Source organism: Salvelinus namaycush, unplaced genomic scaffold (genome assembly GCF_016432855.1).
Source record: "Salvelinus namaycush isolate Seneca unplaced genomic scaffold, SaNama_1.0 Scaffold1474, whole genome shotgun sequence".
Classification (NCBI taxonomy): domain Eukaryota; kingdom Metazoa; phylum Chordata; class Actinopteri; order Salmoniformes; family Salmonidae; genus Salvelinus; species Salvelinus namaycush.
In genome coordinates, this window is record NW_024058202.1 from 1 (window position 1) to 63,899 (window position 63,899).

At 44.5% G+C, this 63,899-nt stretch overlaps 2 protein-coding genes, 1 long non-coding RNA gene and 1 gene segment (V, D, J or C); all 4 read right to left on the minus strand.

The window, feature by feature from the left end:
- Window positions 1–24,612: 24,612 nt before the first annotated feature.
- LOC120036769 lies at window positions 24,613–25,953 on the minus strand (the record flags this gene model as incomplete). The annotated part of the segment is given in 2 exon segments: window positions 24,613–25,085; window positions 25,923–25,953. Coding segments are annotated over 2 exon segments (357 nt in total), but the record flags the coding sequence as incomplete, so codon positions are not given.
- A 1,972-nt stretch (window positions 25,954–27,925) lies between these two features.
- LOC120036771 lies at window positions 27,926–29,592 on the minus strand. Its single transcript, XR_005474627.1, has 4 exons — window positions 29,476–29,592; window positions 29,230–29,374; window positions 28,143–28,273; window positions 27,926–28,046 (listed from the first exon to the last, which is right to left on the minus strand). It is a non-coding gene; the product is annotated as an uncharacterized LOC120036771 (long non-coding RNA).
- Window positions 29,593–33,185: 3,593 nt separating this feature from the next.
- Window positions 33,186–46,599, minus strand: LOC120036773 (immunoglobulin kappa light chain-like). The gene is made up of 5 exons (XM_038983141.1): window positions 46,560–46,599; window positions 46,353–46,463; window positions 39,315–39,518; window positions 37,439–37,474; window positions 33,186–33,758 (listed from the first exon to the last, which is right to left on the minus strand). Exons 1-5 carry the CDS (start codon window positions 46,597–46,599, stop codon window positions 33,433–33,435), a joined length of 717 nt encoding a protein of 238 aa, XP_038839069.1. The 3' UTR covers window positions 33,186–33,432.
- Window positions 46,600–51,421: 4,822 nt separating this feature from the next.
- On the minus strand, window positions 51,422–52,567 carry LOC120036770 (immunoglobulin lambda-like polypeptide 1; the record flags this gene model as incomplete). The annotated part of the gene is made up of 2 exons (XM_038983140.1): window positions 51,422–51,732; window positions 52,537–52,567. Coding segments are annotated over 2 exons (318 nt in total), but the record flags the coding sequence as incomplete, so codon positions are not given.
- Between the last annotated feature and the right edge of the window lie 11,332 nt (window positions 52,568–63,899).

A 63,899-nucleotide genomic window follows, 5' to 3' on the forward strand; every position in this document is an offset into this window, starting at 1 on the left:
GGGTACCGGTACCGAGTCATTGTGCAGGGGTACAGGTTAGTTGAGGTCATTTGTACATGTAGGTAGGGTGAAGTGACTATGCATAGATAATAAACACTAGTAGCAGTGTACAAAACTAATTTCAATGGAAATAGTCCGGTGAACATTTGATTAATTGTTCAGCAGTCTTAGAAGCTGTTAAGGAGCCTTTTGGTCCTAGACTTGGCGCTCCGGTACCGCTTACTGTGCGGTAGCAGAGAAAACAGTCTATGACTTGGTGACTGGAGTCTATGACAATTTTATGGGCTTTCCTCTGACACTGTCTATAATATAGGTCCAGGATGGCAGGAAGCTTGGCCCTAGTGATATACTGGGCCGTACGCACTACCCTCTGTCATGCCTTATGGTCAGATGCCGAGCAGTTGCCATACCAGGCGGTGATGCAAACGGTCAGGATGCTCTCGATGGTGCAGCTATAGAACTTTTTGAGGATCTGGGGACCCATGCCAAATCTTTTCAGTCTCCTGAGGGGAAAATGTTTTGTCATGCACTCTTCACAACTGTCTTGGTGTGTTTGGTCCATGATAGTTCATTGGTGATGTGGACATCAAGGAACTTGAAACTCTCGACCCGCTCCACTACAGCCCCGTCGATGTTAATGGGGGCCTGTTCGGCCCGCCTTTTCCTGTTGTCTATGATCAGCTCCTTTGTCTCTTCCTGTGTAGTACTATCTCTTCCTGTGTAGTACTGTCTCTTCCTGTGTATTACCGTCTCTTCCTGTGTAGTACTGTCTCTTCCTGTGTATTACCGTCTCTTCCTGTGTAGACCTGTCTCTTCCTGTGTATTAATGTGTCTTCCTGTGTAGTACTGTCTCTTCCTGTGTATTAATGTTTCTTCCTGTGTAGTACTGTCTCTTCCTGTGTATTACCGTCTCTTCCTGTGTAGACCTGTCTCTTCCTGTGTAGTATTTAAGTGTGAATTCCTGTGTGAATTTAAGTATCCTCTCTCTAATTCTCTCCTTCTCTCTTTCTTTCTCTCTCTCGGAGGACCTGAGCCCTAGGACCATGCGTCAGGACTACCTGGCATGATGACTCCTTTCTGTCCCCAGTCCACCTGGCCTTGCTGCTGTTCCAGTTTCAACTGTTCTGCCTGCGGCTATGGAACCCTGACCTGTCCACCGGACGTGCTATCTGTCCCAGACCTGCTGTTTTCAACTCTCCAGAGACAGCAGGAGCGGTAGAGATACTCTTAATGATTGGCTATGAAAAGCCAACTGACATTTACTCCTGAGGGACTGACTTGCTACACCCTCAACAACTACTGTGATTATTATTATTTGACCATGCTGGTCATTTATGAACATTTGAACATCTTGGCCATGTTCTGTTATAAAATCCACCCGGCACAGCCAGAAGAGGACTGGCCACCCCTCATAGCCTGGTTCCTCTCTAGGTTTCTTCCTAGGTTTTGGCCTTTCTAGGGAGCTTTTCCTAGCCACCGTGCTTCTACACCTGCATTGCTTGCTGTTTGTGGTTTTAGGCTGGGTTTCTGTACAGCACTTTGAGATATCAGCTGATGTACGAAGGGCTATATAAATAAATTTGATTTGATTTGATTAGTACTGTCTCTTCTTGTGTGGTATTGTCCCTTCCTGTGTAGTACTGTGTATTCCTGTGTGTGTAGGATTAGTCCAGGGTTATGGAAAATCCTCCACCATATGTCACAGGTGTCCATTTCTATCTGGCCTCAATCTGGCATTTCCCTTCTTTGGGCCCTGGTCAAACATAGTCAAATATGGAATAGGAGGAGAGGCCTGGGTCTCTGCTGATCTGTGTGTCTTCTCGTGTGCTGCCTGGGCCCCCAGAAAGAGAGCGAAGATGTTGCCTGGGCCCCCAGAGTTAGAACACAGAGGCGACCTGGGCCCCGAGAGTTAGAGCACAGATGCTGCCTGAGCCCCCAGAGTGAGAGCACAGAGGCTTTCTTAGCCACCAGAGTTAGAACACAGAGGTTGCTTGGGTCCCAGAGTTAGAACACAGAGGCTTCCTGGGTCCCCAGATTTAGAACATAGAGGCTGCCTGGGCCCCCAGAGTTAGAGCACAGATGCTGCCTGGGTCCCCAGAGTTAGAACACAGATGCTGCCTGGGCCCCCAGAGTTAGAAAACAGAGGCTGCCTGGGCCCCCAGAGTTAGAACACAGAGGCTGCCTGGGGCCCAGAGTTAGAACACAGAGGCTGCCTGGGCCCCCAGAGTTAGAACACAGAGGCTGCCTGGGTCCCCAGAGTTAGAACACAGAGGATATTGTTTTCCAGTACAGGACTGAGACCTAGTTTTATAAGTCTGTTATATCCATCAGCTAGACTGAGATGTCTTGCCATCAGCAACAAACAGGAGCATGATGAGAGACAGAGAGAGATGGAGAGAAGGTAAAGTGAACAATATGAGAGCGAAAGAGATGGTGTGATATCCCCCTTCTCCTTGGCACCTTGGTCCTGTGCTGTCATTCTTTCCCCATTCAGGGCTGTGCTGTGTTGGATTGGGCTGTAGGGAGGTACTTGATGAAGCTGCTGGAGCTGGCCCTGCACCCAGGGCTCTGGAAGGGATTATAGTTTTACTGCTCAGGATCAAGCAGGCCAGGGTTGGAAGAACCACCAGCTCAGGCCAGGGTTGGAAGAACCAGGGCTGGACTCCCTGTGCCTCACACCTCATTCATATTGATGATCATAGATAGGCTCTAATGAAGGTGATTCATGCTGTAACATCAGCCGATTGTTTACTTGTCCCATCAATAAATCTATCAGATCTACCCAGCAACAGAGTGCTCCTTTTTCTTTATGATCCCGATAGTCACCAGTTGAAGTATCCTGGGGTAAGGGATGATAGTTACCAGTTGAAGTATCCTGGGGTAAGGGATGATAGTTACCAGTGGAAATATCCTGGGGTAAGGAATGATAGTTACCAGTGGAAGTATCCTGGGGTAAGGAATGATAGTCACCAGTTGAAATATCCTGGGGTAAGGAATGATAGTCACCAGTTGAAGTATCCTGGGGTAAAGAATGATATTTACCAGTTGTAGTATCCTGGGGTATGGGATGATATTTACCAGTTGAAGTATCCTGGGGTAAGGGGATGATAAGTTACCAGTGGAAATATCCTGGGGTAAGGAATGATAGTTACCAGTGGAAGTATCCTGGGGGTAAGATACGATAGTTACCAGTTGAAGTATCCTGGGGTAAGGGATGATAGTTACCAGTTGAAGTATCCTGGGGTAAGGAATGATAGTCACCAGTTGAAGTATCCTGGGGTAAGGAATGATAGTCACCAGTTGAAATATCCTGGGGTAAGGAATGATAGTCACCAATTGAAGTATCCTGGGGTAAAGAATGATATTTACCAGTTGTAGTATCCTGGGGTATGGGATGATAGTTACCAGTTGAAGTATCCTGGGGTAAGATACGATAGTTACCAGTTGAAGTGTCCTGGGGTAAAGAATGATAGTTACCAGTTGAAATATCCTGGTGTAAGGAATGATAGTTACCAGTTGAAGTATCCTGGGGAAAGATACGATAGTTACCAGTTGAAGTATCCTGGGGTAAGGAATGATAGTTACCAGTTGAAGTGTCCTGGGGTAAGGAAATGATAGTTACCAGTTGAAGTATCCTGGGGTAAGATACGATAGTTACCAGTTGATGTGTCCTGGGGTAAGGAATGATAGTTACCAGTTGAAGTGTCCTGGGGTAAGGAATGATAGTTACCAGTTGAAGTATCCTGGGATAAGGGATGATAGTCACCAGTTGAAGTATCCTGGGGTAAGGGATGATATTTACCAGTTGAAGTGTCCTGGGGTAAGGAATGATAGTTACCAATTGAAGTATCCTGGGGAAAGATACGATAGTTACCAGTTGAAGTGTCCTGGGGTAAGGAATGATAGTTACCAGTTGAAGTATCCTGGGGTAAGATACGATAGTTACCAGTTGAAGTATCCTGGGGTAAGGGATGATAGTTACCAGTTGAAGTATCCTGGGAAAAGGGATGATAGTCACCAGTTGAAGTATCCTGGGTAAGGGATGATATTTACCCAGTTTGAAGTATCCTGGGGTAAGGGATGATAATTACCAGTTTGAAGTATCCTGGGGTAAGGGATTGATAGTCACCAGTTGAAGTATCTGGGGGTAAGGGATGATATTTACCAGTTGAAGTATCCTGGGGTAAGGAATGATATTTACCAGTTGAAGAATCCTGGGATAAGGGATGATAGTCACCAGTTGAAGTATCCTGGGGTAAGGGATGATATTTACCAGTTGAAGTATCCTGGGGTAAGGGATGATAGTCACCAGTTGAAGTATCCTGGGTTAAGGGATGATATTTACCAGTTGAAGTATCCCTGGGGTATGGGATGATATTTACCAGTTGAAGTATCCTGGGGTAAGGGATGATAGTTACCAGTTGAAGTATCCTGGGGTAAGGGATGATATTTACCAGTTGAAGTATCTTGGCGTAAGGAAGGTTTTCTGTATGATCATAGATACGTTATAGTCACGTTGTCCTAGCTGTTAAAATGAGTGGAAAAGTAAATGATTTTGAAATAAGCTGCAATGCTTTGTTATAATGATGGTATAACCCTTCTCTCCCTTATTAAGTCTTCATGAAATCTCACTAGTGTTGAAACAGCAGGTAATACATGTCTGTCACCCACAGCAGGTCTGGATATGTTCCTTCACACACATGTCTCAGTGTCTGTCCTCGACTGGAACACAACACACCTCCCTCCTCCCTGCCTCCAACATGTGTCCGGTACATCTCAGTGGTCCACAGAACCAGTGGACAGAACCCAGTCATCATGTCTCCGGTACATCTCAGTGGTCCACAGGGCCAGTGGACAGAACCCAGTCATCATGTGTCCGGTACATCTCAGTGGTCCACAGAACCAGTGGGACAGAACCCAGTCATCATGTGTCCGGTACATCTCAGTGGTCCACAGGGCCAGTGGACAGAACCCAGTCATCATGTGTCCGGTACATCTCAGTGGTCCACAGGGCCAGTGGACAGAACCCAGTCATCATGTGTCGGTACATCTCAGTGGTCCACAGGACCAGTGGACAGAACCCAGTCATCATGTGTCCGGTACATCTCAGTGGTCCACAGGGCCAGTGGACAGAACCCAGTCATCATGTGTATGGTACATCTCAGTGGTCCACAGGGCCAGTGGACAGAACCCAGTCGTCATGTGTTATGAGCTAGAGGTGAACCATCTCAGTGGACAACAGGGCCAATGTTTTGGAGAAGTATACAGTTAGTTTATCTCGTCTTAGCTTGTCGTATCTGTGGATAAATAAGCATAGCTTTGAAGCGTAGTCTGTTTTCCACACATTCTGACGTGTGGAATCATTTTCAATACATATCAGTACAGTTCCGTTCTCTCTCACTCACTCACTCTATATCTCTCTCTCTCTCTCTCTTCCCTTTCCCCCTCTCCCTCTCCCTCTTCCTCTCTCCTCCTCTCATCATAGTTATGTACTGTGCTGGCTAACAGGGTGAATTCCCAGTTCTCCTGGCTGGATGTCAGGTATTCCCACTTTCATATTCAGATATTACGAGATGAATGGCAGCAGTAGTTTCTCTGTTTTGAACCTGTTTAAACGCCTTCAGCCTCTCAGTATATCACCATTGGCTCTGGTGTTCTGTAGGGGTGATTGGTGGATGTAAAGATGATATTTGTGCATTATATAATGTAAACTTTTGTAATTTTGACCATAGGAAGAGACTTTAAATGTTTGGAGGAATTTCACATTTTGAGAAAACATGATGCATTTAATTCCGTTCCAGAGGGCGTCTCAGGCCCTCTCAATCTCACTCCAGCTACACCTTATCTAGTTATATTGATGTGTAGAATGCCTTCACCTGCACCTAGCTTTCTCTGGTGGTGTGTGTGTGTGTGTGTGTGTGTGCGTGCGTGCGTGTGTGTGTGTGTGTGTGATAAATGGGATCAGGTTATTTCTACCGCACGTGGCTGCATGGAATGGGTTCTATCTGTTTCTACATCTCTGGTCTCTCAGTAGAGGAATATTCTGCCAGTAGAATAACCTGAATGCAGTCAAAGGGGCAATATTTTTGATCGCAAATTACCTGAAAAGCTTTTACCAACAAAGCTTATTCTTGTAATCACTGGTCATTACCTTACAGTAATACACTTTTCTGTGATAAATCATCATAAGATTGTAAACCTTTGGTCGTAATAAGTGATGGACGCTGGTTAAATGTTTCCCATCCGCCTGCTATTAAAAGTGTTGTAGGGTGGCTAAATGTTTCCCCTTCCCTGCTATTAAAAGTGTTGTAGGGTGGCTAAATGTTTCCCCTTCCCTGCTATTAAAGTGTTGTAGGGTGGCTAAATGTTTTCCCCTTCCCTGCTATTAAAGTGTTGTAGGGTGGCTAAATGTTTCCCATCCGCCTGCTATTAAAGTGTTGTAGGGTGGTTAAATGTTTCCCCTTCCCTGCTATTAAAATGTTGTAGGGTGGCTAAATGTTTCCCCTTCCCTGCTATTAAAATGTTGTAGGGTGGCTAAATGTTTCCCATCCCTGCTATTAAAATGTTGTAGGGTGGCTAAATGTTTCCCATCCCTGCTATTAAAAGTGTTGTAGGGTGGCTAAATGTTTCCCCTTCCCTGCTATTAAAATGTTGTAGGGTGGCAAAATGTTTTCCCTTCCCTGCTATTAAAATGTTGTAGGGTGGTTAAATGTTTCCCATCCGCCTGCTATTAAAAGTGTTGTAGGGTGGCTAAATGTTTCCCCTTCCCTGCTATTAAAGTGTTGTAGGGTGGCTAAATGTTTCCCCTTCCCTGCTATTAAAGTGTTGTAGGGTGGCTAAATGTTTCCCCTTCCCTGCTATTAAAATGTTGTAGGGTGGCTAAATGTTTCCCCTTCCCTGCTATTAAAATGTTGTAGGGTGGCTAAATGTTTCCCATCCCTGCTATTAAAATGTTGTAGGGTGGCTAAATGTTTCCCATCCCTGCTATTAAAAGTGTTGTAGGGTGGCTAAATGTTTCCCCTTCCCTGCTATTAAAATGTTGTAGGGTGGCAAAATGTTTTCCCTTCCCTGCTATTAAAATGTTGTAGGGTGGTTAAATGTTTCCCATCCGCCTGCTATTAAAAGTGTTGTAGGGTGGCTAAATGTTTCCCCTTCCCTGCTATTAAAGTGTTGTAGGGTGGCTAAATGTTTCCCCTTCCCTGCTATTAAAGTGTTGTAGGGTGGCTAAATGTTTCCCTTCCCTGCTATTAAAATGTTGTAGGGTGGCTAAATGTTTCCCCTTCCCTGCTATTAAAATGTTGTAGGGTGGCTAAATGTTTCCCCTTCCCTGCTATTAAAATGTTGTAGGGTGGCTAAATGTTTCCCCTTCCCTGCTATTAAAATGTTGTAGGGTGGCTAAATGTTTCCCCTTCCCTGCTATTAAAGTGCTGTAGGGTGGCAAAATGTTTCCCCTTCCCTGCTATTAAAAGTGCTGTAGGGTGGCTAAATGTTTTCCCTTCCCTGCTATTAAAATGTTGTAGGGTGGCAAAATGTTTCCCCTTCCCTGCTATTTCAATAGAGACTGTGTTTCACTGATACATGGTCTATTTTATTGAGTCTCTGTTAGGAACAAACATTTTGGTTCCAGTCAGTGCTTTGGTTCCTGTGTCAAAAAAGGTTAGTGTCAACATTCAACTGTCCCAAAGAGAGCATTGGTCTGTGAGATTCAAATACATCAATACTGTTATCTGGTGAGAAGTTTAATCAAAACTGTTTCTTACTTTTCTCTCCTTGAAAGTTCCTACACCTGTTTGTAACATTTCAGAGTCTAGAAACATAGAAGACCAACAGTATATCTCACAGGAGCCATGAATCTCTTCTCGTTACTGCATCATGGCTCTCTGCTCTGCAGGGATCTCCAGACCCAGCTGGCTCAGACTCTGGGCTGGCTGGCCACAGACTCTCCTCTCCCCACCTCTCCCCTCCCCTCCCCTCCCCACCCCTCCCCTCCCCCACCCCTCCTCTCCTCACCTCTCCTCTCCCCTCCTCACCTCTCCCCTTCTCTTCTCTCCTCTCCCCACCTCTCCCCTCCCCTCCCCCACCCATCCTCTTCTCTCCTCTCCCCTCCCCTCCATGCCACTCCTCTCCCCTCCCTTCCTCCCCTCCTCACCTCTCCTCTCCCCTCCCCTCCCCTCCTCCCCATCACCTCTCCTCCTCTCCTCTCCCCTCCTCACCTCTCCCCTCCTCTTCTCTCCTCTCCTCTTCTCTCCCCTCCCCTCCTTGCCACTCCTCTCCCCTCCCCCCTCACCTCCCCTCCTCACCTCTCCTCTCCCCTCCCCTCCGCCCCCCTCACCTCTCCTCCTCTCCTCTCCTCAGCACAGCTCCAGAGGGAACGAATCTCTGTTTTTCTGGTTAATGTTTGAATAAAAACATGTTATGTCAAGATCATTAGATCCATTTATAACTGTGCCAGGATGATCACATGCTACCATGAGTAATAAACAAGCTGTGTGTTTCTGTACTGGTTTCTGTCATGATGTCAGGTTAACTCCACGGGATCTTTATTGAACTATAGTCTATTAAATAATCTGGTTTCTGTAATGATGTCAGGTTAACTCCATGATATCTTTATTGAACTATAGTCTATTAAACCATCTGGTTTCTGTCATGATGTCAGGTTAACTCCACGGGATCTTTATTGAACTATAGTCTATTAAATAATCTGGGTTCTGTAATGATGTCAGGTTAACTCCATGGAATCTTTATTGAACTATAGTCTATCATCTGGTTTCTGTAATGATGTCAGGTTAACTCCATAGAATCTTTATTGAACTATAGTCTATCATCTGGTTTCTGTAATGATGTCAGGTTAACTCCATGGGATCTTTATTGAACTATAGTCTATCATCTGGTTTCTCTAATGATGTCAGGTTAACTCCATGGGATCTTTATTGAACTATAGTCTATCATCTGGTTTCTGTCATGATGTCAGGTTAACTCCATGGGATCTTTATTGAACTATAGTCTATTAAATCATCTGGTTTCTGTCATGATGTCAGGTTAACTCCATGGAATTTTTATTGAATTATAGTCTATCATCTGGTTTCTGTAATGATGTGAGTTTAATTCCATGGAATCTTTATTGAACTATAGTCTATCATCTGGTTTCTGTAATGATGTCAGGTTAACTCCATGGAATCTTTATTGAACTATAGTCTATCATCTGGTTTCTGTAATGATGTCAGGTTAACTCCATGGGATCTTTATTGAACTATAGTCTATCATCTGGTTTCTGTAATGATGTCAGGTTAACTCCATGGGATCTTTATTGAACTATAGTCTATTAAATCATCTGGTTTCTATCATGATGTTAGGTTAACTCCATGGGATCTTTATTGAACTATAGTCTAATAAATCATCTGGTTTCTGTCATGATGTCAGGTTAACTCCATGGGATCTTTATTGAACTATAGTCTATTAAATAATCTGGTTTCTGTCATGATGTCAGGTTAACTCCATGGAATCTTTATTGAACTATAGTCTATTAAATCATCTGGTTTCTGTCATGATGTCAGGTTAACTCCATGGGATCTTTATTGAACTATAGTCTATTAAATCATCTGGTTTCTGTCATTATGTCAGGTTAACTCCATGGGATCTTTATTGAACTATAGTCTATTAAATCATCTGGTTTCTGTCATGATGTCAGGTTAACTCCATGGGATCTTTATTGAACTATAGCTTATTACATCATCTGGTTTCTGTCATTATGTCAGGTTAACTCCATGGGATCTTTATTGAACTATAGTCTATTAAATCATCTGGTTTCTGTCATTATGTCAGGTTAACTCCATGGGATCTTTATTGAACTATAGGTTATTACATCATCTGGTTTCTGTCATTATGTCAGGTTAACTCCATGGGATCTTTATTGAACTATAGTCTATTAAATCATCTGGTTTCTGTCATTATGTCAGGTTAACTCCATGGGATCATTATTGAACTATAGTCTATTAAATCATCTGGTTTGAACTATAGGTTATGAACTATAGGTTATTACATCATCTGGAATATGAGGCAACACTGTGTATAACCATGGAAACTGCAACAACATGACAGCAACAAAGTGTATTCTTTTCTGTGAACACTGTGTATACGTGTCGTTTTTTCAATAAATTGTTACGTGTTTCATTGCTCCATCACATGATTCAGACTCGGCCCAAACAATGATGTAACGTATTATTCTCCTAAGTTTACTGGCTGGATAATGTTTTGATTCTAACTTTATGAGCTGCCAGTGTGTGTATGTGATTCCCAGGTTGTAAGACTGGGTTAACGCTCAGCTTGTCTCGGCTTGGTTTGGCTCAGTTCAGTTCAGTTCAGTAGTGTGAAAAGTGTATTAGAGAGGGGTCGGAGCTGGTCGGGCTGCAGGCAGAGCCCAGATGTTCCACAGATGATTACTGTAGGCTACTGTAGGCTTCAGGAATGTAGTACTGGAGGAAGAGGAGGAGGAGGAAGGAGGAGGGGGAAGCAGGAGGGGGGAGGAGGAGGGATGCTGCTTCCACATCAAATACCTCCACTGTATCTGGGGCCAGACTTTAGAGATGACATTTCACTGTAACACAACAGACCTCCAGACAGCCTTTAGAGATGACATTTCACTGTAACACTACAGACCTCCAGACAGCCTTTAGAGATGACATTTCACTGTAACACAACAGACCTCCAGACAGCCTTTAGAGATGACATTTCACTATAACAATACAGACCTCCAGACAGCCTTTAGAGATGACATTTCACTGTAACACAACAGACCTCCAGACAGCCTTTAGAGATGTAATTTCACTGTAACACTACAGACCTCCAGACAGCCTTTAGAGATGACATTTCACTGTAACACTACAGACCTCCAGACAGCCTTTAGAGATGTCATTTCACTGTAACACAACAGACCTCCAGACAGCCTTTAGAGATGTCATTTCACTGTAACACTACAGACCTCCAGACAGCCTTTAGAGATGTCATTTCACTGTAACACTACAGACCTCCAGACAGCCTTTAGAGATGACATTTCACTGTAACACTACAGACCTCCAGACAGCCTTTAGAGATGACATTTCACTGTAACACTACAGACCTCCAGACAGCCTTTAGAGATGACATTTCACTGTAACAATACAGACCTCCAGACAGCCTTTAGAGATGACATTTCACTGTAACACTACAGACCTCCAGACAGCCTTTAGAGATGACATTTCACTGTAACACTACAGACCTCCAGACAGCCTTTAGAGATGTAATTTCACTGTAACACAACAGACCTCCAGACAGCCTTTAGAGATGTCATTTCACTGTAACACTACAGACCTCCAGACAGCCTTTAGAGATGACATTTCACTGTAACACTACAGACCTCCAGACAGCCTTTAGAGATGACATTTCACTATAACAATACAGACCTCCAGACAGCCTTTAGAGATGTCATTTCACTATAACACTACAGACCTCCAGAGAGCCTTTAGAGATGACATTTCACTGTAACACTACAGACCTCCAGACAGCCTTTAGAGATGACATTTCACTGTAACAATACAGACCTCCAGACAGCCTTTAGAGATGACATTTCACTGTAACACTACAGACCTCCAGACAGCCTTTAGAGATGACATTTCACTGTAACACTACAGACCTCCAGACAGCCTTTAGAGATGTAATTTCACTGTAACACAACAGACCTCCAGACAGCCTTTAGAGATGTCATTTCACTGTAACACTACAGACCTCCAGACAGCCTTTAGAGATGACATTTCACTGTAACACTACAGACCTCCAGACAGCCTTTAGAGATGACATTTCACTATAACAATACAGACCTCCAGACAGCCTTTAGAGATGACATTTCACTGTAACACTACAGACCTCCAGACAGCTTTTAGAGATGACATTTCACTGTAACACTACAGACCTCCAGACAGCCTTTAGAGATGACATTTCACTGTAACACTACAGACCTCCAGACAGCCTTTAGAGATGACATTTCACTGTAACACTACAGACCTCCAGACAGCCTTTAGAGATGACATTTCACTGTAACACTACAGACCTCCAGACAGCCTTTAGAGATGACATTTCACTGTAACACTACAGACCTCCAGACAGCCTTTAGAGATGACATTTCACTGTAACACTACAGACCTCCAGAGAGCCTTTAGAGATGACATTTCACTATAACACTACAGACCTCCAGACAGCCTTTAGAGATGACATTTCACTGTAACAATACAGACCTCCAGACAGCTTTTAGAGATGACATTTCACTGTAACACAACAGACCTCCAGACAGCCTTTAGAGATGACATTTCACTGTAACACAACAGACCTCCAGACAGCCTTTAGAGATGCCATTTCACTGTAACACTACAGACCTCCAGACAGCCTTTAGAGATGACATTTCACTGTAACACTACAGACCTCCAGACAGCCTTTAGAGATGACATTTCACTGTAACACTACAGACCTCCAGACAGCCTTTAGAGATGACATTTCACTGTAACACTACAGACCTCCAGACAGCCTTTAGAGATGACATTTCACTGTAACACTACAGACCTCCAGACAGCCTTTAGAGATGACATTTCACTGTAACAATACAGACCTCCAGACATCCTTTAGAGATTACATTTCACTGTAACACTACAGACCTCCAGACAGCCTTTAGAGATGACATTTCACTGTAACAATACAGACCTCCAGACATCCTTTAGAGATTACATTTCACTGTAACACTACAGACCTCCAGACCAGCGTTTCTTTCTTTCCGTGTGTGTGTGTGTGTGTGTGTGTGTGTGTGTGTGTGTGTGTGTGTGTGTGTGTGTGTGTGTGTGTGTGTGTGTGTGTGTGTGTGTGTGTGTGTGTGTGTGTGTGTGTGTTTACAGAGTGGTGTCCTGGTTATAAAGGGGAGGAGCCCAGCAGGTGGGGGATGGTTTAGGGAGTTTATTAGAGAGCTGTCCACATCCTGTTTTCCTGCAGAGCTTCAGTCATACTGGATTACTACCTCACACTGGTCTGCTCTAGTCTGGTCTAATCTGGTCTGGGGATAAACCAGCTCACAGCTCAGCTTCACAGTCAGGTAGAGGATCTTCTACATCTGCATTGCTGCTGTTTGGGGTTTTAGGCTGGTTTTCTGTATGGTACTTTGTGAAATCGGCTGATGTAAAAAATATATACAGTTTAATGATTGATTGATTGATTGAGTATCTACAGATTCACTAGCAGATATATTAGTGATCAATATTCAATATTGATTGATTGATATTAGATGTATTTACAGAGGAAAATGTTTTCTATTGTGAAACCATCATCCACTGGACATCTGCAGGTCAAATGGAATGTGAACATGAACTCGTCTGAAATGAATGAATGTGTAAATAATATGCCAGTCTGACATCAACTTCAGATATTATATTGATTCTTCATCTAACTGACGGGGGGTTATTCTGTGCCAAGCTGCAGTAACAACTTCCAGTTACACCATCACATAATGATGGTGTTTTATCTGCTTTTGCACAGACAGACGATTCTCTAATAATCACCACTCGGGTCTGAGTGTTGGACTACAAAGACTCCGACTAATCGTCTACAGAACCAGGTCCAATCTCATCTAGTCATCAACGATGGGATGTTAACAGGAAGTGGTGGCAGGTAGCCTAGTGGTTAGAGCATTGGGCCAGGAACCGAAAGGTTGCTAGATCAAACTCCCGAGCTGACATGGTAAAGATCTGTCGTTCTGTTCCTAGGCTGTCATTGTAAATAAGAATTTGTTCTTAACTGACTTGCCTAGTTAAATAAAGGTCAAATAAAAACAAGTATGATGTTTGTACTGTGTTCTGCACCTGTTGTCACTGAGTGGTTGTCCTGAGGTGACACTGGTTCCAGATCCTCACATGTAGACTTGTCTCTGTTGGACATAGTGGAGGGGTTGAATGACTGATGATGATGACGAAGTTGTTGTTGGGAATGAGCTCATAAGTAATCATGTCACTCTAAAGTCTACAACTGTTGTATTCGCCGCATGTGACCAATTACATTTGATTTGTTTTTCTGATGAAGATGACGATGAGGAGGGCTGTAGCCCTGCTGTCCCTGCTTTCTCTGTGTGTCTCTCAGAAGTGGAAGCAGGAGACATCAGAGTGGGAAAGAGGTAAGGCAGACCAGACACAGTCACTAGTATGTAATCTACTTCCTGTATGTGTAGAGTCTCTTTGATAGAGGTAAGATAGAACAGACACAGTCACTAGTATGTAATCTTCTTTCTGTATGTGTAGAGTCTGATAGAGGTAAGGTAGACCAGACACAGTCACTAGTATGTAATCTACTTCCTGTATGTGTAAAGACTCTTTGGTAAAGGTAGAGGTATGGGAGACCAGACACAAGCACTAGTATGTCATTTACTTCCTGTATTTGTAGTTTCATAGAGGTAAGGCAGACCAGTCACTGTCACTAGTATGTCGTCTACTTCCTGCATGTGTAGAGTCTCTTTGATAGAGGTACAGTAAAACAGCCCAGACACAATCACTGGTATGTAGTCTTCCTGTATGCAGTGGTGGAAAAAGTACCCAAATATCATACTTGAGTAAAAGTAAAGATACCTTAATAGAAAATGTCTCAAGTAAAACTAAAGGTCACCCAGTATAATACTACTTGAGTAAAAGTCTAAAAGTATTTGGTTTTAAAAATACTTAAGTCTCAAAACTAAATGGAATTGCTAAAATGTACTTAAGAATCTAAAGTAAAAGTATAAATCATTTCAAATTCCTTATATAAAGCAAACCAGACAGCACAATTTCCTTTTATTTTTTTTATTGACGGATAGTCAGGGGCACACTCCAACACTCAGACGTAATTTACAAACGATAGAGGTGAAGTAGAACAGACACAGTCACTAGTATGTCATCTACTTCCTGCATGTGTTTGTAGAGTCTCTTATGTAGCACACTTCAAGCAGTATGTTCTATACATCCATAAATATTGAATGATATTGTGTTCTAACAGCTTGTTATGTTCAAGACATGATCAGCCAGTGGTACAGTACAGTAAAGTCTACCTTGTGTTTCTGAGGGGTGAATGAACATTCCCATGTCATCTCCAGCAGATAAAAGCCAGACTAAGATCTGCTCCAACCTGACCCAGGTGCTGGACAACTGGAAGTACGCCATCATGAACCAGGTGAAGGACCTGCTGATCAACGATCACGCCTCTGTCCTGCCAGAATACGTCAGGTAGGTGACATCATCACCACGTGTCAGAAAGAGAGAGATGAAAGAGAGATACAGTGATCAGGATACAAACATTCAATTCCAGCTAAACAAACTAATGAATAATATTATATGGACAGAGAGGACCTGATCCCAGATCAGCACTCTGCTCTATATGGTGAACTGAGAGTTCTGGCTGAGACATCAAAAACGACTAGCTAGCAGCCATCCAACCAGTCCTGGAGAGACTCAGTGTTCCTACTCTGAGTCCTGCAGGCAGACAATAACACACGTGTGTGCCAGCATGTTTACTGTAAGCGCTCACTCTCCAATAACAGGCCTGGATAGGCTGCAGTGCACACTCAGTGTGTGTGTGTGTGTGTGTGTGTGTGTGTGTGTGTGTGTGTGTGTGTGTATGTGTGTGTGTGTGTGTGTGTGTGTGTGTGTGTGTGTGTGTGTGTGTGTGTGTGCGTGCCTGGATAGGCTGCAGTGCACAATAACATAGCCAGAAAACATCTCTCATTGATGAAGAATGTCATTGAAGTTTAATGAGGCTCTAGTTTCCCATGTCTTCTGTCCTGATGTTTCCTGCAAATGCGTGGCCCATTAGATTGTAGTAGGGATTTCACAAACGTGTAAAGCAGTGTGTAGACTTCATGGTGTCATAATTTAGTGCACTAACTTTTCAGTTGCATTTGTAGTTCAAAACATATTGGTGTGGTTTCCCGGACACGGATTAAGCCTTATTCTGGACTAAAAAACATTTTCAATGGAGATTCTCCTTTGATCTTGCTTTTTTATTGCAGGACTGTATCCGGGAAACAGGCCCATAGTCCTTCGACTGACCCCTTCATGATAGTGGCCTGATCTAGACTATTCCCACTCTGTTGGCCCTCTCCTGTGTAGATGTGCTGGGCCTCTGCCTCTGCCTCTGCCTCAATGTACTGCTAGCAGTATAACTTCCTTCACTGTCCCTGTTCCCTTACTGACCTCTGTAACCAGCACCAATGTACTGCTAGCAGTATAGCTTCCTTCACTGTCCCTGTTCCCTTACTGACCTCTGTAACCGGCACCACTGTACTGCTAGCAGTATAGCTTCCTTCACTGTCCCTGCTCCCTTACTGACCTCTGTAACCGGCACCAATGTACTGCTAGCAGTATAGCTTCCTTCACTGTCCCAGTTCCCTTACTGACCTCTGTAACCGGCACCACTGTGCTGTTAAAAGTAAATCAAATCAAATCAAATTGTATTGGTCACTTACCCGTGTTTAGCGGATGTTATTGCAGGTGTAGAGAAATGCTTGTGCTTCTAGCTCCGACAGTGCAGTAATATCTAACAAGTATAATCTAACAATTACACAACATATACCCAATACACACAAATCTAAGTAAGGAATGAATTAAGACTATATACATATATGTGTAACGGCTTTCTTCCATAGGTGAAGGAGAGGACCAAAGTGCAGCGCGGCTAGTGTTCAACATGTTTAATAAAAGAACAAGTGAAACACTACAAACAACATACAAAATAACAAAATGTGCAAAAACCGAGACAGACCTATCTGGTGCAGACAACCACAGAGACAGGAAACAAACACCCACAAAATCCCAACACAAAACAAGCCTCCTATATATGATTCTCAATCAGGGACAACGATTACCATCTGCCTCTGATTGAGAACCATATTAGGCTGGACATAGAAACAGACAAACTAGACACACAACATAGAATTCCCACCCAGCTCACGTCCTGACCAACACTAAACAAGCAAAACACATAAGAACTCTGGTCAGGACGTTACAGTACCCCCCTCCTGAGGTGCGGACTCCGAACGCACCCCTAAAACTCAAGAGGAGGGTCTGGATGGGCATCTGTCCGCGCTGGCGGCTCCGGCGGTGGACGAGGACACCACTCCACCACTGTCTTTGTCCCCCTCCTTAGCGTCCTTTGAGTGGTGACCCTCGCCCCCGACCTTGGCCTAGGAATCCTCCCCAAGGCCCCCACATGATTTAGGAGACAACCACAGAGACAGGAAACAAACACCCACAAAATCCCAACACAAAACAAGCCTCCTATATATGATTCTCAATCAGGGACAACGATTACCATCTGCCTCTGATTGAGAACCATATTAGGCTGGACATAGAAACAGACAAACTAGACACACAACATAGAATTCCCACCCAGCTCACGTCCTGACCAACACTAAACAAGCAAAACACATAAGAACTCTGGTCAGGACGTTACAATATGGATGAGCGATGTCAGAGCGGCATGGACTAATATACAGTAGAATAGTCTAGAATACAGTATATACATTTGAGATGGGTAATGCAAGATATGTAAACATTATTAAAGTGACCAGTGTTCCAATTCTTAAAGTGGCCAGTGATTTATATTCTATGTCTATAGGCAGCAGCCTCTAATGTGCTAGTGATGGCAGTTTAACAGTCTGATGGCATTGAGATAGAAGCTGTTTTTCAGTCCCTTGGTTCCAGCTTTGATGCACCTGTACTGGCCTCGCCTTCTGGATGATAGCGTGGTGAACAGGCTGTGGCTCAGGTGGTTGATGTCCTTGATTATCTTTTTTGGCCTTCCTGTGACATCGTGCCGTACCTGCAGGTGCCGTACCAGGCGGTGATACAGCCCGACAGGATGCTATCAATTGTGCATCTGTAAAAGTTTGTGAGGGTTTTAGGTGCCAAGCCAAATGTATTTAGCCTCCTGAGGTTGAAGAGGCTCTGTTGCGCCTTCTTCACCACGCTGTCTGTGTGGGTGGTCCATTTCAGTTTGTCAGTGATGTGTACGCCAAGGAACTTGAAGTTTTCCACCTTCTCAACTGTGGTCCTGTCAATGTGGATAGGGGGGTGCACCCTCTGCTATTTCCTGAAGTCCACAATGATCTTTGTTTTGTTGACGTTGAGTGAGAGGTTGTGAGCCCTCACCTCATCCCTGTAGTCTGTCTCGTCATTGTTAGTAATCAAGCCTACTACTGTCGTGTCGTCTGAAAACGTGATGATTGAGTTGGAGGTGTGCGTGGCCACTCAGTCATGGGTGAACAGGGAGTACAGGAGGGGGCTGAGCAGGCACCCTTGTGGGGCCCCAGTGTTGAGGATCAGCTAAGTGGAGGTGTTGTTTTCTACCTTCACCACCTGGGGGTGGCCCGTCAGGATGTCCAGGACCTAGTTGCACAGGGCGGTGTTCAGACCCAGGTCCTCGAGTTTAATGATGAGCTTGGAGGGTACTGAGCTATATGCTGAGCTATAAAACAGCGGTAGTCAATGAACAGCATTCCTACACTACCGGCCAAAAGTTTTAGAATACCTACTCATGGGTTTTTCTTTAATTTTACTATTTTCTACATTGTAGAATAATAGTGAATACATCACAACTATGAAATAACACATATGGAATCATGTAGTAACCAAAAAAGTGTTAAACAAATTAAAATATTTGTTTAACACCCTTTGCCTTGATGACAGCTTTGCAAACTCTTGGCATTCTCTCAACCAGCTTCATCTGGAACGCTTTTCCAACAGTCTTGAAGGAGTTTCCACATATGCTGAGCACTTGTTGGCTGCTTTTACTTCACTCTGTGGTCCGACTCATCCCAAAGCATCTCAATTTGGTTGAGGTCGGGGGATTGTGGAGGCCAGGTCTTCTGATGCAGCACTCTATCACTTTCCTTCTTGGTAATATAGCTCTTACACAGCCTGGAGGTGTGTTGGGTCATTGTCCTGTTGAAAAACGAATTATAGTCTCAATAAGCCAAAAACAGTTGGGTTGGAGATCATCTGTTCACCTACTCTGTATCTCACAAAGACACGGCGGTTGGAACCAAAAATCTTCAATTTGGACTCCAGACCAAAACACAAATTTCCACCGGTCTAATTTCCATTGCTCGTGTTTCTTGGCCCAAACAAGTCTCTTCTTATTATTGGTAGTGGTTTCTTTGCAGCAATTCAACCATGAAGGCCTGATTCACACATTCTCCTATAAACAGTTGATGTTGAGATGTGTCTGTTACTTGGACTCTGTGAAGCATTTATTTGGGCTGCAATTTCTGAGGCTGGTAACTCTAATGAACTTATTCTCTGCAGCAGAGGTAACTCTGGGTCTTCCTTTCCTGTTGCAGTCCTCATGAGAGCCAGATTCATCATAGCGCTTGGTGGTTTTTGCGACTGCACTTGAAGAAACTTTTCAAAGTTCTTGACATTTTCCGTATTGACTGACCTTCATGTCTTAAATTAATGATGGACTGTCTTTTCTCTTTGCTTATTTGAGCTGTTCTTGCCATAATATGGACTTGGTCTTTTACCAAATAGGGCTATCTTCTGTATAGCCCCCCTACCTTGTTACAACACAACTGATTGGCTCAAATGCATTAATGACGTTTTTCTAATCCAATCAGTTTTCCACGTTGATTCAACGTCATCACATAGGGTTTTTTGGTTGAAATGACGTGGAAACCACTTTGATTCTACCAGTTTTTGCCCAGCGGGTAGCAATTCAGTGACATGACTTCTCTCCCCCTCCCCCTCTATCACTCTCTCTCTCTCTCTCTCTCCAGAATTCAGCCCCTGTCTGAGGCCCTGGGGGATCTCTACAAACAGTTCAACTCTCTAAAGGAGGAGCTGGGAAGGCTCAGCTCCAAGTTCGACAGGATGGAGGGCTTCGTAGATGACCTGCAGGCTGGGAAACTCCCCCGGCCCCCTGTGTGGACCCCTCCTCAACGCCCCGTACGGAGGGTCGCACCCCGGCCTCCGCTGAGGATGCCACTGAGGGCAGAGATGAGGGCACCGTTAAGAGGAGAGGTGAGGGCACCACCAAGGGCACAGATAAGGGTACAGATGAGGACTCCAGACCGGGAAAACGGCACGGATTCAGGGTTCACGGGGACTAGAGAAAGGAGGGTCCCTAGGCCTTAGTCAATGATTGACAGGTGTACTGTACAAACAATAAACAATAAACTAATCTAGTGTGGATGCTCGCCAATGTTTTATAGTTATGAATAGTTTATTGTTATAGTTATCATTATAGCTATCGTCCTTAGTCTCAACTACATTACCACTCCTCTCTGAACCAGGTCAACACAGAATTGATGAGAGTGTACTGTATCTCTGTTGTCAGTACAAGCTAACTTTCAATAACATTATAATTTGTGATTGATGATTTGTGTTGATGTGTGATGGACATAATGTAGTCTAGAAATGTTCTTATCATTGGATTCATCTCATATTATAATAAGTGGATCCATACACAATATGTCTCTGTATAGTATCTGTAAATACCAGGGGTGAAACGGTTCACAAAACTCACTGTTCGGTACGATACGGTACAGTGGTGTCACGGTTCGGTTTCAATACATCGTCAAAATAAATGCCTGAGAAATATGTCATTTGTATTTAGATTTTCCATGTATTATAATAGTAACATGGGTAGCTTGAATTCACAGGAGCATATGGAAACAAAGGGACAACAAAAAACAGCAGGTCCTGCCTTATAACATGAAATAAAACAGTCATTTAAAACAGAACTTCAACAAGACTGTGTAGTCCAGCAGCATATATCAAAATTAAGTCACATAGCAGTGCCTTAAACAAAATAGGACCACTTGAGACTGGTTACTTAAATAATAAAACCATTATCAGGTTTTCTTTGAGAAGATTAGTCTATCTACATTATCTGCAGTGAGCACAGATCGGCTTGCTGTGACTATGTCAGGCGCTGTGGAGAATACCCTCTCGCTAGGGACAGAGGTCCCAGGCACAGCCAGGCAGCTGTGGAGAATACCCTCTCGCTAGGGACAGAGGTCCCAGGCACAGCCAGGCAGCTGTGGAGAATACCCTCTCGCTAGGGACAGAGGTCCCAGGCACAGCCAGGCAGCTGTGGAGAATACCCTCTCGCTAGGGACAGAGGTCCCAGGCACAGCCAGGCAGCTGTGGAGAATACCCTCTCGCTAGGGACAGAGGTCCCAGGCACAGCCAGGCAGCTGTGGAGAATACCCTCTCGCTAGGGACAGAGGTCCCAGGCACAGCCAGGCAGCTGTGGAGAATACCCTCTCGCTAGGGACAGAGGTCCCAGGCACAGCCAGGCAGCTGTGGAGAATACCCTCTCGCTAGGGACAGAGGTCCCAGGCACAGCCAGGCAGCTGTGGAGAATACCCTCTCGCTAGGGACAGAGGTCCCAGGCACAGCCAGGCAGCTGTGGAGAATACCCTCTCGCTAGGGACAGAGGTCCCAGGCACAGCCAGGCAGCTGTGGAGAATACCCTCTCGCTAGGGACAGAGGTCCCAGGCACAGCCAGGCAGCTGTAACAATGTCAGCCACTGTGGAGAATACCCTCTCGCTAGGGACAGAGGTCCCAGGCACAGCCAGGCAGCTGTGGAGAATACCCTCTCGCTAGGGACAGAGGTCCCAGGCACAGCCAGGCAGCTGTGGAGAATACCCTCTCTTTAGGGACAGAGGTCCCAGGCACAGCCAGGCAGCTGTGGAGAATACCCTCTCGCTAGGGACAGAGGTCCCAGGCACAGCCAGGCAGCTGTGGAGAATACCCTCTCGCTAGGGACAGAGGTCCCAGGCACAGCCAGGCAGCTGTGGAGAATACCCTCTCGCTAGGGACAGAGGTCCCAGGCACAGCCAGGCAGCTGTGACAATGTCAGCCACTGTGGAAAATACCCTCTCGCTAGGGACAGAGGTCCCAGGCACAGCCAGGCAGCTGTGGAGAATACCCTCTCGCTAGGGACAGAGGTCCCAGGCACAGCCAGGTAGCTGTGGAGAATACCCTCTCGCTAGGGACAGAGGTCCCAGGAACAGCCAGGTAGCGCCTTGCTAACATGGCAACACGAGGGTATATTAACTCTTTGGTCTTCCACCATGTAAGTGGATCAGCATCCAGGGGAATACCGTCCCCTTCCCTGTATGAGGTCACCTCCTCCTCTATGACCTTGACCTTTGACTTGGTTCCCTGCTCCTGGGTCGTGAACAACTCCCCAAAAAGCTCAGCCATGGCAGACTTCTTTTCTGGAGGAGAATCCCTGTCGTCTGTCGTCTCTGGAGAGGGGTTGGCTCCTGTGGTATCTGTGGCTTGACCCTGCAGAATTAAATTAGATGAAAATTACTCTCTCTGAAGTGGCTTAAAAAATATGATTTGTTGTTAGAAATATACATCAGACACTATTATGACAATTACAATTATTACTTTATAATTAATTGTTAAATCACTAATTAATAAAATAATAAATGTCACATTAACAAAATAAATACAATACCTGTTGTATATTGGTCACAATCTCTGCTGTGAGTTCATTGTAGACTCTCAGACGAGCAGCAGCATCCAGGTGCAGCAGGGACTTGAACCGGGGGTCCAAGTCCCTGCTTGCTCTTGTGTAAGAAGTCTTGGACACCAGGGTCAGCATATCTAGGCTCCAGGTTAACTCTGATAGCAGTCTTGACATCCCTTACTGCGGGTTCATCTTCATCAAATGCCACCATTGATTTCAGGATCATTGTTTTCATAGGCAGGACCATGGAAACTGATGGAATGTTCTGTGCATGTCAGTGTTGTGACTGTTTTGAGAGGTTTGCACCTCTGCTAGTCTAATGACATTTTCAGACAAAGTCACAATATCTTTGACATTCTTCCTCACAGCTTGATCAGTCAGTGCAGAATACACCGAAGCTTTCTGCTCAAGGTATCTCTCAACGCTCTGCCGCTATGAATTTTGCTATCGCTGCGTTGATTTCTTTAGCCCTACCGGAGTCAGCCGTATATTGTTGCCCCGGCTCGCCAATGCTTGCCATGTTGCTCCTTTGCATTTAGCTAACTGCTAATTCCTTCATAAACTAATTGCTGCTACGACGATCTCTCAGCTCTGTTCTCGCTGGAGGGAAATAACTAATCAGCTACAAGACAAAACAACTTCTTTTTTTTAAGACAGCTTTATTGCTATGTGGATATTTTTCCCACATTAATTTATACGCCATTGGTTTATGCAATAATATATGTTTTACAATAATATATGTTTTACAACTAGCTATAATATATGATTAATGTATTGTTCGGTTCACAGTGCGTACCGAACCCCGTACACCGTGGACCCTGTACCGAATGGTTCAATACGAATACACGTACCGTTTCACCCCTAGTAAATACTGAAAATACAGAGTGAGGAGGTACTACAGGACTACTTTACAAATATACTGTTGAAATACAACTCTTTCCTCGTTCTCCCTGCTGGCAAATATACTCATGAACAATCCATGCCTCAATTATCCAAGGTGGCAGCATATTACAACTGTTTGAGCCACAAGGTGGCAGCATATTACAACTGTTTGAGCCACAAGGTGGCAGCATATTACAACTGTTTGAGCGACAAGGTGGCAGCATATTACAACTGTTTGAGCGACAAGGTGGCAGCATATTACAACTGTTTGAGTCACAAGGTAGCAGCATATTACAATATGTTTCTCTCTTCTCTTTCCACCTGCTGGCAAAATATGAATGACTAAAATTGTACTGTACATCGTAGTAAGATGCAAGTTTATAACACTATTGCATATTGTAACTATAAACTATGAATATATTGAATATATCATGTTATTGGACTATTGTTTTAATTCATCATACAGTGAAATAGTACAAGCAAATATTGTACAGGAAATAATGTGATCCCCAATCACATGCTTTCTTTACAAATCAACAGTTTTCTTTCGATAGAAATGGAGGATAATTAAATAGCTACTTTCAGAATGATCTTATATTAAAGCAATAAGGTCTTGAGGGGGTATGGTATATGGTCAATATACCACGGCTAAGGGCTGTTCTAAAGCACGACGCAACGTGGAGTGCCTGGATACAGCCCTTAGCCGTAGTATATTGGCCATATACCACAAACCCCAGAGGTGCCTTATTGCAATTATAAACTGGTTACCAACGTAATTAAAGCAGTACAAATAATTGTTTTGGTATGCGATCTGATACAGTATACCACGGCTGTCAGCCAATCACCATTCAGGGCTCGAAGAACCCAGTTTATAATACAATCATATCATTCCAATGAAGGTTCTCAATAATGTGATGTTGTAATTTAAACCTCTGGTCCATCTCTGGTTATTCATTAACATTACAGTAAACCTGCTCTACATCCTGGATATCTAGATCAACTATTTCTGGATCTGGTCAAAAGAGAGCAGGCTGCTCTGTTTGAGTTCAGTTAAACTCCCCCTCATTTAGTGCTGCTAACAGTGATGTTCATCAACATGCTCAAATACAAACACTTGTTCTTTAGAATGTTCTTTATTTAATATCCACAATACAGCAAAGCTACAACTATTCCTCTATTATAAGTCAGCAAATCAATTAATTTCAAACTTATCATATAGCCTATGATATAAGTATTAGTAGCTATTTCTCTCTTTTTTGGAACAGAATGTATGCAGTATATATGCAAAGAAAAATTATAATTCTAACAATAACTTGAAAAGTGATGTAGAAAATCAAATGGACATTACAATGGTTCTCAGGCTATTCAGTGCTGCATTCAGACTTCTTGATGCCTTTCTCAGCGAACTTGGAGCCCGCGGTGACTTTACATGAGAACACTTTGTCCTGGTTCCATTCTGACGTGTCAACGGTCAGACAGCTGCTGAGTTGAAACGTCTTGTCGGCTTGCGGCACCGGGCCACTCGTAGCGATGCCGCCGGTGACCGGATTCCCTCCCGCTGTCCAGCTGACATCAGCGTAGCCCATGGCCATCTGACTGGCCAGACACACCAGGGTGACTTTGCTGGACTTCAACTCATCGCTGGACGGAGGATAGATGGTCAAGACAGGCGGAGGGAGGGTAGAGTCTGGACCAATGGAATGAGCAGAATAAATATTACACTAAATCATTTGATATGTTAGTAGAATGAAAAAAATAACATTTTCTCAAAGACTACAAACAATGAACATTTTGGGCTCATAAACTAAAAGGCACTAAAACCATGTAATTCTGTTGTTACAAATTACTCATATATCTGTTTGTAGCTGGACTTATTTTTAAACTTTCTAAGTAACTCTCCATATGTGACTTTTCAGAGGTAAAGCAGATTTCTGTGCAAGTGGATAATGAGTTCAGATCTCTAAGTTTAAACATAATCAAGTAGTCAGATGTTCTGAATGAGGGATACAATCAAACATATATCCTACTACTAGTCAACCAGCAAACAGAGTTACCAACTGTAATGTAGTAGCCTGCAATGTAATGAAGCATGTAGCAACATTGTGTGTAACTACCATATACATGGTTTTATCATTATTTAATATACCGTGGGACCAATATTTTAAAGGTTCATACCACTTTATGTAGACTTCACATTCAAATCTACCTCTGAGTAAATATATTATTATTGTATGAGACATTATAAATGAGTAGTGTTGTCAAGTGACAGCAGTAACCTACATGGTCAAATAGTCCATCACGTTTCTTAAGTTTAAATGTGAAATCAACAACTACAGATATACTGTAGGCTATGAAGCTGTCACATGGTGTCCATGACTCTTGATAATCAGTCTACAAAGTAGGTTATTTACACGAAATACATATGAAATAAGAATATAATGTTAAATATGTAACTCTATTAACTATTACGTATTACAAAAAACCTTGAATACAAAAATATAAGGTTAAAAGAAAGGGTACTCACCAGTAACAAAGAGCTTGGTTCCTTGTCCGAATACCACAGTGATTCAGTTTGTATACACAGCCGTACAAAAACCTCCTCACTCTCTCTACTGAGAGGACAGGAACTGAAACATCCCATTCAGACAGAGCTTCACTCTCTCTACTGAGAGGACAGGAACTGAAACATCCCATTCAGACAGAGCTTCACTCTTTCTACTGAGAGGACAGGAACTGAAACATCCCATTCAGACAGAGCTTCACTCTCTCTACTGAGAGGACAGGAACTGAAACATCCCATTCAGACAGAGCTTCTCTCTCTCTACTGAGAGGACAGGAACTGAAACATCCCATTCAGACAGAGCTTCACTCTCTCTACTGAGAGGACAGGAACTGAAACATCCCATTCAGACAGAGCTTCACTCTCTCTACTGAGAGGACAGGAACTGAAACATCCATTCAGACAGAGCTTCACTCTCTCTACTGAGAGGACAGTAACTGAAACATCCCATTCAGACAGAGCTTCACTCTCTCTACTGAGAGGACAGGAACTGAAACATCCCATTCAGACAGAGCTTCACTCTCTCTACTGAGAGGACAGGAACTGAAACATCCCATTCAGACAGAGCTTCACTCTCTCTACAAACATCTCAGACTTTTCTAGAGTTCCTCTCTATGAAGTAACAGTATATAGTATAACATCATATTCTGCTGTTGTGTCTGGTCCTTTTGAATCCATCAGTTAAAGCACTATCCATATGATGCAGTTTTGACCTGATGATGATGATGATGATGATGATGATGATGATGATGATGATGATGATCATAACAAGAGAGACAAAATCAGTTTCCTTTCAGACAATGTCTTCTTATAATCTTGTTGACATGTAGGAATGAATGGTTCTTCCATTTCCAGATCTCCCATTGTGACATGTATATATTGTTATAATAATCACTGACCAACTGATGTTTCTTAGAGTTCACCCCTCTGCCACGCATGAAGCAGAAGTGAGTGTATTTGGGGAGGAGGTTTTTGTCATGGTGTATATCACTGTGATAGGAGAGTCATTTTGAGTCTGACAGTAATACACTACTGAGTCTGTCTCCTCCACATTGTTAATAATCAAACAATAATCTGATTTAGACTGATGATTAGATGTGAATTTATGAGAGGAGAAACCAGAACCATATTCTACAGAGCTCCAACCAGTGTGGTACCACCTTAACACGTCCTGAGGGACTCCTCCTGGAACCTGTTTATACCAACCAGCAATATTATCAACAGTCCACAGGTTACAGTCCATAGTGGCCTTCTCTACTATCAACAGTCCCCAGGTTACAGTCCAGAGTGGTCGTCTCTATTATCAACAGTCCCCAGGTTACAGTCCAGAGTGGTCGTCTCTATTATTAACAGTCCCCAGGTTACAGTCCAGAGTGGTCGTCTCTATTATCAACAGTCCCCAGGTTACAGTCCATAGTGGCTGTCTCTATTATCAACAGTCCCCAGGTTACAGTCCAGAGTGGTCGTCTCTATTATCAACAGTCCCCAGGTTACAGTCCATAGTGGCTGTCTCTATCATCAACAGTCCCCAGGTTACAGTCCAGAGTGGTCGTCTCTATCATCAACAGTCCCCAGGTTACAGTCCAGAGTGTCCGTCTCTATTATCAACAGTCTCCAGGTTACAGTCCAGAGTGTCCGTCTCTATTATCAACAGTCCCCAGGTTACAGTCCAGAGTGGTCGTCTCTATTATCAACAGTCCCCAGGTTACAGTCCAGAGTGTCCGTCTCTATTATCAACAGTCCCCAGGTTACAGTCCAGAGTGTCCGTCTCTATCATCAACAGTCCCCAGGTTACAGTCCAGAGTGGTCGTCTCTATTATCAACAGTCCCCAGGTTACAGTCCAGAGTGGCCGTCTCTATTATCAACAGTCCCCAGGTTACAGTCCAGAGTGGACTTCTCTATTATCAACAGTCCCCAGGTTACAGTCCATAGTGGCCGTCTCTATTATCAACAGTCCCCAGGTTACAGTCCAGAGTGGCCGTCTCTATTATCAACAGTCCCCAGGTTACAGTCCATAGTGGCCGTGTCTCCTTTGCTCACTGTCACAACAGGAGGCTTCTGTGTCACCACAGTCACACCACTGACACCTTGGAAATAAGAAGATGACATGTAGTAAAGAGAAACATACAGACTCATTATTAATAAACTAGGAAATAAAACCTCCAGGAAGTCAGACTCCTTACATGTTAGAGCAGTGATGAGAGTGCAGAGTGTCCCCAGCATGTTGTCAGTGTGTGGTGTGAACGGCCCTTACTGTCCAGCTGAGAGATGAGCAGGGTTGGAGTGTGAGGAGAGGAGAGGCTGCAGAACCCACCTATAAGGAGACAGACAGGGAGGACCAGAGGGAGGGGCCTCTGCAGGTAACCTATCACCAAGCCAGGGAGGACCAGAGGGAGGGGCCTCTACAGTTAACCAATCACTCTCTACTCTCAAACATACTGTATCTGGGTCTTCACAAGACCAACAGACAGATTTCTAAATAATATCTGGACGTATCCTATATCTTCATAACTGTGACATACATTTCAATTAGAGTCAATATTAAACTATAAAAAATGCAAATATTTGAGATAAGACTATTTCATAAACATATTGGATTTGTTTTGTTGCATTGTAAAGATCAGTATTATGTTTCTTCTCAGTTATGTTAGTTAGTTTAAATCAGCAGTTCATAATATGTATAATAATAACATTATAATAATATTATCTGGACCTGATAGTGGGGTTCTGAACTAACAGTACATCACTAAATGACTGATGATGTAATATGTCTCTACTGTAAACCAGGGGACTGACTATCATGGAGGTTGTCTGATACATGGAGTCTTCTGTTAGGACTGAACCTTCTGGAATATCACTTTATCATTCATGCTTTGTGACAACTAGGTGTAATTGTTAATGACAACATTCTAGTAAATGTGTGAAGGGTTTTGTGTAAAACACAAGCATGGAATGTTCTCCTACTGCAGACACACTGGTTCAGGATGACTTGACATTCAGTTAGTGTCTATATTCAGAACATCTGAAAGCAGAAGTGAGTGTGTTTGGTGAGGAGGTTTTTGTCATGGTGTATATCACTGTGATACGAGGGCAAAAGGAGAGTCATTCCGAGTCTGACAGTAATACACTGCTGAGTCTGTCTCTTCCACATTACTGATTATAAACTGATAATCCTTACCAGACGTGGCTTTAGATGTGAAACGATCAGAGGAGAAACCAGAACCATATTCATCAGGAGAGTCATTTGTGTAGTAAAACCTTAACACATACTGAGGAGCTCCTCCTGGAACCTGTTTATACCAGCTTACATAATTGACTTCATCTTTGGTAATGTCACAGTAAAAAGTAGCAGTCCCCTTTGTACTGACAGTCAGTACTGAAGGTGTCTGTGTCACTGCTTTCTGGCAACTGACATCTGTGGGAATCAAATACAATTTAAGACATGTAATCATACATGAATTAACAACTTCTAATGTCTTGTTTTGATTCATGTTGAACATATAGTAAATTCCTTACATGTTAGAGCAGTGATGAGAGTGCAGAGTGTCCCCAGCATGTTGTCAGTGTGTGGTGTGAAAGGCCCTTACTGTCCAGCTGAGAGATGAGCAGGGTTGGAGTGTGAGGAGAGGAGAGGCTGCAGAACCCACCTATAAGGAGACAGACAGGGAGGACCAGAGGGAGGGGCCTCTGAAGTTAACCAATCACCAGCTATTCTCATTGCTCTACATGAGGCCCTGTCTTCTTCACTGACTCATATTCTACCTCCATCAAACCATAACTGGAGTTTAATATCCTATACTAGTTCTACACAAGACTAACATAATGATGAGGTATCTAATCTCCTACCTCCATCAAACCATGAATGGAGTTTATTATCCTATACTAGTTCTACACAAGACTAACATAATTATGAGGTACTCAGGATGTCTCCCTATTCCCTTTATAGTGCACTACTGTTGACCAGAACCCAATGGGCCTTTGTCAAAAGTAGTGCACTATAAAGGGAACATAGTGCCATTTGGGACACATTTTCAGTTTCAGTCTACTCCTCTGGTCACCTGCAGACCCCCCCACCACCCCCTCCCCCCACACAGTTCTGAGAGGAGATAAAATAACCTCTTCATTTGCATGAAGCTATAAATAAGGAGAGGAGGAGGGGAGGGGAAGCAGGTGTGTCCTGGGGGAGAAGGGGAACAACACATCACTGCCTGTAACTCAGTGTCAGATCTAGGACACGTCCCTGGTGAATGACTCTGATAACTAGAGATAGTAGACATGAAACCATCAGCTGGTCTTTGGGTGGGACTGAAACCAGTGGGCTACAGACAGATGTTCCTGTTGTAAAGTACATGTAGATCTTTCCTCAGTCATTATTGGTGGTCCTATGTCCTCCTCTGCTGTACGTTGATAGAACTGCAGACTCTATTCTGATCACTGATGCACGATGGGGTGAATCCTAACTTCTAATTAAGGTGAATCTTTACTTAGTCATGCATTGATGCCAATGGGAGACTAAGTGAAAATGTGACTGAACTGCAAGTTAGGATTCTCCCCAATGTGAACAAGACCAGACTGAGTGAGGGCACCACCGAGGACAGATGTGAGGAACCAGATGAGGACACAGAGAGAGAAAATGGAACAGGACAAGGGTTCATGAGGACCAGAGGAAGAAGGGTCCCTAAACCTTAGTTAGACAGATATAGTCTCTCTCTACTACACCCATCCACTAGTACTAGAGGAAGGAGGGTCCCTAAACCTTAGTTAGACAGATATAGTCTCTCTACTACTACACCCATCCACTAGTACTAGAGGAAGGAGGGTCCCTAAACCTTAGTTAGACAGATATAGTCTCTCTCTACTACACCCATCCACTAGTACTAGAGGAAGGAGGGTCCCTAAACCTTGGTTAGACAGATATAGTCTCTCTCTACTACACCCATCCACTAGTACTAGAGGAAGGAGGGTCCCTAAACCTTAGTTAGACAGATATAGTCTCTCTACTACTACACCCATCCACTAGTACTAGAGGAAGGAGGGTCCCTAAACCTTAGTTAGACAGATATAGTCTCTCTCTACTACACCCATCCACTAGTACTAGAGGAAGGAGGGTCCCTAAACCTTGGTTAGACAGATATAGTCTCTCTACTACTACACCCATCCACTAGTACTAGAGGAAGAAGGGTCCCTAAACCTTAGTTAGACAGATATAGTCTCTCTACTACTACACCCATCCACTAGTACTAGAGGAAGGAGGGTCCCTAAACCTTAGTTAGACAGATATAGTCTCTCTCTACTACATCCATCCACTAGTACTAGAGGAAGGAGGGTCCCTAAACCTTGGTTAGACAGATATAGTCTCTCTCTACTACACCCATCCACTAGTACTAGAGGAAGAAGGGTCCCTAAACCTTAGTTAGACAGATATAGTCTCTCTACTACTACACCCATCCACTAGTACTAGAGGAAGGAGGGTCCCTAAACCTTAGTTAGACAGATATAGTCTCTCTACTACTACACCCATCCACTAGTACTAGAGGAAGGAGGGTCCCTAAACCTTAGTTAGACTGATATAGTCTCTCTACTACTACACCCATCCACTAGTACTAGAGGAAGGAGGGTCCCTAAACCTTAGTTAGACTGATATAGTCTCAACTACATCACTACACTCCTCTCTGAACCAGACCAACACAGAACTGAGCAGAGCTTTGTACTGACAACAGAGATATTGTACACTAACTTTCCATAACGTTATCATTTCTGAATGATTTGAAACAGCGTGATGGATTTAGTCTGGAAATTATTACAATGAACTACAACTATAATGAAATACAACTATAATGAAATACAACTGTTTGAGCCACAAGGTGGAAGCATATTATAATATTATATCTCTTGTTTTTCCCCCTGCTGGCAAAGATGTACGGAGAGAAAATATTCATGAGTAAAATGTTTTTGTACATTATAGTAAGACGTACGTTTATAACACTATTGAATATAAACTATGAATATATTGAATTTATCATGTTACTGTACTGTTTTAATTCTTCATACAGTGAAAAGTACAAGCAAATATTGCCTAGGAAATAATCAAGTTGCCTTTTCAAATTAACTATTTTAAATAGATTATTAAATATATACTTTCAGAATGTTCTTATAATACAATCATATCTGTTACGTTCCCCAGTTTTCTGTGTTGTGGTATGTATTTGAGTGTGTGTTTCAGGAGATAGCTTCCTGAGTTCTCCATGGCTAATTGATAATTGATAATAGAGCTGACCACGCCCCCTCGTCAAGCAGCTGACACTAATTACCTTTGCCACCTGAGGAATATAAAAGCCAGTGTTCTGTTCAGGAAAAGAGATCTTTTTGTGGAGGGAGAGAAATCATTAGAGAGAAGATTTTGGAAAGATTGGAGAGAGAGATCCTTGCTTGAGAATTTGATTGTGATAAAGTGTTGGTTGTTTCTCAGAGATTTGGTATGTACTATATAAGTTGTTGCTGAGGGAGCTGATTGGTTATGTCATGTGTTATAGGACGCACTGTTTTGATTATTGAAATTGTTTGTTAATAATTGTTCTGTTTCATTTGTTCCCAGGGGGGAAGGAGAAGGCACTTTGGGAGTGCTTAGGCAAGAGGCCCGCGGGCATACATATACCCGTAGTATATTCATTGTCTAGGCACACTAGGTAAGACCTGGGCGGACCACCCCCTGTATTTTGGTTAGGGCACCAGGTGGTGCTAAGATAGGTAAGTGGTGGGTAGGCAGGTTAGATAGGAAAGGGGGAAGTTTTGATATTTACTTTCTTTGCTTTGGTTCCGTCCAGCCCCTTTTCCCCATATTACCGTAAGGAAATAAATCCTAGTAACGGTAAAATCTGCCTTTGTCGTCCTTACTCACGCCTACAGTCCATACCTCTTACACTTCACGGGGAGTTGAGTTGCAGCAGGGAGTTGCGTTCCCTCTTCTCAGAGGCGTGCGTAACAATATCACAGTAATGAAGGTTCTCAATAATGTGAAGTTGTAATTTAAACCTCTGGTCCATCTCTGGTTATTCATTAACATTACAGTAAACCTGCTCTACATCCTGGATATCTAGATCAACTATTTCTGGATCTGGACTAAAGTCAGAGAGCAGGCTGCTCTATTTGAGTTCAGTTAAACTCCCCCTCATTTAGTGCTGCTAACAGTGATGTTCATCAACATGCTCAAATACAAACACTTGTTCTTTAGAATGTTCTTTATTTAATATCCACAATACAGCAAAGCTCTAACTATTCCTCTATTATACATCTGCAAAGCAACCCATTTCAAATATACAGAGTCTACTTATCATGTAGCCTATGATATCAGTGTGATTAGCTATTTATCTTTTATGGAACATATTGTATATATGCAGGTTAAACTTCTAATGCATTAACAATAACTTGAAAAGTGATGTAGAAAATCAAATGGACATTACAATGGTTCTCAGGCTATTCAGTGCTGCATACAGACTTCTTGATGTCTTTCTCAGCGAACTTGGAGCCCGCGGTGACTTTACATGAGAACACTTTGTCCTGGTTCCATTCTGACGTGTCAACGGTCAGACAGCTGCTGAGTTGGAACGTCTTGTCGGCTTGCGGCACCGGGCCACTCGTAGCGATGCCGCCGGTGACCCGATTCCCTCCCGCGGTCCAGCTGACATCAGCGTAGCCCATGGCCATCTGACTGGCCAGACACACCAGGGTGACTTTGCTGGACTTCAACTCATCGCTGGACGGAGGGAAGATGGTCAAGACAGGCGGAGGGAGGGTAGAGTCTGGACCAATGGAATGAGCAGAATAAATATTACACAAAATCATTTGATAAATTAGTAGAATGAAACAGGGTTGTGTGATTATACTGTAGAATAAAAAATATTACATTTTCTCAAAGGCTACAAACAATTAACATGTTGGGCTCATAAATGAAAAGGCACTAAAACCATGTAATTCTATTGTTACATATTACTCATATGTCTGTTTGTAGCTGGACTTATTTAGAAACTTTCTAAGTAACTCTCCATATGTGACTTTTCAGAGGTAAAGCAGATTTCTGTGCAAGTGGATAATGAGTTCAGATCTCTACGTTTAAACATAATCAAGAAGTCAGATGTGCTGAATGAGGGATACAATCAAACATATATCCTACTACTAGTCAACCAGCAAACGGAGTTACCAACTGTAATGTAGTAGCCTGCAATGTAATGAAGCATGTAGCAATATTGTGTGTAACTACCATATACATGGTTTTATCATTATTTAATATAACATGGGACCAACATTTTAAAGGTTCATACAACTTTATGTAGACTTCACATTCAAATCTACCTCTGAGTAAATATATTATTATTGTATGAGACATTATAAATGAGTAGTGTTGTCAAGTGACAGCAGTAACCTACATGGTCAAATAGTCCATCACGTTTCTTAAGTTTAAATGTGAAATCAACAACTACAGATATACTGTAGGCTATGAAGCTGTCACATGGTGTCCATGACTCTTGATAATCAGTCTACAAAGTAGGTTATTTACACTAAATAAATATGAAAAAATAATATAATGTTAAGTACTTTAACTTTTTTAACTATTATGTATTACAAAAACCCATTTTAAAAAACCATATAAGGTTAAAAGAAAGGGTACTCACCAGTAACAATGTCACGTTCCTGACCTGTTTTCTGTTGTTTTGTATGTGTTTAGTTGGTCAGGACGTGAGCTGGGTGGGAATTCTATGTTGTGTGTCTAGTTTGTCTGTTTCTATGTCCAGCCTAATATGGTTCTCAATCAGAGGCAGATGGTAATCGTTGTCCCTGATTGAGAATCATATATAGGAGGCTTGTTTTGTGTTGGGATTTGGTGGTTGTTTGTTACCTGTCTCTGTGTTTGTGTTCTGCACCAGATAGGTCTGTATCGGTTTTGCACATTTGTTATTTTGTATGTTGTTTGTAGTGTTTCACTTGTTCTTTTATTAAACATGTTGAACACTAGCCGCGCTGCACTTTGGTCCTCTCCTTCACCTATGGAAGAAAGCCGTTACAGAAACACCCACCAAACCCGGACCAAGCAGCGTGGCAACGGGCAGCAGCAACAGCAGCAGCAGTACAAGGAGGAATGGACATGGGAGGAGATTCTGGACGGAGAAGGACCCTGGGCAGAGCCAGAGGAGTGTCGCCGTCCCAAAGCGGAGCTGGAGGCATCAAAAGCGGAGAGGCGGCATTATGAGGCGCTTGCAAGGCAGAGTGGCTGGAAACCCGAGAGGCTCACCCAAAAATTTCTTGGGGGGGGGGCTAAATGGGAGTGTGGCGAAGCCGGGTTGGATACCTGAGCCAACTCCCCGGGCTTACCGTGGAGTGAGAGGGCGTCGTACTGGTCAGACACCGTGTTATGCGGTAAAGCGCACGGTGTCCCCAGTACGCGTGCTTAGCCCAGTGCGGGCTATTCCACCTTGCCGCACTGGGAGGGCTAGGTTGGGCATCGAGCCGGATGTCATGAAGCCGGCCCAACGTATCTGGCCTCCAGTACGTCTCCTCGGGCCGGCGTACATGGCACCAGCCTTACAGGTGGTGTCCCCGGTTCGCCTGCATAGCCCAGTGCGGGTTATTCCACCTCGCCGCACTGGCAGGGCTACGGGGACCATTCAACCTGGTAAGGTTGGAGAGGCTCGGTGCTCAAGAGCGCGTGTCCTCCTTCACGGTCCGGTATATCCGGCGCCACCTTCCCGCCCCAGACCAGTACCACCAGTGCCTACACCACGCACCAGGCTTCCAGTGCATCTCCAGAGCCCTGTTCCTCCTCCCCGCACTCGCCCTGAGGTGCGTGCCCTCAGCCCGGTACCTCCAGTTCCGGCACCACGCATCAGGCCTATTGTGCGTCTCAGCCGGCCAGAGTCATCCGTCTGCCCAGCGCCGTCTGAGCCATCCGTCTGCCCAGCGCCGTCTGAGCCATCCGTCTGCCCAGCGCCGTCTGAGCCATCCGTCTGCCCAGCGCCGTCTGAGCCATCCGTCTGCCCAGCGCCGTCTGAGCCATCCGTCTGCCCAGCGCCGTCTGAGCCATCCGTCTGCCCAGCGCCATCTGAGCCATCCGTCTGCCCAGCGCCATCTGAGCCATCTGTCTGCCCAGCGCCATCTGAGTCATCCGTCTGCCACGAGCCATTATAGCCGCCCGTCTGTCCCGAGCCATTAGAGCCGTCCGTCAGTCAGGAGCCGCTAGAGCCGTCCGTCAGTCAGGAGCTGCCAGAGACGCCAGCCAGTCAGGAGCTGCCAGAGACGCCAGCCAGTCAGGAGCTGCCAGAGACGCCAGCCAGTCAGGAGCTGCCAGAGACGCCAGCCAGTCAGGAGCTGCCAGAGACGCCAGCCAGTCAGGAGCTGCCAGAGCTGCCCTACAGTCATGAGCTGCCCTACAGTCATGAGCTGCCCTACAGTCATGAGCTGCCCTCCAGTCATGAGCTGCCCTCCAGTCATGAGCTGCCCTCCAGTCATGAGCTGCCCTACAGTCATGAGCTGCCCTACAGTCATGAGCTGCCCTACAGTCATGAGCTGCCCTACAGTCATGAGCGGTCACCCAGTCCGGAGCTGCCACTCAGTCCGGAGCTGCCATTCAGTCCGGAGCTGCCACTCAGTCCGGAGCTGCCACTCAGTCCGGAGCTGCCATTCAGTCCGGAGCTGCCACTCAGTCCGGAGCTGCCACTCAGTCCGGAGCTGCCACTCAGTCCGGAGCTGCCACTCAGTCCGGAGCTGCCACTCAGTCCGGAGCTGCCATTAGTCCGGAGTTGCCCCTCTGTCCTGAGCTACCTCTCTGTCCTGAGCTACCTCTCTGTCCTGAGCTACCTCTCTGTCCTGAGCTACCTCTCTGTCCTGAGCTACCTCCTAAATCATGTGGGGGCCTTGGGGAGGATTCTTAGGCCAAGGTCGTGGGCGAGGGTCGCCACTCAAAGGACGCTAAGGAGGGGGACAAAGACAGTGGTGGAGTGGTGTCCTCGTCCTGCGCCGGAGCCGCCACCGCGGACAGATGCCCACCCAGACCCTCCCCTTGAGTTTTAGGGGTGCGCCCGGAGTTCGCACCTTGAGGGGGGGGTTCTGTCACGTTCCTGACCTGTTTTCTGTTGTTTTGTATGTGTTTAGTTGGTCAGGACGTGAGCTGGGTGGGAATTCTATGTTGTGTGTCTAGTTTGTCTGTTTCTATGTCCAGCCTAATATGGTTCTCAATCAGAGGCAGATGGTAATCGTTGTCCCTGATTGAGAATCATATATAGGAGGCTTGTTTTGTGTTGGGATTTGGTGGGTGTTTGTTACCTGTCTCTGTGTTTGTGTTCTGCACCAGATAGGTCTGTATCGGTTTTGCACATTTGTTATTTTGTATGTTGTTTGTAGTGTTTCACTTGTTCTTTTATTAAACATGTTGAACACTAGCCGCGCTGCACTTTGGTCCTCTCCTTCACCTATGGAAGAAAGCCGTTACAAACAAAGAGCTTGGTTCCTTGTCCGAATACCACAGTGATTCAGTTTGTATACACAGCCGTACAAAAACCTCCTCACTCTCTCTACTGAGAGGACAGGAACTGAAACATCCCATTCAGACAGAGCTTCACTCTCTCTACTGAGAGGACAGGAACTGAAACATCCCATTCAGACAGAGCTTCACTCGCTCTACTGAGAGGACAGGAACTGAAACATCCCATTCAGACAGAGCTTCACTCTCTCTACTGAGAGGACAGGAACTGAAACATCCCATTCAGACAGAGCTTCACTCCCTCTACTGAGAGGACAGGAACTGAAACATCCCATTCAGACAGAGCTTCACTCTCTCTACTGAGAGGACAGGAACTGAAACATCCCATTCAGACAGAGCTTCACTCTCTCTACTGAGAGGACAGGAACTGAAACATCCCATTCAGACAGAGCTTCACTCTCTCTACTGAGAGGACAGGAACTGAAACATCCCATTCAGACAGAGCTTCACTCTCTCTACTGAGAGGACAGGAACTGAAACATCCCATTCAGACAGAGCTTCACTCTCTCTACTGAGAGGACAGGAACTGAAACATCCCATTCAGACAGAGCTTCACTCTCTCTACTGAGAGGACAGGAACTGAAACATCCCATTCAGACAGAGCTTCACTCTCTCTACTGAGAGGACAGGAACTGAAACATCCCATTCAGACAGAGCTTCACTCTCTCTACTGAGAGGACAGGAACTGAAACATCCCATTCAGACAGAGCTTCACTCGCTCTACTGAGAGGACAGGAACTGAAACATCCCATTCAGACAGAGCTTCACTCTCTCTACTGAGAGGACAGGAACTGAAACATCCCATTCAGACAGAGCTTCACTCCCTCTACTGAGAGGACAGGAACTGAAACATCCCATTCAGACAGAGCTTCACTCTCTCTACTGAGAGGACAGGAACTGAAACATCCCATTCAGACAGAGCTTCACTCTCTCTACTGAGAGGACAGGAACTGAAACATCCCATTCAGACAGAGCTTCACTCTCTCTACTGAGAGGACAGGAACTGAAACATCCAATTCAGACAGAGCTTCACTCTCTCTACTGAGAGGACAGGAACTGAAACATCCCATTCAGACAGAGCTTCACTCTCTCTACTGAGAGGACAGGAACTGAAACATCCCATTCAGACAGAGCTTCACTCTCTCTACTGAGAGGACAGGAACTGAAACATCCCATTCAGACAGAGCTTCACTCTCTCTACTGAGAGGACAGGAACTGAAACATCCCATTCAGACAGAGCTTCACTCTCACTACAAACATCTCTTGTTTTTCTAGAGTTCCTCTCTATGAAGTAACAGTATATAGTATAGCATCATATTCTGCTGTTGGTGTCTGGTCCTTTTGAATCCATCAGTTAAAGCACTATCCATATGATGCAGTATTGACCTGAGGATGATGATGATGATGATGATGATGATGATGGTGGTGGTGGTGGTGATGATGATGATGGTGATGATGATGATGATGATGATGGTGGTGGTGGTGATGATGATGGTGATGATGATGGTGATGATGATGATGATGATGGTGGTGGTGGTGGTGGTGGTGATGATGATGGTGATGCTGATGCTGATGATGATGATGATCACAACAAGAGAAACAACATCAGTTTCCTTTCAGACAATGTCTTCTTATAATCTTTTTGACATGTAGGAATGAATGGTTCTTCCATTTCCAGATCTCCCATTGTGACATGTATATATTGTTATAATAATCACTGACCAACTGCTGTTTCTTAGAGTTCACCCCACTGCCACGCATGAAGCAGAAGTGAGTGTATTTGGTGAGGAGGTTTTTGTCATGGTGTTTATCACAGTGATAGGAAAGTCATTTTGAGTCTGACAGTAATACACTGCTGAGTCTGTCTCCTCCAAATTGTTAATAATCAAACAATAATCCGATTTAGACTGATGATTAAATGTGAATTTAGGAGAGGAGAAACCAGAACCATATTCTACAGAGCTCCAACCAGTGTGGTACCACCTTAACACGTACTGAGGGACTCCTCCTGGAACCTGCTTATACCAACCAGCAATATTATCAACAGTCCCCAGGTTACAGTCCAGAGTGGCCGTCTCTATTATCAACAGTCCCCAGGTTACAGTCCAGAGTGGCCGTCTCTACTATCAACAGTCCCCAGGTTACAGTCCAGAGAGGCCGTCTCTATTATCAACAGTCCCCAGGTTACAGTCCAGAGTGGCCGTCTCTATTATCAACAGTCCCCAGGTTACAGTCCATAGTGGCCGTCTCTATTATCAACAGTTCCCAGGTTACAGTCCAGAGTGGCCATCTCTATCATCAACAGTCCCCAGGTTACAGTCCAGAGTGGCCATCTCTATCATCAACAGTCACCAGGTTACAGTCCAGAGTGGCCATCTCTATCATCAACAGTCCCCAGGTTACAGTCCAGAGTGGCCGTCTCTATCATCAACAGTCCCCAGGTTACAGTCCAGAGTGGCCATCTCTATCATCAACAGTCACCAGGTTACAGTCCAGAGTGGCCATCTCTATCATCAACAGTCCCCAGGTTACAGTCCAGAGTGGCCGTCTCTATTATCAACAGACCCCAGGTTACCATCCATAGTGGCCAACTCTATTATCAACAGTTCCCAGGTTACAGTCCAGAGTGGCCGTCTCTATTATCAACAGTACCCAGGTTACAGTCCAGAGTGGCCATCTCTATCATCAACAGTCACCAGGTTACAGTCCAGAGTGGCCATCTCTATCATCAACAGTCCCCAGGTTACAGTCCATAGTGGCCGTCTCTATTATCAACAGTTCCCAGGTTACAGTCCAGAGTGGCCATCTCTATCATCAACAGTCCCCAGGTTACAGTCCAGAGTGGCCGTCTCTATTATCAACAGTCCCCAGGTTACAGTCCAGAGTGGCCGTCTCTATTATCAACAGTCCCCAGGTTACAGTCCAGAGTGGCCGTCTCTATCATCAACAGTCCCCAGGTTACAGTCCATAGTGGCCGTCTCTATCATCAACAGTCCCCAGGTTACAGTCCATAGTGGCCGTCTCTATTATCAACAGTCCCCAGGTTACAGTCCAGAGTGGCCGTCTCTATTATCAACAGTCCCCAGGTTACAGTCCATAGTGGCCGTCTCTACTATCAACAGTCCCCAGGTTACAGTCCATAGTGGCCATCTCTATTATCAACAGTCCCCAGGTTACAGTCCAGAGTGGCCGTCTCTATTATCAACAGTCACCAGGTTACAGTCCAGAGTGGCCGTCTCTATTATCAACAGTCCCCAGGTTATAGTCCAGAGTGGCCTTCTCTATTATCAACAGTCCCCAGGTTACAGTCCAGAGTGGCCGTCTCTATTATCAACAGTCCCCAGGTTACAGTCCAGAGTGGCCGTCTCTACTATCAACAGTCCCCAGGTTACAGTCCAGAGTGGCCGTCTCTACTATCAACAGTCCCCAGGTTACAGTCCAGAGTGGCCGTCTCTACTATCAACAGTCCCCAGGTTACAGTCCAGAGTGGCCGTCTCTATTATCAACAGTCCCCAGGTTACAGTCCAGAGTGGCCGTGTCTAATATCAACAGTCCCCAGGTTACAGTCCAGAGTGCCCGTCTCTATTATCAATAGTCCCCAGGTTACAGTCCAGAGTGGCCGTCTCTATTATCAACAGTCCCCAGGTTACAGTCCAGAGTGCCCGTCTCTATTATCAACAGTCCCCAGGTTACAGTCCAGAGTGGCCGTCTCTATCATCAACAGTCCCCAGGTTACAGTCCAGAGTGGCCGTGTCTAATATCAACAGTCCCCAGGTTACAGTCCAGAGTGCCCGTCTCTATTATCAATAGTCCCCAGGTTACAGTCCAGAGTGGCCGTCTCTATTATCAACAGTCCCCAGGTTACAGTCCAGAGTGCCCGTCTCTATTATCAACAGTCCCCAGGTTACAGTCCAGAGTGCCCGTCTCTATTATCAACAGTCCCCAGGTTACAGTCCAGAGTGCCCGTCTCTATTATCAACAGTCCCCAGGTTACAGTCCAGAGTGCCCGTCTCTATCATCAACAGTCCCCAGGTTACAGTCCAGAGTGCCCGTCTCTATTATCAACAGTCCCCAGGTTACAGTCCAGAGTGGCCGTCTCTATTATCAACAGTCCCCAGGTTACAGTCCAGAGTGCCCGTCTCTATTATCAACAGTCCCCAGGTTACAGTCCAGAGTGCCCGTCTCTATTATCAACAGTCCCCAGGTTACAGTCCAGAGTGGCCGTCTCTACTATCAACAGTCCCCAGGTTACAGTCCAGAGTGCCCGTCTCTATTATCAACAGTCCCCAGGTTAAAGTCCAGAGTGGCCGTCTCTATTATCAACAGACCCCAGGTTACAGTCCAGAGTGGTCGTCTCTATTATCAACAGTCCCCAGGTTACAGTCCAGAGTGCCCGTCTCTATTATCAACAGTCCCCAGGTTACAGTCCAGAGTGGCCGTCTCTATTATCAACAGTCCCCAGGTTACAGTCCATAGTGGCCGTCTCTATTATCAACAGTTCCCAGGTTACAGTCCAGAGTGGCCGTCTCTATCATCAACAGTCCCCAGGTTACAGTCCAGAGTGGCCATCTCTATCATCAACAGTCACCAGGTTACAGTCCAGAGTGGCCATCTCTATCATCAACAGTCCCCAGGTTACAGTCCAGAGTGGCCGTCTCTATCATCAACAGTCCCCAGGTTACAGTCCAGAGTGGCCATCTCTATCATCAACAGTCACCAGGTTACAGTCCAGAGTGGCCATCTCTATCATCAACAGTCCCCAGGTTACAGTCCAGAGTGGCCGTCTCTATTATCAACAGACCCCAGGTTACCATCCATAGTGGCCAACTCTATTATCAACAGTTCCCAGGTTACAGTCCAGAGTGGCCGTCTCTATTATCAACAGTACCCAGGTTACAGTCCAGAGTGGCCATCTCTATCATCAACAGTCACCAGGTTACAGTCCAGAGTGGCCATCTCTATCATCAACAGTCCCCAGGTTACAGTCCATAGTGGCCGTCTCTATTATCAACAGTTCCCAGGTTACAGTCCAGAGTGGCCATCTCTATCATCAACAGTCCCCAGGTTACAGTCCAGAGTGGCCGTCTCTATTATCAACAGTCCCCAGGTTACAGTCCAGAGTGGCCGTCTCTATTATCAACAGTCCCCAGGTTACAGTCCAGAGTGGCCGTCTCTATCATCAACAGTCCCCAGGTTACAGTCCATAGTGGCCGTCTCTATCATCAACAGTCCCCAGGTTACAGTCCATAGTGGCCGTCTCTATTATCAACAGTCCCCAGGTTACAGTCCAGAGTGGCCGTCTCTATTATCAACAGTCCCCAGGTTACAGTCCATAGTGGCCGTCTCTACTATCAACAGTCCCCAGGTTACAGTCCATAGTGGCCATCTCTATTATCAACAGTCCCCAGGTTACAGTCCAGAGTGGCCGTCTCTATTATCAACAGTCACCAGGTTACAGTCCAGAGTGGCCGTCTCTATTATCAACAGTCCCCAGGTTATAGTCCAGAGTGGCCTTCTCTATTATCAACAGTCCCCAGGTTACAGTCCAGAGTGGCCGTCTCTATTATCAACAGTCCCCAGGTTACAGTCCAGAGTGGCCGTCTCTACTATCAACAGTCCCCAGGTTACAGTCCAGAGTGGCCGTCTCTACTATCAACAGTCCCCAGGTTACAGTCCAGAGTGGCCGTCTCTACTATCAACAGTCCCCAGGTTACAGTCCAGAGTGGCCGTCTCTATTATCAACAGTCCCCAGGTTACAGTCCAGAGTGGCCGTGTCTAATATCAACAGTCCCCAGGTTACAGTCCAGAGTGCCCGTCTCTATTATCAATAGTCCCCAGGTTACAGTCCAGAGTGGCCGTCTCTATTATCAACAGTCCCCAGGTTACAGTCCAGAGTGCCCGTCTCTATTATCAACAGTCCCCAGGTTACAGTCCAGAGTGGCCGTCTCTATCATCAACAGTCCCCAGGTTACAGTCCAGAGTGGCCGTGTCTAATATCAACAGTCCCCAGGTTACAGTCCAGAGTGCCCGTCTCTATTATCAATAGTCCCCAGGTTACAGTCCAGAGTGGCCGTCTCTATTATCAACAGTCCCCAGGTTACAGTCCAGAGTGCCCGTCTCTATTATCAACAGTCCCCAGGTTACAGTCCAGAGTGCCCGTCTCTATTATCAACAGTCCCCAGGTTACAGTCCAGAGTGCCCGTCTCTATTATCAACAGTCCCCAGGTTACAGTCCAGAGTGCCCGTCTCTATCATCAACAGTCCCCAGGTTACAGTCCAGAGTGCCCGTCTCTATTATCAACAGTCCCCAGGTTACAGTCCAGAGTGGCCGTCTCTATTATCAACAGTCCCCAGGTTACAGTCCAGAGTGCCCGTCTCTATTATCAACAGTCCCCAGGTTACAGTCCAGAGTGCCCGTCTCTATTATCAACAGTCCCCAGGTTACAGTCCAGAGTGGCCGTCTCTACTATCAACAGTCCCCAGGTTACAGTCCAGAGTGCCCGTCTCTATTATCAACAGTCCCCAGGTTAAAGTCCAGAGTGGCCGTCTCTATTATCAACAGACCCCAGGTTACAGTCCAGAGTGGTCGTCTCTATTATCAACAGTCCCCAGGTTACAGTCCAGAGTGCCCGTCTCTATTATCAACAGTCCCCAGGTTACAGTCCAGAGTGGCCGTCTCTATTATCAACAGTCCCCAGGTTACAGTCCATAGTGGCCGTCTCTATTATCAACAGTTCCCAGGTTACAGTCCAGAGTGGCCGTCTCTATTATCAACAGTCCCCAGGTTACAGTCCAGAGTGGCCATCTCTATCATCAACAGTCCCCAGGTTACAGTCCAGAGTGGCCATCTCTATCATCAACAGTCACCAGGTTACAGTCCAGAGTGGCCATCTCTATCATCAACAGTCCCCAGGTTACAGTCCAGAGTGGCCGTCTCTATCATCAACAGTCCCCAGGTTACAGTCCAGAGTGGCCGTCTCTATCATCAACAGTCCCCAGGTTACAGTCCAGAGTGGCCATCTCTATCATCAACAGTCCCCAGGTTACAGTCCAGAGTGGCCGTCTCTATTATCAACAGACCCCAGGTTACCATCCATAGTGGCCAACTCTATTATCAACAGTTCCCAGGTTACAGTCCAGAGTGGCCGTCTCTATTATCAACAGTACCCAGGTTACAGTCCAGAGTGGCCATCTCTATCATCAACAGTCACCAGGTTACAGTCCAGAGTGGCCATCTCTATCATCAACAGTCCCCAGGTTACAGTCCATAGTGGCCGTCTCTATTATCAACAGTTCCCAGGTTACAGTCCAGAGTGGCCATCTCTATCATCAACAGTCCCCAGGTTACAGTCCAGAGTGGCCGTCTCTATTATCAACAGTCCCCAGGTTACAGTCCAGAGTGGCCGTCTCTATTATCAACAGTCCCCAGGTTACAGTCCAGAGTGGCCGTCTCTATCATCAACAGTCCCCAGGTTACAGTCCATAGTGGCCGTCTCTATCATCAACAGTCCCCAGGTTACAGTCCATAGTGGCCGTCTCTATTATCAACAGTCCCCAGGTTACAGTCCAGAGTGGCCGTCTCTATTATCAACAGTCCCCAGGTTACAGTCCATAGTGGCCGTCTCTACTATCAACAGTCCCCAGGTTACAGTCCATAGTGGCCATCTCTATTATCAACAGTCCCCAGGTTACAGTCCAGAGTGGCCGTCTCTATTATCAACAGTCACCAGGTTACAGTCCAGAGTGGCCGTCTCTATTATCAACAGTCCCCAGGTTATTGTCCAGAGTGGCCTTCTCTATTATCAACAGTCCCCAGGTTACAGTCCAGAGTGGCCGTCTCTATTATCAACAGTCCCCAGGTTACAGTCCAGAGTGGCCGTCTCTACTATCAACAGTCCCCAGGTTACAGTCCAGAGTGGCCGTCTCTACTATCAACAGTCCCCAGGTTACAGTCCAGAGTGGCCGTCTCTATTATCAACAGTCCCCAGGTTACAGTCCAGAGTGGCCGTGTCTAATATCAACAGTCCCCAGGTTACAGTCCAGAGTGCCCGTCTCTATTATCAATAGTCCCCAGGTTACAGTCCAGAGTGGCCGTCTCTATTATCAACAGTCCCCAGGTTACAGTCCAGAGTGCCCGTCTCTATTATCAACAGTCCCCAGGTTACAGTCCAGAGTGGCCGTCTCTATCATCAACAGTCCCCAGGTTACAGTCCAGAGTGGCCGTGTCTAATATCAACAGTCCCCAGGTTACAGTCCAGAGTGCCCGTCTCTATTATCAATAGTCCCCAGGTTACAGTCCAGAGTGGCCGTCTCTATTATCAACAGTCCCCAGGTTACAGTCCAGAGTGCCCGTCTCTATTATCAACAGTCCCCAGGTTACAGTCCAGAGTGCCCGTCTCTATTATCAACAGTCCCCAGGTTACAGTCCAGAGTGCCCGTCTCTATTATCAACAGTCCCCAGGTTACAGTCCAGAGTGCCCGTCTCTATTATCAACAGTCCCCAGGTTACAGTCCAGAGTGCCCGTCTCTATTATCAACAGTCCCCAGGTTACAGTCCAGAGTGGCCGTCTCTATTATCAACAGTCCCCAGGTTACAGTCCAGAGTGCCCGTCTCTATTATCAACAGTCCCCAGGTTACAGTCCAGAGTGCCCGTCTCTATTATCAACAGTCCCCAGGTTACAGTCCAGAGTGGCCGTCTCTACTATCAACAGTCCCCAGGTTACAGTCCAGAGTGCCCGTCTCTATTATCAACAGTCCCCAGGTTAAAGTCCAGAGTGGCCGTCTCTATTATCAACAGACCCCAGGTTACAGTCCAGAGTGGTCGTCTCTATTATCAACAGTCCCCAGGTTACAGTCCAGAGTGCCCGTCTCTATTATCAACAGTCCCCAGGTTACAGTCCAGAGTGGCCGTCTCTCCTTTCCTCACCGTTACAACAATTGGCTTCTGTGTCACCACAGTCACACCACTGACACCTGGGAAATAATAAGATGACATGTAGTGAAGAGAAACATACAGACTCATTATCAATAAACCAGGAAGTAAAACCTCCGGGAAGTCAGACTTCTTACATGTTAGAGCAGTGATGAGAGTGCAGAGTGTCCCCAGCATGTTGTCAGTGTGTGGTGTGAACGACCTGTCCAGCTGAGAGATGAGCAGGGTTGGAGTGTGAGGAGAGGAGAGGCTGCAGGACCCACCTATAAGGAGACAGACAGGGAGGACCACTGGGAGGGGCCTCTGTAGTTAACCTATCACCAAACCAGGGAGGACCAGAGGGAGGGGCCTCTATATCTCACCCTATCAACTTCTGTATGATGGACATTTAATAAATTTAAATTACTGTAACTATTCAACAATCAAAAATATCAATATTTTATATTGGACTAACAACAACCATATGGGATCATTTTGGTTACACTGAAAAGAGCAGTATTTGGTTTCATTTGAGTTATGTTGGTAAGTTTCCTTAAAATCAGCATGTCATAATATAGATAATAACATTATAATAATATTATCTGGACCTGATAGTGGGGTTCTGAACTAACAGTACATCACTAAATGACTGATGTAATACGTCTCTACTGTAAACCAGGGGACTGACTATCATGGAGGTTGTCTGATACATGGAGTCTTCTGTTAGGACTGAACCTTCTGGAATATCACTTTATCATTCATGCTTTGTGACAACTAGGTGTAATTGTTAATGACAACATTCTAGTAAATGTGTGAAGGGTTTTGTGTAAAACACAAGCATGGAATGTTCTCCTACTGCAGACACACTGGTTCAGGATGACTTGACATTCAGTTAGTGTCTATATTCAGAACATCTGAAAGCAGAAGTGAGTGTGTTTGGTGGGGAGGTTTTTGTCATGGTGTATATCACTGTGATACTTGCGCATAAGGAGAGTCATTCTGAGTCTGACAGTAATACACTGCTGAGTCTGTCTCCTCCACATTACTGATTATAAACTGATAATCCTTATCAGACGTGGCTTTAGATGTGAAACGATCAGAGGAGAAACCAGATCCATATTCATCAGGAGAGTCATTTGTGTAGTAAAACCTTAACACATACTGAGGAGCTCCTCCTGGAACCTGCTTATACCAGCTTACATAATTGCCTTCATCTTTGGTAATGTCACAGTAAAAAGTAGCAGTCCCCTTTGTACTGACAGTCAGTACTGAAGGTGTCTGTGTCACTGCTTTCTGGCAACTGACATCTGTGGGAATTAAACACACCATTTATTAAGACAATTAATCATACATGAATGTAAAACTTCATTGGCATTGTTTTTAGATTCAGAATGAACAAACAGTAAATTCCTTACATGTTAGGGCAGTGATGAGAGTGCAGAGTGTCCCCAGCATGTTGTCAGTGTGTGGTGTGAACGGCCCTTACTGTCCAGCTGAGAGATGAGCAGGGTTGGAGTGTGAGGAGAGGAGAGGCTGCAGGACCCAACTATAAGGAGACAGACAGGGAGGACTAGAGGGAGGGACCTCTACAGTTAACCAATCACCAGCTACTCTCATTGCTCTACATGAGGACCTGTCTTCATCACTGACTCATATTCTACCTCCATCAAACCATAACTGTAGTTTAATATCCTATACTAGTTCTACACAGGACCAACATAATGATGAGGTACTCAATTTTAGTCCCAAATGTCTCCCTAATCCTTTTATAGTGGACTACTGTTGACCAGAACCCAATGAGACTTTGTCATAAGTAGTGCACTGTAAAGGGAATAGAGTGCAATTAGGGACATAGTCTCAGTTTTTGTCCTCTCCCCCCACACACACAGTTCTGAGAGGAGATAAAACAACCTCTTAATTTACATGAAGCTATAAATAAGGGGAGGAGGGGAAGCAGGTGTCCTGGGGGAGAAAGGGGGAGAAAGGGAGCAACACATCACTGCCTGTAACTCAGTGTCAGAGCGAGAACACGTCCCTGGTGAATGACTCTGATAACTAGAGATAGTAGACATGAAACTATCAGCTGGTCTTTGGGTGGGACTGAAACCAGTGGTCTACAGACAGCTGTTCCTGTTGTAAAGTACATGTAGATCTTTCCTCAGTCATTATTGGTGGTTGTATGTCCTCCTCTGCTGTACGTTGATAGAACTGCAGCCTCTGTTCTGATCACTGATGCAGAATATGAAACACAGCATGACATGACCCTCTATATGTTGGACCAATTCTAACTTCCACTTAAGGGGATACTTTACCATCCCTTCTAATTTTGGCAATGAGGCCCTTTATATACTTCCCCAGAGTCAGATGGACTTGTTCATACCATTTGTATTTCTCTGTGTCCAGTTTGAAGGAAGTTAGTTAGTTTAGTCAGTCAATGTTAACTAGCGTTTCCCATAGACTTCCAGTCATTGTGCGATCTTCATCTGACTCTGGGGAAGTAGATAAAGGACCTCATTGAGTGTTTACTTAGTCATGGATTGATGCCAATTGGAGACTAAGTGAAGACCAGACTTATACAGTTGTAATTCATGCTGAAATGATACTGAGTCCAACATCTAATATTAATACTAGAGAACAGTTTAAACCATGTAATAATGACAGCTTCAAACTCTCTAAACATTGACCTGTCATTCCTGCATCCTCAGTTAAAATGGAGGCCGGTGTTTTAGTCTGAAATACCTGGATGCTTCTCTTTCTCTCCGCCTAACTTCTGTAACTTTCTCTCCCTCCTCTGTGTCTCTAAGTGTCCATAGTTCCACTCCACATCCCTCCACCCTCTATCTTGGTTCAATAGTTTCCAGATTCCACCTCATTCAGTGCTGTGAAAAATTCTGCCTACATTTCCATCATATTAACCACAGGCTCTTCAATGTAAGGCTACAGTCAACTGTTAGGTCATCACTGGTTGGTCAGAATCCTTCTTATGATAATAAACCAGGTAAGGATTCTGGGCTCCTCTGTCTTGGTTCAATTTAAACAGTCATTATCCAGATTCACCCTCATTTAGTGCTGCTAACACTGATGCTCATCAACATGCTCAAATACAAACACTTGTTCTTTAGAATGTTCTTTATTTAATATCTACAATACAACAAAGCTCTAACTATTCCTCTATTAATCATTAGTAATTCAACTCATTTCACAATAGTAGAGAGACCTAGTCATCATGACAGTATTTCAGATGTTATGTTTTAGAGAACATGATGCTGGTACAGTGAATGCATCAATAGTAACTTGTCATGAGAAACAACCCTCAACAACTATTTGACATTACATTGGTTATTGTCATACTATTCACTGCTGCATTCAGACTTCAGCCCAATATCATCCATGTTAAGATTTTAACTTCTATATTTAACAGCAAAGCAAGGATCAAAACATCACTAAAACGTTCTAACAAAATAACAGCTTCACTCGCTGTGAAGCTATAACGAACTACCAGTTGTATTGATTGTCTGAAACTATTGATTTACAGACTACAACTAGTCTTTCTGATCTCTTTCTCAGAGAATGTTGACCCCAACGACACTTTACATGTGAACACCATGTCATGACGTTGCCTGTTTGGGTACAGCAAGCCCCATCCCCCTCTCCCTGCCACTCCCTGCCTTCCCCTTTCCTCCTTCAACTAGGTTGCTGTGGTCAGAGAGACGTCGTAAATTCCTGAGAATCTCCTCATGGACACACAGTATAGCAGAGGGTACACTTTCATAGAGAACAAAGGGATTTCTTCCACCTCACAGAACTTGAGGTACGAACAAATTTCATGTTCCGGGAAAAGTATAAAAGATCGGTGAAGATTCCAGCAATGAACTGGTCCGTTTGTCACAACTTGGGAAACTCACGGGAGACTGTGTGGCTACATTACCATACCGCTGTTTATATAATAGCCTCAGATATGAGGTTTACATCTAATTGTTGTATAAGATGAATGAGTGAGTATGATACTGTTTGTATAATTGTGCAATATGATTTTGGACTGTTTAATGAAGAAAAATTTAATCACTTTTGATTTGAACTAAATCAGAGGACCGCCCCTGAGCCCAGTTAGGGTCAGACATCCTGGGACAGCCCCTTTCTGCAATTCTGAATAAAAACCCAACTTTGAGAAATTATCACTAGACCATGTTTTTCTCCATTAGGAGTGGAAGAAGGTTGCAGACCATTGCTGAATCTTTTAACCATACCACGTGGTTAAACTCTTAGACTATCGATACCGACAGAATAAGAACAAGTCTTTGATATTGATTACTAGTCTACATCTAGGAATTCGGTATCATTGAACGCGAAGAACGACAACCGCCGAAACATCCATTCTATAACGAATGTCACTCTGAACTATCCACAATAACCACGACAGAGAGAGGGAGAGAGAGGACGAAACTCTCCAACAGAAACAAACTTTTCACCAGCGATCAAGACGACACACTAAGCGTAAATATATATATATTGATTGCAATTGTTCCCGAATGAGTGAGCGTTCATGTGCAAAGGATTAGCATCTCAATTGTTATAGTTATCACTTTGTAGTGACTTCTTAGTCGACCCCCACTCCCCCTCTTGTCTAACAAGCCGCCATGCCGGTTTAGCCCACTAGGGCCGATTCTCCTATCATTTGTTGTAACCACATTTAATTTGTTTGTTTGTTTGTTTATGCATTTCTGTGAATTACTTAGTTAGTAATAAATAAATGATTTAAGACAATTGATGTATGGATGACTCATAGTGAAGACTGGGTTCGTGCAGATAACCAACAATTTACGACGTTTGGAATGAGACTAACGTGAGGTAAAGTAAATAATTAATTAATTCGAAGACTAATTGATCAGATAAAATATCTGAAAAGTTATTTTAGGTAATGATAACTTTGTAATCTGAATATTTTTCCTTGGTGCCCCAACTTCCTAGTTAATTAGTTACGTTATTAATCAGTTGAACGCGTAATAACTAATTACAGAGAATCTTTGATAAAAACTATAAGTCTTCAATTTAATGATAGTAAAGACACGACAACCACGCCCTTATCCCACTCTGCAGTCTGAATGGTCAGATAGCTGCTGATCTTGAAGGTTTTGTCTGGTTGCTGCTCAGCAGGGCTGGTAGAAACATCTTCTGTCACTGATTCACTGTTAGACATCCAGCTGACATCTGCCAACCCCTTGGACTTCTGAGACAGGTTACTAGTCAGACACACCAGTGTTGCTCTGCTGGACTTGAGGTCTTCAGTGGATGGAGGGAACAGAGTCACAGCAGGTGTAGCAAGATCTCCATCTGTAGAAAGTAGTCAACGGATGGGATGAGAAGAAAACACAATGGATAACAGTTTATATTTCAGTACATGTGGGTATCATTACCAATACACCCTGCATTAAGAGCAATTATATAGAGAACTGCTCTTCATGATGTTTACAATGATACTGATAGAAGGAATCATACGGTGTTAAGGTTTTAAAATGAGAGACAGAGCAATTTATTAATACATTATTTATAATATTACATCACAGCTCTGGAAGACTAAAATGCTAAAAGCTGAACGAAATGTGGACATTTTAACTGTAAAATACAAATAATTCACAAGGAAATGGGATTAAAAAATATATATATTTGTCTAAGAATTGAGCTGGATAAAATTTCTGGAGATGAAAGATCTCCTTTACATTGAGTTATACAGACAACAGAAACACAAGATATGAATGATTAAACACTTTGAGATGAAAGATCTCCTTTACATTGAGTTATATAAACAACAGAAACACAAGATATTCATGATAAAACACTTTGAGATGAAATATCTCCTTTACATTGAGTTATACAGACAACAGAAACACAAGATATTAATGATTAAACATGAACAGAGCAGACCAACCAGAGACATTCACACTGTCATCAAACTGTTTCATAAGTCATTTACAAACAACATACGAGACAGGATTAAAGCAGGTGCAAAATATTAAATCAGTGAATTTAAATGACATTTTATTAAACAAACATTTAACAATATATATATATATCTGACCAACACTATAGTAGAAACAAAACCTATTCTGTAGATTAAAACATTAGAAGGGTACTCACCAGTAACAATGAGCTTGGTTCCTGGTCCGAATACCAAATCAAATCAAATTTTATTTGTCACATACACATGGTTAGCAGATGTTAATGCGAGTGTAGCGAAATGCTTGTGCTTCTAGTTCCGACAATGCAGTAATAACCAACAAGTAATCTAACCTAACAATTCCACAACTACTACCTTATACACACAAGTGTAAAGGGATAAAGAATATGTACATAAAGATATATGAATGAGTGATGGTACAGAACGGCATAGGCAAGATGCAGTAGATGTATAGAGTACAGTATATACATATGAGATGAGTAATGTAGGGTATGTAAACATAAAGTGGCATAGTTTAAAGTGGCTAGTGATACATGTATTACATAAGATGGCAAGATGCAGTAGATGATATAGAGTACAGTATATACATATACATATGAGATGAGTAATGTAGGGTATGTAAACATTATATTAAGTGGCATTGTTTAAAGTGGCTAGTGGTACATTTTTACATAATTTCCATCAATTCCTATTATTAAAGTGGCTGGAGTTGAGTCAGTATGTTGGCAGCGGCCGCTAAATGTTAGTGGTGGCTGTTTAACAGTCTGATGGCCTTGAGATAGAAGCTGTTTTTCAGTCTCTCGGTCCCTGCTTTGATGCACCTGTACTGACCTCGCCTTCTGGATGATAGCGGCGTGAACAGGCAGTGGCTTGGGTGGTTGTTGTCCTTGATGATCTTTATGGCCTTCCTGTGACATCGGGTGGTGTAGGTGTCCTGGAGGGCAGGTAGTTTGCCCCCGGTGATGCGTTGTGCAGACCTCACTACCCTCTGGAGAGCCTTACGGTTGTGGGCGGAGCAGTTGCCGTACCAGGCGGTGATACAGCCGACAGGATGCTCTCGATTGTGCATCTGTAGAGGTTTGTGAGTGCTTTTGGTGACAAGCCGAATTTCTTCAGCCTCCTGAGGTTGAAGAGGCGCTGCTGCGCCTTCTTCACAACGCTGTCTGTGTGGGTGGACCAATTCAGTTTGTCCGTGATGTGTACACCGAGGAACTTAAAACTTTCCACCTTCTCCACTACTGTCCCGTCGATGTGGATAGGGGGGTGCTCCCTCTGCTGTTTCCTGAAGTCCACAATCATCTCCTTTGTTTTGTTGACGTTGAGTGTGAGGTTATTTTCCTGACACCACACTCCGAGGGCCCTCACCTCCTCCCTGTAGGCCGTCTCGTCGTTGTTGGTAATCAAGCCTACCACTGTAGTGTCATCCGCAAACTTGATGATTGAGTTGGAGGCGTGCATGGCCACGCAGTCGTGGGTGAACAGGGAGTACAGGAGAGGGCTCAGAACGCACCCTTGTGGGGCCCCAGTGTTGAGGATCAGCGGGGTGGAGATGTTGTTACCTACCCTCACCACCTGGGGGCGGCCCGTCAGGAAGTCCAGGACCCAGTTGCACAGGGCGGGGTCGAGACCCAGGGTCTCGAGCTTGATGACGAGTTTGGAGGGTACTATGGTGTTAAATGCTGAGCTGTAGTCGATGAACAGCATTCTCACATAGGTATTCCTCTTGTCCAGATGGGTTTAGGGCAGTGTGCAGTGTGGTTGCGATTGCGTCGTCTGTGGACCTATTGGGTCGGTAAGCAAATTGCAGTGGGTCTAGGGTGTCCGGTAGGGTGGAGGTGATATGGTCCTTAACTAGTCTCTCAAAGCACTTCATGATGACGGAAGTGAGTGCTACGGGGCGGTAGTCGTTTAGCTCAGTTACCTTAGCTTTCTTGGGAACAGGAACAATGGTGGCCCTCTTGAAGCATGTGGGGACAGCAGACTGGGATAAGGATTGATTGAATATGTCCGTAAACACACCAGCCAGCTGGTCTGCGCATGCTCTGAGGACGCGGCTGGGAATGCCGTCTGGGCCTGCAGCCTTGCGAGGGTTAACACGTTTAAATGTTTTACTCACCTCGGCTGCAGTGAAGGAGAGCCCGCAGGTTTTGGTAGCGGGCTTGTGTCAGTGGCACTGTATTGTCCTCAAAGCGTGCAAAAAAGTTATTTAGCCTGTCTGGGAGCAAGACATCCTGGTCCGCGACGGGCTGGTTTTCTTTTTGTAATCCGTGATTGACTGTAGACCCTGCCACATACCTCTTGTGTCTGAGCTGTTGAATTGCGACTCTATTTTGTCTCTATACTGGGACTTAGCTAGTTTGATTGCCTTGCGGAGAGAATAGCTACAACTGTTTGTATTCGGTCATGTTTCCGGTCACCTTGCCCTGGTTAAAAGCAGTGGTTCGCGCTTTCAGTTTCACGCGAATGCTGCCATCAATCCACGGTTTCTGGTTTGGGAATGTTTTAATCGTTGCTGTGGGTACGACATCGTCAATGCACTTTCTAATGAACTCGCTCACCGAATCAGCGTATTTGTCAATGTTGTTGTTGGACGCAATGCGGAACATATTCCAATCCGCGTGATCGAAGCAGTCTTGAAGCGTGGAATCAGATTGGTCGGACCAGCGTTGAACAGACCTGCGCGCGGGAGCTTGCTGTTTTAGTTTCTGTTTGTAGGCTGGAAGCAACAAAATGGAGTCGTGGTCAGCTTTTCCGAAAGGTGGGCGGGGAGGGCCTTATATGCGTCGCGGAAGTTAGTATAACAATGATCCAAGGTTTTACCAGCCCTGGTAGCACAATCGATATGCTGATAGAATTTAGGGAGTTTTGTTTTCAGATTAGCCTTGTTGAAATCCCCAGCTACGATGAATGCAGCCTCAGGGTGTGTGGTTTCCAGTTTACAAAGAGTCAGATAAAGTTTGTTCAGGGCCATCGATGTGTCTGCTTGGGGGGGAATATATACGGCTGTGATTATAATCGAAGAGAATTCCCTTGGTAGATAATGAGGTCAACATTTGATTGTGAGGAATTCTAGATCGGGTGAACAGAATGACTTGAGTTCCTGTATGTTGTTATGATCACACCACGTCTCGTTAATCATAAGGCATACACCCCCGCCCCCTCTTCTTACCAGAAAGATGTATGTTTCTGTCGGCGCGATGCGTGAAGAAAGCAGCTGGCTGCACCGACTCCGTTAGCGTCACTTGAGTTAGCCATGTTTCCGTGAAGCAGAGAACGTTACAATCTCTGATGTCTCTCTGGAATGTTACCCTTGCTCTGATTTCATCAACCTTATTGTCAAGAGACTGGACATTGGCGAGTAGTATGCTAGGGAGTGGAGCGCGATGTGCCCGTCTCCGAAGCCTGACCAGGAGACCGCTACGTTTTCCCCTTTTACGGCGTCGCATAGGGTCGCCGGCTGGGATCAGATCCATTGTATTGGGTGGAAGGCAAAACACTGGATCCGTTTCGGGAAAGTCGTATTCCTGGTTGTAACGGTGGTGAGTTGACGTTGCTCTTATATTCAGTAGTTCCTCCCGACTGTATGTAATGAAACCTAAGATTACCTGGGGTACCAATGTAAGGAATAACACATAAAAAAACAAAATACTGCATATTTTCCAAGGAACGCGAAGCGAGGCGGCCATCTCGGTCGGCGCCGGAAGTTTGATGATGCCACAGTGAATCAGTTTGTATACACGGCCGTACAATAACCTCCTCACTCTCACTACTGAGAGGACAGGAACTGAACATCCCATTCAGACAGCTTCACTCTCTCTACTGAGAGGACAGGAACTGAAACATCCCATTCAGACAGAGCTTCACTCTCTCTACTGAGAGGACAGGAACTGAAACATCCCATTCAGACAGAGCTATCACTCTCTCTACTGAGAGGACAGGAACTGAAACATCCCATTCAGACAGAGCTTCACTCTCTCTACTGAGAGGACAGGAACTGAAACATCCCATTCAGACAGAGCTTCACTCTCTCTACTGAGAGGACAGGAACTGAAAACATCCCATTCAGACAGAGCTTCACTCTCTCTACTGAGAGGACAGGAACTGAAACATCCCATTCAGACAGAGCTTCACTCTCTCTACTGAGAGGACAGGAACTGAAACATCCCATTCAGACAGAGCTTCACTCTCTCTACTGAGAGGACAGGAACTGAAACATCCCATTCAGACAGAGCTTCACTCCCTCTACTGAGAGGACAGGAACTGAAACATCCCATTCAGACAGAGCTTCACTCTCTCTACTGAGAGGACAGGAACTGAAACATCCCATTCAGACAGAGCTTCACTCTCTACTGAGAGGACAGGAACTGAAACATCCCATTCAGACAGAGCTTCACTCTCTCTACTGAGAGGACAGGAACTGAAACATCCCATTCAGACAGAGCTTCACTCTCTCTACTGAGAGGACAGGAACTGAAACATCCATTCAGACAGAGCTTCACTCTCTCTACTGAGAGGACAGGAACTGAAACATCCCATTCAGACAGAGCTTCACTCTCTCTACAAACATCTCTTGTTTTTCTAGAGTTCCTCTCTATGAAGTAACAGTATATAGTATAGCATCATATTCTGCTGTTGGTGTCTGGTCCATTTGAGCAATATCCATGTGATGCAGTGTTGACTTGGTGATGATGATGATGTTCAGACAATGTCTTTGAATGATCCTTTATCTCATTGTAATCAATAATCACTGACTCACTTGAACTGACACATCTGATTAATGGCTTGTCCCTCTTTCAGTCAAGAAGCAGAAGTGTTGCAGTCAGAGGTTTTTAACCTGTCTGGCTCCGGCGTTCCGCTAGCGGAACTCCTCCCACATTCCACTGAAAAGGCAGAGCGCGAAATTCAAAAGATATTTTTTAGAAATATTTAACTTTCACACATTAACAAGTCCAATACAGCAAATGAAAGATACACATCTTGTGAATCCAGTCAACATGTCCGATTTTTTTAATGTTTTACAGCGAAAACACCACATATATTTATGTTAGCTCACCACCAAATACAAAAAAGGACAGACATTTTTCACAGCACAGGTAGCATGCACAAAGCCAACCTAACTAACCAAGAACCAACCAAACTAACCAAGAAACAACTTCATCAGATGACAGTCTTATAACATGTTATACAATAAATCTATGTTTTGTTCGAAAAATGTGCATATTTGAGGTATAAATCAGTTTTACATTGCAGCTACCATTACAGCTACCGTCAGAAATAGAACCGAAGCAGCCAGAGTAATTACAGACACCAACGTCAAATACCTAAATACTCATCATAAAACATTTCTGAAAAATCGATGGTGTACAGCAAATTAAAGACAAACATCTTGTGAATCCAGCCAATATTTCCGATTTTTTAAGTGTTTTACAGCGAAAACACAATATAGCATTATATTAGCTTACTACAATAGCCTACCACACTACCGCATTCATTCATCAAGGCACGTTAGTTAGCGATAGCAATAGGCACGTTAGCGATAGGGAATAAACCAGCAAAAGATATTAATTTTCACTAACCTTCATAAACCTTCATCAGATGACAGTCCTATAACATCAGGTTATACATACACTTATGGTTTGTTCGAAAATGTGCATATTTATAGCTGAAATCAGTGGTTATACATTGTGCTAACGTAGCATCTTTTTCCCAGAATGTGCGGATATTTTTATGACACTCCAACTATTCTGACCAAATAACTCTTCATAAACGTTACTAGAAAATACATGTTGTATAGGAAATGATAGATACACTAGTTCTTAATGCAATCGCAGTGTTAGAATTCTAAAAATAACTTCATTACGACATCCAGCTTAGGTATAGCGAGAGAGTACCCAAAATTTGGGCGCAAACGACTAGTACAACATGTTCGACAGATATATGAAATAGCATCATAAAATGGGTCCTACTTTTGATGATCTTTCATCAGAATGTTGTACAAGGGGTCCTTTGTCGGGAACAATCGTTGTTTGGATTTAGAATGTCCTCTTCTCCAGTCAATTAGCACGGAAAGCTAGCAAAGTGGCGCTAAGCTCTCCTTCCTGAACAAAGGCACACAACGCAACACGCCTAACGTCCCGAATAAATTTCAATAATCTAATAAAACTATATTGAAAAAACATACTTTACGATGATATTGTCACATGTATCAAATAAAATCAAAGCCGGAAATATTAGTCGTCCATAACGACAGCTTATCAGAAGGCAAATCCAGGTCCCTTCGCGCTCTCCAGAAAACAGGAAACTGGTGACACGTCATGCCGAGAGCTATTATTCGACCCCAGATCAAGTTACACACTCCATTTCTTCTCTCACTGCCTGTCGACATCTAGTGGAAGAAGTATGAAGTGCATCTATACTAATAAATATCAAGGACATTAATAGGCAGGCCCTGGAACAGTGCATCGATTTCAGATTTTCCACTTCCTGTCAGGAAGTTTGTTGCAAAAGGAGTTCTGTTTTACTCACAGATATAATTCAAACGGTTTTAGAAACTAGAGAGTGTTTTCTATCCAATAGTAATAATAATATGCATATTGTACGAGCAAGAATTGAGTACGAGGCCGTTTAAATTGGGCACGATTTTCCCCCAAAGTGAAAACAGTGCCCTCTGTCCTCAACAGGTTAATAACACACTCAGTGGTCAGTTTACTAGGTAACAGTGTTTCAGCTGCAGTCATTTAACAGTAAAGGATTACAATAAGACACTCAGTGGTCAGTTTACTAGGTAACAGTGTTTCTGCTGCAGTCATTTAACCTTTCATTGATACCCTTCCCGGATCCGGGAGCATCCTCATCAAAAAATCTGACTAGCATAGCCTAGCCTAACGCGACAGGGATATCATATAATATAATTTCATGAAATCACAAGTCCAATACAGCAAATGAAAGATAAACATCTTGTGAATCCAGCCATCATTTCCGATTTTTAAAATGTTTTACAGCGAAAACACAATATGTATTTATATTAGCTAACCACAATAGCCAAACACACAACGGCATGTTTTCACCATGTTTCCACCGCATAGGTAGCTTTCACAAAACCCAGAAATAGAGATAAAATTAATCACTAACCTTGAACAACTTCATCAGATGACAGTCTTATAACATCATGTTATACAATACATTTATGTTTTGTTCGAAAATGTGCATATTTGAGGTATAAATCGTAGTTTTACATTGCAGCCACCATCACAAATAGCACCAAAGCAGCCAGAATAATTACAGAGATCAACGTGAAATAAATAAATACTCATCATAAAACATTTATGAAAAATACATGGTGTACAGCAAATGAAAGATAAACATCTTGTGAATCCAGCCAATATTTCCGATTTTTTTAAGTGTTTTACAGCGAAAACACAATATATATTTCTATTAGCTCACCACAATAGCCAAACACACAACGCCATTTATTCACCGTAAAGATAGCTTTCACAAAACCGACAAATAGAGATAAAATTAATCACTAACCTTTGGACAACTTCATCAGATGACAGTCTTATAACATCATGTTATACAATACACTTATGTTTTGTTCGAAAATGTGCATATTTAGAGCTGCAAATCGTGGTTATACATTGTGAATACGTAGCAACAATTCACCAAAATCTCCGGAGATATTTTGGACAGTCACCTAATCTAATCAAAGAACTCATCATAAACTTGACATAAAAAGACTTGTATGGCAAATGAAAGATACACTGGTTCTTAATGCAGCCGCTGTTTAGATTTTTTAAATAACTTTACTACAACATACAAAATGCATTATTGTGAGACAGCGCTCACCTATTCTCACCGTGTTGGAGCCAACATTTACCACAAAAATACGAAATAACATCATAAATATTCTCCTACTTTTGCTGATCTTCCATCAGAATGTTGTGCAAGGACTCCTATTTCCAGAATAAATCGTTGTTTGGTTTTAGAATGTCCATTTCTTCTGTCGAATTGGGAACTTTGGCTAGCATTGTGGCGCGAACATGCCCATCAACTCTTAGCGCATGGAACGAAAAATTCCAAAGTTCCCAATAAACGTTGAATAAACTGGTCAAACTCGGGTGAAAAATCCTACTTTATGATGATTTTCTCATATGTATCAAATAAAATCAGAGCCGGAGCAATTCGCCGTGTATACCGAACACTTTTCAGAAGACAATGTGGAGCTCCCTCACGCGCCGTCGAAAACTGACAAAAGACCGGACCTGCCACTCCAAAAGCTCTTATTCGGCCTCACATCAAGCTAGACACCCCATTCAACCTTCTACTGCCTGTTGACATCTAGTGGACGGCGTATGAAGTGCATACAGATCCATAAATAAAAGCCAGTTGAATAGGCAGGCCCTGACACAGAGCCTCGTTTTCAGATTTTTCACTTCCTGTATGGAAGTTTGCTGCCAATTGAGTTCTGTTTTACTCACAGATATAATTCAAACAGTTTTAGAAACTTCAGAGTGTTTTCTATCCAATAGTAATAATAATATGCATATTGTATGATCTAGAACAGAGTACGAGGCCGTTTAATTTGGGCACGATTTTTTCCAAAGTGAAAACAGCGCCCCCCTATTCACAAGAATTAACAGTAAATGATTACAATAAGACACTCAGTGGTCAGGTTACTAAGTAACAGTGTTTCAGCTGCAGTCATTTAACAGTAAAGATTACAATAAGACACTCAGTGGTCAGTTTACTAAGTAACAGTGTTTCAGCTGCAGTCATTAACTGTGGTGCTTCGTCACTGCAAAATCATTGCCCAAAAATATTTATGTAGAGGCACACTTTGAAAATACTCGAACAGTCCACATTTACTTTTTGTGTTCTGAATACAAAAATCGGCCAACCCCATAGTAGAATAGTTGATCTGTTTACCTAGTCGGTGTCACGGCTGTCATAAGAAGAGGAACAAGGTGCAGCGTGGTGAGCGTACATACTATTAATAGTAGATGTCGCCAACAAAACAATAAACAATACCAAAACAAACCGTGAAGCTTAAGGCAATGTGTGACAGTACCCCCAAAGGTGCGGACTCCGGCCGCAAAACCTGAACCTATAGGGGATGGTCTGGGTGGGCATCCATCCGCGGTGGCGGCTCAGGTGCGGGACGCAGAACCCGCTACACCTCTGGCTCACCCCGCTTTGGTGACGCCTCTGGTGTGGGGGACCTCGCCGCCGCCCCCGGACTGGGCACCCTCGTTGTGGGCCCCGGACTGGGCACCCTCGTTGCTGCAGGCCCCGGAATGGGCACCCTCGTTGCTGCGGGCCCCGGACTGGCGACCCTCGTTGTGGGCCCCGGACTGGAGGCCGTCGCTGGAGGCTCCGGACTGGAGGCCTTCGTTGGAGGCTTCGTGCCATGTCTCACCTCTGGAGGCTTCTTGCCATGGATCATCACTGGAGGCTTCGTGACATGGATCATCACTGGAGGCTTTGTGCCATGGATCATCCCTGGAGGCTTCGTGCCATGGATCATCATTGGAGGTTTCTTGCCATGGATCATCACTGGAGTGGAGAGACACACAGGAGGCCTGGCTCTGGGAGCAGGCACAGGACTCACCAGGCTGGGGAGACATACAGGAGGATTAGTTCTTGGCCGAGGCACAGGACTCACCAGGCTGGGGAGACATACAGGAGGCCTTGTCCTTGGCCGAGGCACCGGATACACTGGGCCGTGGAGGCGCACTGGAGGTCTCGAGCTAAGAGCCTGCACAACCCGTCCTGGCTGGATGGTGACTTTGGCCCGGCACGTGCGGGGCGCAGGCACAGGACACACTGGGCTGTGCAGACGCACTGGAGACACAGTGCGCAGAGCCGGCGCAGGATATCCTGTCCCGAGGAGACGCCCTGGAGGTCTGGAGAGCAGGGCTGGCACAATCCGTCCTGGCTGGATGCTCACCCTAGCCCGGGCTTCCTTGCAAGCCATGTTCCCTCATAACGTTGCCGCTCCGCTTTAGCTGCTGCCTTCGCCTTCCTCTCTGCTTCTACCTTCTCCCAGGGCAGGCGATCCTTCCCGGCCAGGATCTCCTCCCACGTCCAGAATCCCTTGCCATTTAAAATGTCCTCCCATGTCCAGTCCTCCTTCTTACCACGCTGCTTGGTCCTTTGGTGGGAAGTTCTGTCACGGCTGTCGTAAGAAGAGGAACAAGGTGCAGCGTGGTAAGCGTACATACTTTTAATAGTAGATGTTTCCAACAAAACAATAAACAATACCAAAACAAACCGTGAGGCTTAAGGCAATGTGCCATCAAACAAAGTTAACTTCCCACAAAGACAGGTGGGAAAAAAGGATACCTAAGTATGGTTCCCAATCAGAGACAACGATAGACAGCTGTCCCTGATTAAGAACCATACCTGGCCAAAACATAGAAATAGAAAATCATAGAAACACAATACAAAGAATGCCCACCCCAAATCACACTCTGACCAAACCAAATAGAGACATTAAAAGGCTCTCTACGGTCAGGGAGTGACAATCGGCTTGTTGTTGTGTGTTCTATGCAAGATAAATATTCCTCTGAAGGCGTATTCAAGTTACGAGTGCCATAGGGAGGGAAACATGCATTCTGACAAGCAGTCAATGCACAACAAAACAGCAGTTTTAATGGCCAATGTTAAAAAGAGGGTGATCCCAGCTTTCAATTCCTACTTTATTTATTTCTCAACTCCTAAAAACCTTTTAGCAAAGTCCTGGTTAAAAACGTTACCACCCTGCAATTCCCCATGAGTGTATAGCGGAGAGTGGGGCTAAATGTAAAATGGGTCAACTGTACGGTAACTTTGGGTAAAACGCCACCCTACCTCAATATTATTTTGGGGGGGGGAGTGACTTCAACTGTGATGAGACATTACTTTTTTTAGATGAGCAAATGTTTGTGTCAATTGGGGGGGGGGGGGGGGGGGGGGTTGTAACATGAAGGGGTTTCTGTGAGAAGTACAGATTTGTTTTTTGGGACGTAACAAGCATCAATAGATGCTAACTCGTTAAAATATTACATTGGGATCTAGCTAATGATCTAACACAACAAAATGTGTGTCAATGTTCTAGGTGAATGGAATTAGGCGCAGTCAGGCGCAGGACACAGGTATGAGTAAAGCCACGATATTTACTCAAATTCAACAATAATACAACAAGGATGAACATAAAACATCCAGATCACGTACACGGAACCACTTGACAAAAACAATCACGCACAAAACAAAAGGGGAAGCCAGAGGGTTAAATAAGGAACACTGATTATGGAATGAAAACCAGGTGAGTATAATGAAGACAAAACAAAAAAAATGAAACATGGATCGGTGGTGCCTAGAAAGCCGGTGACGTCGACCGCCGAACACCGGCCTCGGGGACAATCCGGAGGACGAGACGCAGGGCGATCCGGATGGAGACGGTGAAATTCCTGCATTAAGGACGAATCCAGGATGTCCTCCACCGGCACCCAGCATCTCCCTTCCGGACCGTACCCCTCCCACTCCACGAGGTACTGGAGGCCTC

Bases quoted from the DNA above. Each gene is read 5' to 3' on its own strand.
- LOC120036773 (XM_038983141.1), bottom strand. From the start codon at position 46,599: ATGCTGGGGACACTCTGCACTCTCATCACTGCTCTAACAT. The intron at 46,464-46,559 runs GTAAGAAGTCTG...ATTATTTCCCAG, and splicing joins TCTCATCACTGCTCTAACAT to GTGTCAGTGGTGTGACTGTG. The intron at 33,759-37,438 runs GTAACGGCTTTC...CCATTGGTCCAG, and splicing joins AGGAACCAAGCTCTTTGTTT to ACTCTACCCTCCCTCCGCCT.